This window comes from Camelina sativa, chromosome 11, assembly GCF_030686135.1.
Source record: "Camelina sativa cultivar CO46 ecotype springtype chromosome 11, ASM3068613v1".
NCBI classification, from domain to species: Eukaryota; Viridiplantae; Streptophyta; class Magnoliopsida; order Brassicales; family Brassicaceae; genus Camelina; species Camelina sativa.
The window spans coordinates 30,356,768-30,420,841 of record NC_141890.1 but is presented as its reverse complement, the minus strand read 5'-3'; the positions used below and the strand labels follow the sequence as shown (position 1 = coordinate 30,420,841).

At 36.2% G+C, this 64,074-nt stretch overlaps 7 protein-coding genes, 1 long non-coding RNA gene and 2 pseudogenes across 13 annotated transcripts in view; 6 read left to right on the top strand and 4 right to left on the bottom strand.

Annotated features, from left to right (window-relative positions):
- Nucleotides 1–5,695: 5,695 nt before the first annotated feature.
- On the bottom strand, nt 5,696–8,343 carry LOC104724454 (S-adenosyl-L-methionine-dependent uroporphyrinogen III methyltransferase, chloroplastic). The gene is made up of 6 exons (XM_087471141.1): nt 7,832–8,343; nt 6,943–7,506; nt 6,776–6,853; nt 6,605–6,674; nt 6,188–6,465; nt 5,696–6,091 (listed from the first exon to the last, which is right to left on the bottom strand). The coding sequence occupies exons 2-6, from the start codon at nt 7,483–7,485 to the stop codon at nt 5,942–5,944; spliced, it is 1,119 nt and encodes a 372-aa protein (XP_087327267.1). The 5' UTR covers nt 7,486–7,506; nt 7,832–8,343; the 3' UTR covers nt 5,696–5,941.
- A 3,787-nt stretch (nt 8,344–12,130) lies between these two features.
- LOC104724453 (sister chromatid cohesion 1 protein 2) lies at nt 12,131–16,735 on the top strand. Of its 2 annotated transcripts, none has more exons than XM_010442942.3 (13): nt 12,131–12,546; nt 13,124–13,403; nt 13,487–13,524; nt 13,607–13,653; nt 13,804–13,874; nt 13,956–14,710; nt 14,796–14,907; nt 14,988–15,118; nt 15,191–15,774; nt 15,908–15,941; nt 16,088–16,109; nt 16,200–16,332; nt 16,434–16,735. In XM_010442942.3, the coding sequence occupies exons 1-13, from the start codon at nt 12,423–12,425 to the stop codon at nt 16,527–16,529; spliced, it is 2,427 nt and encodes an 808-aa protein (XP_010441244.1). In that variant the 5' UTR covers nt 12,131–12,422; the 3' UTR covers nt 16,530–16,735. The 2 variants fall into 2 exon arrangements, with proteins under 2 accessions (XP_010441244.1, XP_010441243.1); XM_010442941.3 differs by having other exon boundaries at nt 12,188–12,546; nt 15,905–15,941.
- A 468-nt stretch (nt 16,736–17,203) lies between these two features.
- LOC104724451 (F-box only protein 12 pseudogene) lies at nt 17,204–18,574 on the top strand (annotated as a pseudogene). Its single transcript, XR_015571528.1, has 2 exons — nt 17,204–18,277; nt 18,403–18,574. The product of XR_015571528.1 is annotated as an F-box only protein 12 pseudogene (transcript).
- Nucleotides 18,525–20,508, top strand: LOC104724452 (putative methyltransferase At1g29790). Of its 4 annotated transcripts, XM_087473390.1 has the most exons (4): nt 18,652–18,786; nt 18,971–19,710; nt 19,834–19,974; nt 20,054–20,508. In XM_087473390.1, exons 2-4 carry the CDS (start codon nt 19,053–19,055, stop codon nt 20,065–20,067), a joined length of 813 nt encoding a protein of 270 aa, XP_087329516.1. In that variant the 5' UTR covers nt 18,652–18,786; nt 18,971–19,052; the 3' UTR covers nt 20,068–20,508. The 4 variants fall into 4 exon arrangements, with proteins under 4 accessions (XP_010441241.1, XP_087329516.1, XP_010441242.1 ...); XM_010442940.3 differs by having other exon boundaries at nt 19,834–20,508; XM_019231415.2 differs by having other exon boundaries at nt 18,971–19,974.
- A 229-nt stretch (nt 20,509–20,737) lies between these two features.
- Nucleotides 20,738–23,469, bottom strand: LOC104724450 (cytochrome c1 2, heme protein, mitochondrial). The gene is made up of 8 exons (XM_010442937.2): nt 23,304–23,469; nt 22,997–23,090; nt 22,478–22,689; nt 22,090–22,369; nt 21,932–22,003; nt 21,741–21,857; nt 21,582–21,647; nt 20,738–21,114 (listed from the first exon to the last, which is right to left on the bottom strand). The coding sequence occupies exons 2-8, from the start codon at nt 23,054–23,056 to the stop codon at nt 20,998–21,000; spliced, it is 924 nt and encodes a 307-aa protein (XP_010441239.1). The 5' UTR covers nt 23,057–23,090; nt 23,304–23,469; the 3' UTR covers nt 20,738–20,997.
- Nucleotides 23,470–26,286: 2,817 nt separating this feature from the next.
- LOC104724449 (uncharacterized) lies at nt 26,287–27,784 on the top strand. Its single transcript, XM_010442936.3, has one exon. It carries the CDS (start codon nt 26,429–26,431, stop codon nt 27,452–27,454), a length of 1,026 nt encoding a protein of 341 aa, XP_010441238.2. The 5' UTR covers nt 26,287–26,428; the 3' UTR covers nt 27,455–27,784.
- Nucleotides 27,785–31,051: 3,267 nt separating this feature from the next.
- Nucleotides 31,052–32,432, top strand: LOC104724447 (uncharacterized). The gene has a single exon (XM_010442935.3). The coding sequence runs from the start codon at nt 31,190–31,192 to the stop codon at nt 32,102–32,104; it is 915 nt and encodes a 304-aa protein (XP_010441237.1). The 5' UTR covers nt 31,052–31,189; the 3' UTR covers nt 32,105–32,432.
- A 1,125-nt stretch (nt 32,433–33,557) lies between these two features.
- On the bottom strand, nt 33,558–36,532 carry LOC104724446 (uncharacterized). Its single transcript, XR_757669.2, has 7 exons — nt 36,312–36,532; nt 35,972–36,120; nt 35,472–35,745; nt 34,736–35,250; nt 34,193–34,352; nt 34,006–34,107; nt 33,558–33,822 (listed from the first exon to the last, which is right to left on the bottom strand). It is a non-coding gene; the product is annotated as an uncharacterized LOC104724446 (long non-coding RNA).
- Nucleotides 36,533–47,267: 10,735 nt separating this feature from the next.
- LOC147934624 (uncharacterized) lies at nt 47,268–49,475 on the top strand (annotated as a pseudogene).
- Nucleotides 49,476–61,609: 12,134 nt separating this feature from the next.
- Nucleotides 61,610–64,074, bottom strand: part of LOC104724443 (lysine histidine transporter 1) — a 4,286-nt gene continuing 1,821 nt past the window's right edge. Inside the window, exons 2-8 of the mRNA XM_087471140.1 lie at nt 63,700–63,860; nt 63,154–63,537; nt 62,632–63,025; nt 62,411–62,516; nt 62,195–62,286; nt 61,995–62,063; nt 61,610–61,899 (exon numbers count right to left, since the gene is read on the bottom strand). Of these exons, the coding sequence (XP_087327266.1) occupies nt 61,801–61,899; nt 61,995–62,063; nt 62,195–62,286; nt 62,411–62,516; nt 62,632–63,025; nt 63,154–63,537; nt 63,700–63,860 (1,305 nt within the window). The 3' untranslated portion in view covers nt 61,610–61,800. The remainder of the gene's footprint in view (nt 61,900–61,994; nt 62,064–62,194; nt 62,287–62,410; nt 62,517–62,631; nt 63,026–63,153; nt 63,538–63,699; nt 63,861–64,074) is intronic.

Here is a 64,074-nt window from a genome sequence, read left to right as displayed (position 1 = left end):
AACGGTGTGTTGATTTGGCAACTCAATGAAAAGTTTGTCATTATATTTGAAAATCAACAAAAGTTGAGTGTTTGTTTAGCTAGATAAAAAATTCATGTTTTTTTTGGCAAATTCTGTAAAGTTTGGAGTTTTTTTGGCTAAATTCTCTTTTTCATATCTATTCTCACATGATCTTATGCCAGCCAAAAATATAAACATCAAACCTGAAATCCAACAATATATGATGAGAAAGTTTTATTTAAAAGAATAGATTTGTGATGTCGGAGAGGAAGAAATCGGAAGTGAAACGAGCGGTTTATGTAAAAAGTTGAAATAAGATTTATTCAAAGGTGAAGAAAAGATTAGGGTATATTTGTAATTGTCATTGAGGAAAGAAAATGTTACTGTGACTCGTAATTATTTTGTTAATTCTTTTCAAATATGTAGTCATTTACTATATCTATTCATAAAATTGTTGAATACCATATAAAATCTTTTGTTTTAATTTTTCTAAATATCAAGCTACTTAACTTTGTTTTCCTCAAATTAGGATACAGTAAAACCTCTATAAATTAATACTCTATAAATTAATAAACACTATAAATTAATAAATTTTGCTAGTCCCAAGTCGGGACAGTGTAAAAATTAACAAAATTCGATAAGATAATAAGATAATATTTTTTTTGAAATCCCCATGTAAAATATGGTTCCGATAATATCATAAATTAATAATCATATAAATTTACATATATATATATATATATATATATATTTAGATGCTGATATAGTAAAGTATGTTTCTCTTAAACCTCATATATATAAAACAATTGTTATGTTGTATCTTCAAACTATAATGATATAAAATATTCTATAACATTTCATAAAACAGCTAAAATTTTTTAAAATTTTCAATTTCTAAATATGCATCATTTACATTTTCATAGTTTGATAGACTATTAAAATATGAGAATAGATATTCTTATTCATAAATTTGAATATTTATGTCATATGTATAAGTGAATTTGTCTATAATATTTGTAATTCATTGTCAATAATATTTTTTAATTATTTCACGTTCAATTCCAATACCATAAAATTTACAACATCCAAAATTCTTATCTTATTTTGCAAAAATTGTCTCAATTCATTATTTTTATTAAACTAAATAATTAAAAATATACCTATAAATTAATATCACTATAAATTAATAAAATATCTTGGTCCCAACATTATTAATTTATAGAGGTTTTACTGTACTTCTGATTTTTACAAAAAACTATGAAAAGTCTTTAGTATCTTACTTCATTTAACTTGCAAGAAACCAAATGATCAAATAATTATGGCAATATTTTGTTGGTGTCAAATCCGAATCTCGGATTTTCGCGTATTAAATCTTTATTTGTCAATGAGTAAAAGTTTCAAGCGAAAGAAGACTCCTTTGGTTAAGGATGTTTATAATTAAATTTTGTAGATTTTCTTGTTCCAATTTAAATGTATTTGTCATGTAACTACATTTTTCCCCATCTATTTTTGTTCATTCGTTACTTCTGACTTTCTAAAGTTTCTTCTTAGTGTTTTTCAACATTATGTATTAGACTAGCTCTTTTTTGATTCTTTCTCAATTTTCTCTCGTATGCTTTAAGTTTGGTTTAAATCCTATGACACACAACCAAAATACCAACATGCAAATGACAAGTAAAGTAAAGTTAAATCGGGCGAAGAAGAAGAAGTAGTACTATTTGTAATGTAAACCACGTCAAACAGGACTCGAAATGGGAATCCGCTGGACAAACATAAATGTACTGTATATGGAATATGATTCTCTTTTTTTGTCAATTATAGAAAAGGGAAGTTCGAAATTAATGAGAAATATGGAAAGCAAAACATTCATATTAAATTTGGAGATGAAAAACTTGGTGGGCAAGTTACTTTCTTTCTTTTGATGGGAGTGTTTTAGGATAAGATGTGATCATCACCAATTCTTAGATTAGGGTCTTTTTCTTCTTCGAATCCTCTTTTGGTTTCTTCATTCCTTTTCGCTAAGAACATAAATATTTTGATATTTTCTATAAATTTATATGAACATTTTAACACTATTTAGTTTACAATTTACATTTGAATAATTTATCTACAATATTAGAATTTTGGAAATTTTTATAACCAAGATCTTCTTTTTGGGTAAACTCATCTTGTCACCTCACATAACGTTTCTGCAAAGAATCTTTGTTAAGTGGTTTGTGATCAGTATAATTGTATGAGCAAACAAATAACATTGTCAAGTTATAGAGGTATCTAACTTGTTTGACCAAAAATCAGAAGGGTACGTACAAATTTTGAACAATGACAAAAGAAGAAAATCATAAACACGTTTTTTTCCTTTTTATTGATAAAACTTGATCTTCTTTGGTGATTAATTGATTCATACATCATGCCAAACCTTTCTTTTTCCCAAAAAGTCATCAAAAGTTCTCTTTCCCACTAGGTGAACAAAAATCCTCTTTCTCACAAGGTCATCATCAAATTAAAGAAAGAAAACGAGGTGAGTGCAACGGAAGATGAAGTGATGGATGATGAGGAAGAAAAGAAGGAAAATGAAATAGTGAGTGAAATGGAAGATGTCGTCAGTGAGGAGGAACTTTAAGAACTTGAAGATTTATATCCCTCCTGAAGATTAGAGGTTTAACCACTATCAAAGCACGTCTGAATGGAGGTCATACTACCATTTTGCCATGGAGGAGCTCTATCCTGGGTATGAGCATGATAATGTGAGCGAGGATGATACCCTTTTCATGTTTTGGGCTAAGTGACGGTAGGGAAGTAGATGTTTGGGTTGGGAGAAAAGAGATATTTTTCCACTTTGAATGTGTCAATATTGTGAGTGCAAAACTGTGGGATATCCTCAATGAAGTGGATGAATAAGAGAAAAAGAAGAAGAGAGGAAGTGGAGAAGAAGAATAAGAAGAAAAATGGTGGCGACGACATCAAGGAAGAGAGTAATTAGGGGTTTGCCTAGTATTTAGTTTCTAATTTTCTCTATTTAAGTACTATTTTCTTTTTGTTTAGTTATGGTTTAGCTTTTTGTTCAAAAAAAAAAAAAAAAAAAAGAGAGTTATGGTTTAGCTTTTGTTGTCTTTTAATTGACTAAGGAACAAATCACTATAGAGTATGTATATATGTAAAGGACATACACTAAAAAAAACAGGTGAGTTGTATCATTTATTTTATATTATTTTATATTTCTGTATCACTTAATGATACAAAGTAATTTTACATCACTTATAAAAATGATACTCACATTGTTGATGCAAATAATTAACATCAATTTATTATCAACTGACGCAAAATTTTCTTTTTGTCAGTTGTTATAATCGATATTAATAATGTGTCAGTTACCAACAAATGATACTATGTTTTCTATCAATTTGTAAAAGTGATGTTACTATTTGTGTCAGTTATAATAATTGATGTCACTTATTTATATCACTTATAAATAACTGATTTTACAATTAACATAATTAATTTATAAAATAATAATTTCTAGATTCATGAATAATAATTATTTTAAATATATTCAAATTATTCATTTATTACTATTTTTAATATACAAAAAATATTCTCCCATAAATCACTCGTTGCAATATCTACTAAAACTTGATAAGATTTTATAAAATACATCACATGAACAATAAATATTCGTCTACAAGAAAAAAATATCACAACTGACTTTAGTTTCTTCATGGTTAAACACACCTTCCTTATGTTTCATGTTTCTTGCTTCCATTTATTTTTTTGTGCTTCTTGAAAACTTCAATTCTTTTTCTATGTCTCTCTGAGTACATTGATTATGACTTGAGATCCCTTGAACCATCATCATACTTGAAGTTTTTCTCTACAAAATTTTGATTTAAAATAAAAAATAGATTAATTGTTTGAAAATCTCAATAGAATGTTTTGATCAGAAGTTCCAAATGATCAATTTATATATACATTTTTTGAGACATTTATAAAATAAATCCTCATGTTGGCATTTATTTACAGGTATACCATTGGCATTAAATAATTAATTTAATAAACAAATTAACTCTACTTATATTTGATTTTTTTATAGAAACTAATTGTTTTAAAAGGTAACAAACATGATTGTAAATGTATACAAATTTTATTTCCTTATTTTATAAGGAGGTGACTGAAGAGGTATTGTTCTTTAAAAATTTGAAAAACTGATTTGAGAAAAAGTGACTTTTAGCCTCACATACTATATTTTACATTCATGGTTTCCTATGATGAGTTTTTGCGGATTAAAAATCTTTGAACATGTTGCGTGATCCGCCTAGCATGGCGGGTTTGGACTATAGAACCAACACTAAAACTATTAGTTTATTTCATATACTATAGATTTGTAGTCATAGTTTAGAAAATTAACTTATAAATTATTTAGTATATGAACTACAAAATATTACACATATCATATAGCCATATACCTCTGTTTAATTATAGAAAACAAAACTAAGTGTTTTAAAATTTTATATTCTATCTAATAACAAATTCAATGTAATTAGGTTATAAATTGTATAAAACGTAAGAAAAAGAAAAAACATTCTAAACAAATTTATAAATTAATTAGATAAAATTTAATTAATTGGGAATTTGAAAACTAAATAAATTAAAAATATTATTTAAAATACATTAATTTATAATTTAGTCTCGCGGTGTACCGCAGGTGAAAAACTAATTATATGCATTTCTAAACTGATCTTGTAGTTCTCGTGGCATATTTATGAGAATAGAAGAAAGACAAAAACTAAGTGATGGTTAACAAAACCAGAAAAATTAAAAGAATGATGTAGAAGTAAGAAAATACCTCTTTTAAAAGGTTAAGAACTGAATGAGATTTGGAAAACGAATTTGAAGATATTCTAAAAAGGATTTTTGGAGATAACATAGGAAAAAAATAGTGGGCATAGAAGAAGGATTGTGGGTAAGGAAAAAAAAGATTAATTGATTAATTTTGAGGAAAAATCAGATCTAATAATAAATGATTATTTATATATTGTAACAATAACAATTTACCGTCAACTATAATAAAAAATCCCAATTAGTTTTTTTTAATAATTGAAATACTTAAAATTAACATCACATTTACTTGATGTAAATTTTGTATCATTTTTGAAAGTGATGTCAATAAAATTAAATGAATACACCGGTTATTTTAATTGATGTAAATGTAAATTTTATATCAGCTCTTCTGATGCAAACTAATACAAATTTTGTGTCAATTTGATTGAAAAATTATTTATTTTGTATCATTTGCTAATAAGTAATTTAAACTAGTATCATTTATATTTTTGATGCTATTTAATTGATGTAAAACATTTTTTTTTTTAAGCTCATATGTAACACTATATATGTTGTACACTACACATCTAATAATATGATTCACCCTCCTAACCGTACAGTATCTTTAATATCTATCTAATGTCCTTTTGATTCACACAATCTATTTCTCATACCAAAAATTCTACCTTTGACAACGATCTGAGGCCTGAAACGACTGCATCTTCTGCTCTTTCGGACTTTGATAACTTCGTGCTTATTTCCTTTAATTCTAGTTTTTAGATATTCTTAGAGAAACTATGTTAACCTTTTTTTAATCAAGTATAGAATGTGTAAAATTTGGTTATGAATTGTGATCTTGTTGTTGATCGATTCTCTAATCTTTTTCTTCCCAACAAAACTAATCATTAATAAATGAACTAGTGAAAAATTTAGGCGCACCTTGGCTTTTCCTAAATTTTACCCCAACATTGATATTGGCTCTGTTTGAAGCCTTTGTTTATTACATTGGCATTGCCCAAATTAATCGAAGGACACGGACACAAGAAAATATCAGCCTTCCTTTTGTTTATTACATCTCTCAATCTTCATAGCTCCTAGAATTTCACAGTAATATCGATGAAAGCATCTAACGGGTCTCTACAAGGCAGGATGATTCTTTCGTGCAATGTGGCCATAAAGGAGAGAGCTCGACGACTTTCCCTATGATGATGAGCGTTGGTGACACCAATCCAGCTGACTGAATCTCAGTTGCAAAATCTTTAAGCTCAGCAAAAACCTTCACAACACCCCAAAGCCTTGAAAAGTCACTCTCAAGACTAACAAACAGACGCGGTGGAAATCACAGAGAAGAGAGTATGGTTTGGTTGCTTACCGTACGCTGTAGAGGAGTGGTTCCACGTTCAACCGCAACAGCTGGTGTATCACAAGGGAGACCATGGTCCATCAGTTTTTGCGCTAGAGAAGGTAACGTTCCCAAACCCATATAAACGACAAGTGTTGTATCCGGGTCAGCTGCATTCTCTGCAACAAACAAAGGGTCGGTCCCTCCTTTCCTAGAATGTCCCGTGAGGAACCTCACACTAGTTGCAACACCGCGATGTGTTAGTGGAATCCCCAACTCTGCTGCTATCCCTGATGCTGCAGTAATCCCTGTAACCATATATGCAAACTTCCGGTAAGATTAACCACTTCAGTCACCACAATCATATTGAGTTCCCAAAGAATGCAACAACCACATTAATCAGAGAATCAAAAGCTTGGAACAGAGTGACAAGAATAAGAACATTACCTGGGATAACTTGAACTCGAATCCCTTGCTGTTGTAAAAAGTCCATTTCTTCCCCGCCCCGTCCAAAGACCTGAAATTATCCATATAGAAGTTGCAAAAACATTTAGAAAGGGGCCATTTAGAAAGGGGCCACATTAAGGGAGAGTATGAGAAGCAGATATATAAGCTTACCAGAGGATCTCCACCTTTAAGCCTGACAACAGTGGCACCAGCTTCAGCAAAACTTAGGAGTAGTTCATGAATCTCCTCCTGCAACAACACCAATAAGGCTTAATGATCTTATCTGTGACAATATGATCCAGCTAACCAATCCATAAGACAAGGACTTAGGGCATTACCTGAGTTCTGCTATGATAACCAGCGGTTTTGCCGACATAAAGAAGCCTAGCATCAGGAGCAACCAACTCCAAGACATCATTGGAGACAAGCCTGTCGTAAAGCAAAAGATCGGCACTTTGAATAACTCTGACAGCTTTAAGAGTCAGAAGCTCAGGATCTCCTGGTCCTGTCCCAACGAGATACACATCTCCTGGTCCACAAACACCACCTTTGCAGCCTTTAACTCTCTTCTCTCTCAGCACAGACAAGAGCTTCTTCAGCTCAGGCAGCTGCGACGCAATGTCGTTTTCCCTAACAAAGACTTCATCTTCAAACGGCGATGGAGATGGAGTCGATGGCGGCGTGGGTTCAACCGCCTTGTACAGCCATTGATCCCTCTGGTACCTCTCCACAGAGTGCTTCTCTGTAAACGGCGAAGAAGAAGAAGAAGAAGACGCAGTCTTGTAATGTAAACTACAAACAGGACTCAAATTAGTGGTCCTGGCTTGTTGCCAATTCCGAACACTAGAAGAGGAAACTGGAATCCTCTGGACAAGAGCCATTTAATAACCAACAACACACGCCTGCACAAGATTTAGATTCATAAATTAGCATCATCATATCAACATCAACAAACCCAGATGTGATTTGACAAATTAATATATTCCTTAAATTGGTACAAAAGCACATATGTAAATTGACAGAGCGGAACTATGATCTGGGTCCTTCATTCTGATAAAGAGTTCAATATCAGATTGAAGGAAAAAAAAAAAGCTAAAAGAGAAGTCTCAGTCTCGAAGTAAAATAGCAACGCAACTCAAAACAGAACTCTCACAGAGAGAAAAAGAAACAGACTTTGATATTTTTGAAGTGTCGAAGCAGAGCAATAAACACAGAAATTAATCATACCCTGGAGCTGGGGAAGCCGCCGATTTGCGATTACGAGCAGGGAAGAGAAGAAACTATGAATTTAAAGATGAGAGATTTGCGAGCGTCCGAGAGAGATCGGACCAGACAGAGAGAGAGAGAGGGAGAGATGAAGGCAGGGGGGTTTTGTAATATGGAGAACAAATGGCGGCTAGAGTCTAGAGAGAGTTGTGTCGGAATTTGGATGAGGAAATGGGAAGATTCAACAATGAACACACGCCTGTGTCTATCTGTTTGCACAAAAAAGGTGAGCGTTGGCACCAACTTGTGTGCTTTTGCAAATATGCACATGTATTTATGTTTGTTGGTGACATTATTTGGTTACTTTTATCTGAGGACGAAAGGGCACTTCTCTTCAAAAGGGTTACTAACCCTTTGATGCTTTCAAGGGGACTCGTACTCTCGCAACTCATCCGGAGGGCAAATCCGTAGTTTCATTCTTATATTTTATCTAGTTTGATAGTTTCTCTCAGCACTTTGTTCTCTCTAGTCCTAATTTAGTACTAGTACTACTACTAGCATATATTGCAGAATGTTCTATTTAATCTCATCTTGTTCACCTGATTAATTAATACAAGGGTTTGGTTGAGACTTGAGAGCATCTCCTTAATCAAGCTTTTCAATTTAGTTGGATTGAAGAAAAGAGTTCTTGTTCATAGCTCAAAAGTTGAGATCACACGGCAGCAGGAGAGTCTTACTGGAACAGTGGAGACGGAAGAGAGACTTGTGTGTTTCAAGACAATGACTAATTGGGCCTTTATTGGACTTTTAAAGGTTTCGGTATACATATATTTGAGATCTCTATTGGGAATAATTATAATCAGGCCCATTTTCAACGACAATGACACGTCGGATTAACGATCTTTGATACGTCGATGTCACTTCAATGCCACGTATACATTTAACTTGACACGTGTTATATATACAAAATGACTGACCGCGGTAAAAAATAATACGTTTGGAGACGGTCTTTACGATGCGATGGGTGTGACACAGCTCACATTTCAATCAAAACTAGTCGACTAGTAGTTGTTATCCACTCTACTGTGTTATAAGTACGACATTAAAATCTCCATATCATAGATAAATCTTCTTTTCCTAATCAGCATTACTGTATTTCAATTGTTAGCCTTGTTGATTATAACAACACTGTTTTTTTTTTTTTTTTCTCATGAGTATAATTTTTTTATATACTTTTTTAGTCCAATATTAATTATAAATTATCTCATAACATCAGTTCTTCCGATATATGGACCAAATACTAAGTTTCCACTCTTATAAATTAAATTAGGGAAACGCACAATCTATATAATAATAACAATTCGAATAAATGCGACTAAACGTTGTGTTTTTTCAATCGTATCTTTTGAATATTTTTTGAAAAATCGTAATGGATTATTAAAATGGTTATTTATGAAAAGTTACAACTGTTCACTGTAAAGTTGTGTTGATTGGAATATTTGTATCTTTTGAAATCTATATATATTTGTCTGTTTGAACTGTTTTTCATTTTTTTTTGCCATGACATAAAATCAAATAAAATTTCAATCTCAATGGTTTATACATTTTTCTAAATTATTTTCTAGCATTCATTCTTTTAAAAGTCAAGAAATTCCTCTAATTCTTGATTTAACAAAAAATTTTTGGAATGATGAATCTAGTTTACATCTTTTAGTTAATTTTAAATATAAAAGTTTAATGAAAATACATAGAATGTTTTTCCAAGATTTAGATGGCTTACATAGTGAATTTTTGGATTTGACTTTTCAATATATTTAAACCCAATCCGAATAAATGCCACCAAAAGTTGTGTTTTTTCAATCGTACCTTTTGGATAATTTTTTTAAAAAAATCTGAAAAAAGTTTAAATTTTATATTTTACAAATAGTTGTGATCGTTCACGGTAACGGTTTTTTTGTAAAGTTGCAACTGTTCATTGTAGAGTTGTGTTTATTCGAGTATTCGTCGTATCTTTTGAAATTTATTTGTTTGAACTGTTTTCATTTTTTTGCCATGACACAAAATAATATAAAATTTAAATATCAACAGTTTTTACAGATTTCTAAATTATTATCTAGCATTCATTCTTTTAAAAGTAAAAAAAAAACTCTTCCAATTCTTGATTTAACAAAAGATTTTTGGAATGATGAATCTAATTTACAACTTTTAGTTAATTTTAAATATAAAAATTTAATGTCTATATATAACAGCAATCTGAATAAATGTCACCAAAAGTTGTGTTTTTTCAACCGTACCTTTTGGATATATATTTTTTAAATCTGTAGAAAAATTAAATTGTGTGGTTTACAAAAAGCTGCGATTGTTCCTTGTGATGGTTTTTTTTGTAAAGTTGCAATTGTTCACTGTAAAGTTGTGTTTATTCGAATATTCATATCTTTTGAAATCTAGATATATTTGTCTTTTTGAACTGTTTTCATTTTTTTGTCATGACACAAAATAATATAAAATTTCAATATCAACAGTTTTTACAGCTTTCTAAATTATTCTCTGGCATTCATTCTTTTAAAAGTAAAAATATTCCTACAATTCTTGATTTTAATAAAAGATTTTTGTAATGACGAATCTAATTTACAACTTTTAGTTGATTTTAAATATAAAAATTTCATGAAAATACCTAGAGTTTTTTTTTTCAAAAGTTAGATGGATTATATAGTGAGTTTTTGAATTTAACTTCTCAATATAATAAGAAAGATGTATTTTCTTTAAAAGCAGTTTATATGAGTTATTAGGTGAAATCAAGTGCATATATTTGCCATTTTTCATAGCACCCTTTTCATAACTTTTTTTTTTAATTCAAAAGGTTGTTTATGTTCATTGTAAAGTTGTGTCTTTTCATTATATTTTATTTATATCTTTTCATCACAACTTTTCAGTCTAGGTGTGTCTATATAAATAGTCATGTCTTTTGAAGTCTCTTTATATTTGTCTCTTTATATTTGTCTCTTTATATTTGTCTCTTCATTAGTAACTAACAAGTTTGTTGAAACAAATTTTCCATGTTGAATCTAAATAATTAAATATTAATATCTAATATTCAACGTTATTCTATAATCTAACTAAAATTTTAGAAATGATCATAGCGATAGAGAAATTTAATACAACTTAATATATAATTTACAGTTGCGTCTATTTTTATCGTAAGTTTTTGTTAAAAAAATAGTTTAATATTTAAAAATAAGAATAACAATCTGAATAAATACGAACAACAGTTGCGACTTTGTTTAGTATTTTTTGTAAGAAAATTGTTTTTATTCCTTTTTTAAAAACTCAAACAGTTGTATATTTTCATTTTAGAGTTATGTCTTTTTACTATATTTTATTCATATTTTTTTCATCACAACTTTTCGTTCTAATAGGTGTGTCTATTTAAACAGTCATGTCTTTTGAACTTTCTATATATTTGTCTTTTCATCAATAATTAACAAATCATTGTTCGTTGAAACAAAATTTCCGTTTTATGTTAAATCTAAATAATTTGAATATTAATATCTAATATTCAACGTTATTCTATAATCTAACTAAATTTTTAGAAATAATTATAGCAATATAGAAATTTAATAAAACTGAATATAGAATTTTTGCGTTGCGTCTATTTATCGTAACTTTTCGTTAAAAACTAATTGAATATTCAAAATTTATATTATTTTGTTTTTAATTATAATTATTTAATAGAAAATTATATTTACTCATTACAACAATTAGTTCAATATTCTCAGTTAGGATCACTTTGTCATAATAATTTTTGTAATTGTAGTTTTACCATAGTTCTTCATAAAAAAATCTTATATTTATAGTACTTTAAACAATATTTTTTTTGCAAAGTTGCGTCTATTCTACATAATATTTTTTGTTACAAGTTTTCATTTTGGTGGTTGTGTTTTTAGTAACAGTTTATGTTTAATTTATGTATTCAAACTATTTTATTACATTCAAATGATTTTATAAAGTATAATTTTAAGTTTTAAAATTTATTTATTTTTTTCTAAAATACTTCCTCCGCGACATCGCGGAGGGTCTGAGTCCTAGTAATATTTATAATAATATTAAAAAAACAAAAAGCAAAATAAAATGCATAATTAAGAAGGTGTGATTTTTCTGGTCACCGTCTAATTAGGAAGATTTAAATTTATGACTTATCATCATAATACACCTATATTTATGTATGTACACATTTTCAATTACCTAAACCAAATTACTAGTCAATTTATTTTTATCAAAATCAAAATATTAATTACTTTAAAACGAATTTAAAAAAAAAACAGATTAAGCGTGACTTAACAAGAAAATTAAAATTAAGAAAAGTTTTATCGGGGTTTTGAAGAAGCTTGCTCCGTACACCGCTTGACCGTTTCTTTTCTTTTCTTTTCTTCTCTCCTCGATTTCTTCTTTTCTTTTCTCTCTCCCTCCTTGCTTCAGTGTTTACGAAGCTATTGCTTCCTCTGAGCTCTCTCTCTCTCTCTCTTTCTTATTAAAAAACCAACCTTTAGTTTATTTAGTGTTAAAAAAAAAACCCAGAATCTGGGAGAGTAAAAGGGATCAAAAGACCAAAAAAATGTTTTACTCGCAATGTCTCGTGTCTAGAAAAGGACCTTTAGGAGCTATTTGGGTCGCTGCGTATTTCTTCAAGAAGCTTAAGAAAGCTCAAGTCAAAGCTACTCATATACCTTCCTCCGTTGGTTTGTCCCCTTCCTCCACATTGTCCTTCTTCTTCTTCTTATTCTTTTCTTCGTTCTCGAGATGGGATTTTTTTCCGGTGATTTCAAGGTGTAGAGTAGACTTGAAACAAGTGATCGATTGGGTGAAAGTTTCCAGCTTTATAGTTGAAATTTTTACCTGAAATAGAAAATTTAGGGTTTTGTTTGTATCTATTGGCAGCGTCAATTACAGTTCACTGTTGATATTTTTGGGGTTTTTTTTTCTATTCTATGTTAGTTGTTTTTGCTCATCAGTTGTTTGATAAAATGCCTGAATGAACCTCAGAGATTATGTTCAGTGATATTTGTACTGACGCTTTTAAGTCTGAATCCCATAGTATCAATCTGCTTAGTCAAAAACGTAGGGCTTGAACAAAAGTATCTTCTTTGCGTATCAGAATGCTTTGTTCAACATTTAGTTCGCTTGATCTCTTAAGTCCTTATATCCTCGAGAAAGATGGATTTTTTTTTCTATTAACATTTGACATTTCAAGATTTTTTTTTACTTCATTGCCGTTTATGATTATGTAATTCTTCTGGGCTTGTTTTGGATGCGCAGATCAGATCTTGCAAAAAGAGTTAGATGCGTTGACATACAGGGTTTTAGCGTATCTTCTTCTGGGTGTTGTAAGGATATATTCCAAGAAGGTGGACTTTTTGTTTGATGATTGCAACAAAGCTTTGATTGGTGTAAAGGAGTTCGTGGCTAAGGAGAAGAACAGAGAAAAGACAGCTGTGCCATTGCCTGCATCTACTGCGTGTTTTTCCATTGTTTTGCCTGAGAGTTTCGAACTAGATGCTTTTGAGTTTGATCTTGGGATTCTGGAAGATTTTCATGGGTATGCTTTTGTTATTCCTATAGAAAATGTATTTCGCAGAGATTCTTTCATAGTCTCACTTTTTGTTTCTTCTTCTTTCTCAGGGGAAATGTTAAGCCGCAGGAAGATATTACACTTAAAGGTAATTTAACTACTAAATTCGTTTGAAGTGAACCTCCTCATTGTTAATGTACTAATAATACCTATACACTGCAATGTAACAGATGGAAGTCAGGAAACAGAGAGCATGGACATGTACTCGATGGAAAGGGTATGGCTTCTCACCTTATAAACTACTGACTGTCTAACTGTACGGTTTTACTACAACGTATAGTGACATTATTTCTTGATTCCATTCCTTTTTATTCAATTACTTTTGTGAATATACATGTTATAAACATAATGCTTTGTGGAGTTGTAGTTTGACATGGATGATGACCTCATGTTTACGTTTCATGAAACTTTCTCTGCCAATCAGAATGAAACCAAGCAGTAAGTACGATATTTTTTGGTTCTATACATGTAATCAACAGACACAATCCCAACTTTCTGTGGTTAAACTTGTTGTTGCAGTGAGAGTTTCGCTCATGATATGGACGTGGATGCAGAAAATGTCAGAGATACTACTGAAGAAGCATCAGTCAAAGTCACTGAAGCAGAACCACTGGAGGATTCTAGAGATCATCAGAATGCATTTAGGCATAGGGAGGATCCAGAATCAGATGAAATTCTTGTGGAACCGCAAATATCCGAAGATATAAGAAAAGCTCAAGAAGAACATACAGTTAGAGAAACCATATGTACCATTGTGCGGGGACTAGTGGATCCTCATGAACCCTCAGGAGATAATCTACACAGAGATGGGCACGCGGAGAATTCAGAATCGGAGAAAACCTCAGTGGAAACAAGTTGCTATAAGACGCAGCATAGCGGGTCCGTCCTTTCTGAATGCGAATGTCCTGAAGCGATTCACGGGATTGAGGAGCAACCATCTGGTGCGACAAGAATCGATGGGGAGAAAGAGATCCCGGCGATTAGTACTATAGAAGAACCAGAACCAGAACCAGTGTCTGTGACTGGTTCCAGAGACTTTTCAGAAGGCATAGAGAAATGTCGAGGCAGTACTGAAGCGGAAATGATGAAATTTGAGTTGTCTCATGGGTCTCATAAAGAGCAATCTGAGACTCCTGAAGAGAATCTCAATGGTTCTGAGAAAGATTTTCTCTCTGACATGACTGTTTCAAAAGACCCCAGTAGAGGGTTTAGTGCAACAGATGTTCCAGTTGCTGTCACTCCAATAACACCTTTGCCGTTGAAAAAATCTGGAGGTGCATGTTTTTTAGAACTATGAGTTTCAAAAAAGATACTATTTAGTTATGATTTTAACGTGTTAACCTATACTTTGAAATACAGGGGAAACAAGCCCTCAGTTCTCGATCATTCCTACGCCGGCTGCAAAGGAGTCTTCTCGGGTTTCACGGAAGAGAAAATGTCTGATAGATGATGAAGTGATTATTCCGAACAAGTAAGAGAACTATTTTGTAAATATATTCATCTGCAGAGTTCCATACAAGTGTGTAATATTTGGTACTTCTGTTATTGTAGAGTTATGAAGGAAATGATAGAGGACTCAAGTAAATTGCTTTCAAAACGGAGAAACGTATCTCATACTGACTGTCTTGAGAGGAGAACCAAACGTTTTGCTGCACGAAGTTTCTTGGACCCTTTGATTCAGTGTAAGTAAAACCTCATAATTCGCTGTAAATCGATTTGTATTGCTGTGTTTGCTGATTGTTGTAATCCCACAGATGCTTCTGTGGAACTCCAGTCGCTTTTTTGTCAGCCCATCAAGCTTAAAAACTGGGCAACCACAGGGTTCCCTAAAGATGATAAAATTGCCAGACGTAGGGAAAATTCTTCTCGTTTAACTGTCAGAATTACTGGGGATATTTTATCTTCTGATCAGACTCAGAATGCTCAAGAAATTATGGAGACATCTCAGGCTGCTGCTCTTTCTGGGCTGAAAGTGACAGTAGGAAATATTAACGAGGTTCCGGTTGAGATGGAAGCTAGTTCCACAGCTTCTGGAACTGCTCATCAAACAGAAAATGCCGCAGAGACAACAGTGAAGCATTCAGTTATTGCTCCAGAAACACCAGTGAGGACATCAGAGCACACAGGGATTGCTCCAGAAACACCAGTAGTCTTCGAGCAAGTAGAGATTGCACCTGAAACGCCGGTGAGGGAATCAATGTCGGCAAGATATTTCAAGGACCCTGAGATCTGTTATAAAGACACCAGACCTGCAAGCCCCTTCACTTCCTTGAATGAGCACCCGTCTGTGTATTGTGTGGAAAACAGAGATCTTGATACGATTTTAATAAACGACGAGGTACTGCTATGTTGCATCATTACAAGGCATTGATAGTTCTTATAGTCTATCGTAGCAAAAGGAAAGCTTTATTAGTTCTTTTAGCCTTTCGTATTTAATTACAAGGTATTGATTTTTGTTTTTGCTTCAGCAGGTGAATGCAGATGACAGACAGGACTTGCAACAAGGTAAAACATATGTAGCTTTTGAGTGAAAAGTTTCAACAATCAAAATATACACTACTTATGTCGGGACCAAATCTTGTCTAAATGTTTGTTTTTGTTGCATGTCGGTCATCATGATGTCATCTTACTATGGATGTTTTGATTTGCAGAGACATGGTCAGCAAGAACAAGGTTACAAATTCACACTTTCGATATCAATCTCTCTGATTTGCTTTTACATTTAGATGATTATCCTAGTTTTCTGACTCTAGATTTGTACAGGAATGTGTCGAAATTCTTGGAAAAGACTTTTACGGAGCAGAGGGAAAGAGAAGAAGAAGAGAAGGTGAGTTTGTTGCAACTGTGTAGAGGAAGAATAAAGAAAGAAAGTGCAAGACTCTTCTACGAGACTTTGGTATGTCCAATTTTTTTCGCAATCTCATATGTTTCACATTTTTTATACCGTCTCCATGAAAGATCTGAGATGGAGAAACTCTCTGAATTTTGATTTTGCAGGTGTTGAAGACCAAAGGGTACTTGGAAGTGAAGCAAGATAGTCCATATAGTGATGTTCTTCTCACGCCATTCACTAGACAACAAAAAGCTTGTTGAAAATGACTATTTTCTTTACTTAGATTCCTCAGATTCCTTCAGTTAGGTTTCTGACTAATGTTGTTAGCTTGTAGTATCTTTTAACAGAGTAGCTAGTTTTGAGTTGTTCTTTCAAGTTATTTTTTTAGTAAGAATAATTGACGATCTAAAGTAGACAATGTAGTCTAAATTTGACCTTTAAACTACTTTTCGTTTTTCTCGTATGATTTATTACGTTCTTCTCTTGTCACGATCCGGAATCTGATTTAGGGGGCAATACAACCTGCTGTGGTATTTGAAAGATGGCCATGTTATTAGGGTAATAACTCCTTAGCCTCCACTTCACGATCTCCATTGCCTAGACAGCCAACTCTTCAAATCTGCATTACATTTTGAGATTTACAATTTACTCGATCAAACACAATATGCTAATGATGAGTAATGACAAAATCTTCCTGGGTGGTTAAAAAAGCCCATACACACTTATTGGGCTTGATAGGTTCAATTTCAAATCCACCAAAGGGACCTAACATCATCAACATCATCTAATTAGGTCGTCGAACTTTAACATATCTCACCGGAGCAAATACGACGGGAAAAAAAAACAAAAAAGATGAAAAATTCGATCCCGTTGCGTGTAGAAGCTATGGAGTTCCATCTTTGCACGTCAAGATTTTACCGAATTGTTTCTAACAATGTCCAAAGCTCGTCCACGTCTCTTAATTGCGGTAACAAGAAAAGAAGACGGTGTGTGGAGCTTTTACTCAACGCCTCAGCCTCAGAATCCATATAATAAGTCGTCTCAGTCTCCTCTAGTAGCCACCAATTTTAAATTGAAGTACCCTGTGGGTAATTGCAGCCACGCCTCTGGTTTACTCTATTTTCAAGACATGTTCATCCCAAAGGAAGGTACAAAGCGTGTGTTATGTAACCCTCTCACAGGACATCATGTGATCTTACCTGAACTTGAAGGTCGTTCTTATAGCTATCTAGGGTTTGATCCGATAAGCAATTAGTTCAAGGTATTGGTCATGGGTACTTGTGCTTATATGGCTTCTAGTGATTTAGATCATTATGTTTTGACACTAAGAGGAGGAGCTGCCGCTGCTGGAGAGTTGAGGTGGAGGAAGATCGAATGTCCTTTTACCCATGAGCCTCTGTGGAAGCGGGTTTGCATCAATGGGGTTTTGTATTACTTAGCTCTACATTCTGATGGAATGTCTTATGTGGTAATTTGATTTGATGTTAGATCTGAGAGTTTCAAGCTCGTGAACACAGAGTGCCGTTTTCATTGCCGTTCTCATAATCTGGTTAGCTATAAGGGGAAATTATGTGGGATTATTATGTTGGATTATGATGATTGTTATTATTCTGGTGGATTACCCCTTAAGTTGAGTTTGAGTATGTGGCTTCTAGAGGATGTCGATAAGCAGGAATGGTCAAAACATGTCTACTCTTTTTCGGTTGTGAGTGATGTTGTTAAGTTTGACCGCAATCTTTCTGTTTCTGGGCTGACTGCTACCGGTGACATTGTTTTGTCCATGATTTATGCGTCTAAACCGTTTTACGTTTTCTACTTCAATCCGGAAAAGAACACTCTCCAGATTGTTGAAATCCTAGGTGTTGGAGCTGATCGCGATTACAGAGTATACGCCTTTGTAGACTATGTAGAGGATCTTAGTGTTAATGGTGCCATCCAACTCGACTCAAGCGGCCCTTTACATTAAGGCGGACGTATCGTCTAACCTCTCCAACAAGGAGCAGAACAAGTACAATTCATTAGCTAATCTGCCCTATCGTTCTGTTGGCTTAGCTACTTAATATTTTTGTGGTGTTTAGTTTGTTTTCCGTTTTCTATTAGCTCTTTGATTATGTTGTTTTTTTCTTGATTAAGCTTTTAAGAGACTAGATAGGACTTTCCATTGAAGATACTTGGGGTCTAAATCGGTTGATCGGTGCAAGATCCTTGATAAGTTTATTCATCAGGCAATCACGAGAACCTGGATAACGTTGTGGGACTATATTTAGAGAAGAACCGAAAGAAAGAAACATATCGGATTTTGATCTTCGTTTTCTTTCTTTGTTGATTAATCTACCGAAATGTTGTAATGGACTCTTTAGTTTATTTAACTTTATATCGGGCGTTTTACTTAAAAGCCCATTTGAAAAGTCGGATATATTAAAAATCACTTGTTATAATTCTTGTGTCGGCGGCGATCCTCAGTCTTTGAGTAGCTTTCTTCTACTTTCATAGTGACTTTCTACTCTTCTTGATTTGGTAAGATCTGATTGATAATTTTTACTAAATCCCCACATTTTTTTTTGAGATCTTCTCTTTTGCTTGTTTCGTCGGTTGATTTATTGGATTTTTTTTTTTTTTTTTTTTTTTTTTTTTTTTTTTTTGCATTTCTACTTTGGTATTCAAGATCGTATCTTAAACATCATACAAATTGTATTTGCAGATCCAATCATAGGTTAAGTTCCAACAATATAATATGGTATAACTGGTGAATTGATGCAAAATATTGAAGTGTAACGCTCAAGATGGGATCCGTATCGCTAAAGATTGGCGATGGAACCGCAAGATTCAGGCGATCAACGCTCTTCTCTTCAGCCATCAACCTCCTTATGCTCTTCTCTGTAGTCTCTACAAACCTCTTCGCACTATACGCCTTCTCGTCTCGTTCCCAATCCAACAACACGCACCATCCTCTTCATTCCAACAACGTCTCTTTGGTTTCTCAGCATCTCTCCCTCATCCTCAGAGAAATCGATTCCTCTCACCGCACACTCTCTCAGATGGAGACAAAGATGGTTGGTTACGAATCTCTCGATCTCTCGCATCCTGAAGTCCCCCAAGAGCTTAAACTGTTCCTCCAGCAACACCAGCTTCCTCTCGGCAAAGACTCTCGTACTGGTATCACACAGATGGTTGCATCCGTTGGACATTCTTGCGAAACGTCTCTAGATTTGTTATCTCAGTATATGTCGTACAATGTCTTCGACAAGTGTCCTGATGATTGGAGCCTAGCTCAGAAGTTGATTCTCCGCGCTTGTGAACCGTTGCCACGACGTCGATGTTTGGCTAAAACTGTACATAAGCCAGGTCTCGCCACGTTTCCTGATTCGTTGTGGAGACCTGTTGGTAACGATAGTGTTAACTGGAGCGGTCTTGGCTGCAAAAGTTTCGATTGCTTGAAAGGTAAGAAACTGAGCCGGGACTGTGTTGGTTGCTTTGATCTAGCTGCTACTAGTCATGAGAGAGATAGGTTTGTTAAGGTTAAGTTGAAGACTGATTTCTTGATAGATGATGTTTTGAGTTTAGGCCATGGGAAAATCCGGATCGGGTTCGATATTAGCAGCGGATCAGGTACATTCGCTGCTAAAATGGCTGAAAAGAATGTGAATATAATCAGTAATACGTTGAACATAGGTGCTCCTTTCAGCGAGTTCGTAGCTGCTAGAGGTATTTTTCCGTTGTTCATGAGTTTGGATCAGAGGTTACCGTTCTACGACAATGTTTTTGATCTTATTCATGCTTCTAGTGGATTGGATTTAGCGGGTGGTAGTAAGCCTGAGAAGTTGGAGTTCTTGATGTTTGATCTTGATCGGATCTTGAAACCCGGTGGCTTGTTCTGGTTGGATAATTTCTATTGCGGGAATGAGGAGAAGAAGAGAGTTCTTACGCGTTTGATAGAGCGGTTTGGGTATAAGAAGCTGAAATGGGTTGTTGGAGAGAAAACTGATGCAGCAGAGGTTTATCTCTCGGCTGTTTTGCAGAAGCCTGCCAGAGTTTGATTTGTTCTTATTTTTTTGGTATTTTCTCAAAGGTTATTATTAAATTTTGAGCTCATTATATTTATATTTGATTGATTTCCAAGGGACAACCAGAAGTGTGCATTTTTGTTTTGAGCTTTCGTCCGATTTGTAACGTTTGTTTGTAGGATTGTGTAATTTGTCTGTTATTGTCCTAACGGATCTAGCCTATATTCTTCCCGCATTTTTCAAAGTTATACAAACTCGAGTTCACAAGAGAAGTAAGTTGGTCAAGACCAATTTTGATCTATCAGGTTTCAGGTTTTGTGTTCATTTACAAATCTAATGACTAACACAATGATGCCGTTAAGATTTTTAAAGTTCAAATCTTCCACCAGTCGACAATTATGCAGATTTTGATTTCTATGCAATTCGAATTGTAACAAATCATGTTTTGATATACACAGGAGAGGTTGTAAAACCACATATTTTTATTAAGACAAGCCGAGACCGGCTTCGGAGACAAACAAACAGAAATGGAAATAATACAATCTCAAAACCATGTGCAAAATATGAGGTTAGAAATGAAACTTAACTTATTTTCCCTCATTAGAGACTCTCTAAACGATAAATAAAGAAACATGTTTTGGAGACAAAAAAAAGTGGGATTTCGCCATTTCATCCCATTCAAGATTAATGCTTATTATCCCGAGAAAAGCTGATCTTCACGGGATTAGTTCACGACGTCGAGAACAAGCTTACGGGATTTGAGTACTGACCATTTCAGTCTCCTGTAATATGCAGCTTGAAGCAGAGCCAAAGACAGTAAAAATATCCATTTGAAACCCATCTGCACACACATAGAACCAACGTTAACAGAAACCTAAGAGTTGGATCACCAAATTTTGCGGGTTCCCTCTGGGGGTTGGTTTAGAGCCAAACATTACAGTTTTGAATACAAAGAAACAATATGCTCTAGAACATATAAGTCAAGTTCAAGTCTCATAATAGCAAACTAGTATCTAGAATGGGTTACTGTTGGTCTGGGATTAGCAGTCTAAAGACAAGAGCGGTGTTGTGGTCAATGCAACTATGGGAATTCAATCTGCTAAACCGAACATGGATAAATTGGTACAATAATTCTTCTATATCTAAACCAAACCAATCTACACTATGCGGTTTTAGTTTGGTTACAATTTTCTAAGACTGAATCTGAAAACCAAATGACAGAACCTATAGACACCCCTGTTGCAATCTTGTATATATAGAAACGGCAGCTTAAACAATGGAATCACATGATCAAACAAAGAAACTTACCAATTTCCTCTCTTCCATTTCTGGTTCAGCTGCCCAGGACAAGAATGATACAACATCTTTACCCATCTGCATCACAGTTAAACAAAGAAAAATTAAAGAGGTCAAATATGAGAAAGCTATATGGTCTGTAATTCTTTTCTAAAGCAGAGGAAAACTAACCTGTGCTTCTGTTGCAGGGGTTCCATCTTCATATTCCACAGCTTCATCATTAAGCATCTTTGGCATAGCAATTGCTCCACCAGGGAAATAGGGATTGTAGTGTAACCCCTCTCTGATCTGTACCATTGTCACAGGATCAAATTTAAAATCCAACAATTTGAAGTTGTAAAATACAAGTGATGCGAATATACCGAAATTCCAGCAGGAGGGTCACGGTAACCAGTCAACAGAGCAAAGACATAATTTTGGCCATTGTGACGTGCCTAGCAGAGCCAAACAAAGCTGCTGTTTAGATCACAGACGATGAATTTGATAAAAAGTAAACAAATTGAGTGAAATAGCACAAGACCTTAGTTACAAGACTTAGATCAGGTGGATAAGCTCCTCCATTGGCGAACCTCGCAGCTGATTCATTTGAGTATGGTTGAGGAAGCCGGTCACTGAGTTTACCAGGTCGGGTGAACATCTCACCCTCATCATTTGGTCCATCAACAACCTCGATTTCAGCTGCCATTGCCTTAGCCTCTTCCTCTGTGTAGGCAACACCCACCAAATCTCGGTACGAGATCAGAGACATCGAGTGGCAAGACGCACAGACTTGCTGATAAACTTGGTGACCACGACGGATCCTGCTCATAGCAAAATCAACGCCGGTCTCGAATTTGTCAATTTCTCAGCTTTAGTATTACAATTAAAAGAATAACTGAGACAAAAGTGTAGATTGAAAAAACACTCACGAAGCATGGTCATATGAGCTGAGAATGCCTTCATGTGGCCAAGGGTAGTTTGGACACTCCAAACCATGTTCGGCCTCATCAGCAGATGCCACTGTCGAAAAACTCAACAATCCTGTGATACCAGCACCCATGAGAGCAAACGCTCTTACACCAGCAGACCCAGCATCTTCATTAGCTTTCTTCGAAGAAAACCATGACAATACCGGAGTTGCCTGTGGTGGATTGATAACACAGAACAAATGAACAACAAAGTAAGAAACAAAAATGGCCAGGACCAAGTAGCCAAGTAGGTGTATGCTTAAAGAAACAAAAGTCTACTCATTTCATACTCTCTAAGCACAAATCAACATGTCTAAGCTGTTCTTATATTCCAAAATCTCCAAATCCACAAAAATTCTCCAGTGAGATTCCCACGGAAGCAATGAATTGCGTACACACAAGAACCAAAATAAACCCTATGATTCTCTCTCTCTTTAAACAGATCCTAAAAAGATGTTATAGGGAGTAAGAAAATCTCACGACTGATTGAGATTGAAGTTTCCTTCTAAGAAGCTGCTGGATAACACCTCCTCCAACCATTTGATGAACACTACTTTTGTACCAATCAACCTCTCTGAAACAAACAGAGACGTTTCTCAACCATTTTTTGCCATTTTATACATACAAAAGAATATCAAAACAAGAAGAACAAAAATGCGTAGAGCCCTAGAAAAAAAAAATCGATTCTCTATATAGATCCGAAGATACAGCAAACAAAAAGTGAAAGAAGAAATGGCCGATTCGGATATGAGATATGAAGAATCGAGAAAAAATTATAAAAACTCACAGTAAAATGAAGCAACGAGATCGGCGATTGACCAACACAAAGGAGGAGGAGGAGGAAGAAGAAGAAGTAAACAGACACCAGAGAAAATGTATGTCTTCCAGATGAAGCGACTGTGACACTGACACACAACAACTTAAGATTTTTCAATTTCGATGGGCCTAATATCGTTTATTAAAGCCCATTAGAGGCCTACCCTTATACCCAACAAAAGAAAACATCTGGAATATTTTTCACTGTGTACGTACCAAAATATATGAAACTTTTGAGTGATAAGTAACCACAGTAACATTCCTACGAAATTAATATAGGTTGAGATTATAACATAATGTTATTAACATTCTAGTCTTGTTTACTAGTTTGTGTGTGTATATATATATGAGATAAATTGTTAAAAAGGATTAGTACGTAGAATAAGTATTTGAAGTAGGAGATGTTCTTTTCACGGCTTTGCATTAAACTCGGTTGCATGATTTAATTAGCTGCTTTTGAATACAAGAAGGAAGTAACATGATTGTAGTACAATATCCAGAGGAGCTAGCAATTAGCATAGCTTGTGCTTTAGAGAGTCAGTTTCGCTAATTGTTGATAGCTAGGGACAAGATCAATTTTATTTATTACACGTCTATTTACCGGTTTAAAACCAATTTTATTTTGTATCCAACGTACGATTCTTCGTCAGGGAAAGGATTAATGCTTAATAAAATATTGAGATCTATGCACGCCTGCCTTAGTCCATCTTTTGATTTCATTTAAGTCATTATTGTCTAAGGAATCTAGACCACAAAATTCCTGACCGCAGAGGTCATGAATGCATTTCTTTGGTAAAAAGAAGCAATTCAAACATATCTCTTTCCCAACTTATCATATATGACATAAGTTGGGAAAGATATGTTTGAAATGAATACTATGCTCTTAGTTTATATGCTGTATTTGGTGCTCTATATAAAGAAATGAATACAAAGGTTTATTCCTTGAATTTTTCTTTATCAAATGCAAATACAAATATCACAAATCCTTAATATCTCTAATTTTGAATTTTAGATTAAGGACATCTTGATGACAAATGAACCAAAACAAAATTAGAATGGAAAATCTTGAACCATATCAAAAGTATAAGATACAAATGAACCAAACTCTAATTAAACCTAATTATACCTTTAAATTGAATCGAATTGAACTCTAAACGAACCTATTTTTTAAACAAAAAGAAAAAATATATATTTATTTTTTTTTTAAATCCCCAAACCAGAACATTTTGTTTTTCTTTTCTCAAACCAGAATTACTTTAGTTGTGTAGTTCAGTTAGTTTTTAAAAAACCAAATCTGAATGAGGGCACACCCCTAGAACCGGGGATGCATAGGGCCGACCACGGAACAATGAGAAGCCCTTAAGGCTTATCGCTTTACACTTCCATAAATGGAGACACAATATAGACACATGCATATTTTAAATAGATAGAGATAGATATTATACGTATATATATTTCCAAATGTGCACTGACATGCCAGCTTTTTCAATTTTGAAATGGAGGACACTTCATGCAATTTGATTGGTTGTGAGGAGAAGGAAGGACCATTTCCCATATATAAGAAGAGTAGTCTTGAAATGAGGTAAAAAAAACACCAGATGCTGTTTTAGCCTGATCATGGGACCCAGACACCTAATTTTATGATTTTATCATATAGTATAAATTTCATAATAATAAAAGAGCAATAAGCCAATCAAATCACACATCGCAGTTCCCAGAATTATTGGGTGCTTTAGATAACCATCCAATTAAATTATCATGTCGACCAATGTGTATGTTTATATGTGGAGAGATGTATGTTATAAAAGTCACATTGCTTATAGTATAATTAATGTTTGTGTGTGTCTGCCTGCTTTTTAACCGGTTTCGACCATACATATTTGTTTTGTTTTGTTAATACGGAGAGAGCTTTGTTAATCTCGTATCTCAATACCCGTTTATAGGATTTGAGCCCGACGAGATATTTCAGAAGATTTACAGTCATATTTTATACAAATATATGCTGCCAAGTAGTCTACCATGCCATTTATAGCTGGAACTAATATCGTGCAAAACCGAGCCATCTTGTGTCCTCCGTACAGTTTATATATACATAAAATTATTAAAATTATTCAGAACCAAAACCAAATGATAAAAGCCGATTGAACACCATCTAGTGCATTTTTGTTTAGAAATGTAATAAGGTTATGTATTTAACTTAATTAATAAACCATGTGAAACGAGTGTTGTTGAGATCAAAATGTACCATCTTTTATATAGTCATTTGTATTTTATACTTTAATAATTAGTTAGAAAGCACATATATATCATACATTAGAGTGACGAAACAGATTACACAATTTGATTAATAGTGTATACCTACTAGTTTTTATGATCAAAGACTTATTTTAAGTTTCTTTAAGAACATCTCTATACGTCAACTGATCAAAACGGCCGGTAGTCGTCACAAATAGACAACGTTTACAAGTTTTTTCGGGCTTCTTTATTGGATTTGATCACTCACGCATGTATGAACTGATCAATCTAACGCATATGAATAATATACATATATTAATTAATAATACATATACAACACGAAGAGATGGTAAACATGTAATCAACTAAACTTAATATAATTACGCGTCGTATATACACAAAGTATATCAGCCCATGACCAGTAATCGTTGGCTTGTATAATCCTTAACCCTTTCCAAAATATATATATATATATATATAGAAATCCTTAATCTTTTCATTGAGTGTCCTTTACATATGGACAAAGAAATCTAATTAAAATCCACCAAGAAAACAAACGAACTACAATATAATGACCCATATCGACACGACGACACCTACCCAAATTGACATTATTTTACTGGTAAATGAAGCTTTTATTATGATAAGATGGACGAAACACAGATCCTAGGTTTTAAAACTTAGTCACAACTCACAAGTAATTGGTTAGGAATGTAGGATCATTTGCTTATAATCTAAAAAAAGAAACGAAAATAATTTTATGAAAATAATAATAGTTAATCTCTCCTTTTATCGGAAAATAAAAGTTCAAACAAAACAAAAGAAGCAAAGAGACATAAAATTAGTGTAACGATGGCATAAATGAGACGCACACATAACCATCCACTGATATCCAAGTACTGTCTCGCATATATATGTTTTTGCCCTAAACACGTGGCGTTCTCCTATTCCCAAATGTTAATCTCTTCGGCCACCGGAGAGACACAGAAAGAATATAGAGAAATAGAAAGAGAGAGAGTGAAGAGAGTGAAGAGAGATAGAGGAAAGAGAGAGAGAGAAATGGATCAAGATCATGAGTTATGGCGGACGCTAAGATGCGCAGGTAAAGCGCAAGATAACACCTCTGTTGATACTCTCATGCTTAAGTACCGTCCGATCGCTCCAAAGCCGACGACTACTGGTCAACCATTCGTCGGAGATACGAGTATCATGAGAAGGACGAAGAGGAAGTACGTTAGGGTTTCCAAGAATAGTAAAGCCACGTGTCGATCAAAGACGGACGACGGCGTCAGATCTAGCTCGACAGATCCGGAGAATGGTCGGGAAGATATCGTCACGCTACAGCTCTTGCCGGAGAGATCTACGCCGTTGAGGTTGGATCATCATACTAATCTGGATCCAGCGGTGGAAGCAATGATCGGAGATGAAACCGGTGAAACGGACACGTGGCTCAAGTTTAACGGCGGCGATGAAGTGCTGCTGCAACGGGTTCCAGTAGAGACGTGGGTGACGTTGGAGTCCGTTAACAGTGGCTCGGTATCCCATGCGGTAGGGTTAACGGACGAAGAGATCAAGGATGCTTTAGACAAAGACACGTGTCCTGGTTTCATATCGGATGGTTCGAACCGTGTTGTAATGGTTAACGAGGCTTACCGGAAGATAGTAACCGGAGACGGCGGGTTCGGTAGAGACGTGATTGTGTGGTTGGTGGTTGACCAAACGGCGACGTTTTATGACTACCGAACTTTTACGTGTAAGGTAAGACTGGAATACACGTGGCGAGAGACCAAGTACACTAAAACGGTGCCGTGTGATGTGTGGAAGATGGAGTTTGGTGGATTTGCATGGAGGTTGGATACTAGTGCAGCTTTAACTCTTTGGCTCTGATGAGGTATAGAGGGTAAGATCATTAATTAAGATCAAGTTGTGGTTAAGGTGGTTTAATCTCACAACTTAACCACTATTTCCAACTTTGTGTATTAGGAAGTTAATAAGTGTAATACAAAAAAGAGAAACGAATTAAATGCTAATATATATGGGGGAAGTCTTGAGAATCAAGTCTTCCGGAATAAATTTGTGCGTAAGAGAACCTTATATATAGATTAGAAATTGCCATTATGGCATTTGCATGACTATAATGGCATTTGCTTGACTTTTGAATTCATTTTTATTTATACCTATCATTTGGGTATAACATAGATCTAAATTTGCATGTTATAAGATAATATATGTAATTTTACAGTTCATTGTCACAAAATAGAAACAAGGGAGAATTGGCATTTCAAGAGAGTGAACATATATATATCTATTGAAGTTATATATCTTGAATATAATTGTAGTTTATGGTTGAGAGATAAATGAACTGTACTCGGACACTATTATGCATTCATGCACCAAAGCCACCAACAACATATACATATTTGTATGTACTTTTATTTATGTATATTTTGGAAAAAAGATAAATAAACTGTTATTGGTGTACTTAATTAGTAATATATGGATTTAAGCAACCGTGTAAACTGTATATATAGAGAAGAGTCCGATGTGTGTTCTTAAGAACAACTGAACAAGATCCTCGAGATTTCATTACCGACATGTGTATTAGTCTCTATATTATTGGACAATCTCATCTCATCTTGTAGTTTTTGGAGTTACATATGCTGCAAGAAAAAGATCTTTGGGTTACATTTGAAGGTTTTGTACGTACATATATATATATATATATGTGTGTGTGTGAACTAGCTAGGTGTATATTTATATGGCTTTATTATATAGAAGTGTCGATATGCTATATGCGCATGTTAGATAGACCCATTCTGCAGTAGCCAATAATGATGATTACATCACATCCAAAAATCTTCGTGGGCTTTTGAATCCATATGGAGAATTCTCATTGGCTAAGCAAAAAGTTATAAGAAAAGTATACAAATAATATAAATTTGTAAAAAGATCTATCGAAGGGAGGGAATAAATAAAGTGGTTATGGAACACTCAAACACACACAGGGGAAAAAATATATTACACATGGCATCTCAACAGAGAAAGACATCAACCAATGAGCTTTCACGTTTTATGTTTTTTGTTTCTTTTTTCCCTTTCTGTTTAATTGTCTTGTTTCGTTGAATTAGTGACGCCATGCCATACCCATATTACCTGGGAGAGAAGTGTTTGGTTGGGGCTCAGTTTTATCGATCGTGGCCGTTCAAGTGTTGTTGTGAGATGAATCTAACCCGTACGTTGATGTCACGTTCTTGTGGACTCGGCTTGTGGAATTTTTATAACAGTGATGGAATTTTTGGTTGACGAGAAAACGAATAGGAGCCTATCACGTGTCTGTTTTTCTCGAATAAGCTAAAGTCTACAAAGAACAAAAAAACAATATTGACCCTAAAAGAATTACGTAAGATATATACCTAAGGTATTATAAAAGCGAATAGTAAACTCAGTAGTTATCGCGATATAAGTGAAACATTATATGTATTTTAATGCTGCATGATGTACTTGCATGTCTGCATTCTCCGTATGCAGCTCTAGAATAATATTGAAGAAGAGCAAATCCAATTGTCTTAAATTTACTTCATATAGGGTTAGAGAGTCTACAAAATCTATAGGCAAATATAATTAAAGTCTTTTACATCTTCTTCCAGTGTGAAGTTTTTGAAAGTATCTAAAATAGCTAAATGAGTGTTTTTTTATAATAATTGCTTATCAATGCGCTTATCTCCAAATTATGAAAAATTTCAAGCTAGAAACAAAGAATCAAACTAGCTTAACTAACTCTTTTAAGAGCAAATTTGAATTTAAATACAAATCATAATGAATGAATGAAATTTAACTTTTGACCTACAGTGAGTCTCCTCAAAATGAGCTTTATCACTTTTTTCGTTGGATACTTATATTTGTTATGCAACTTCTGAAACTTTCAACTATTTAAACTGTATGCATGTAAGAAATAAAACCCAATTAGCATCTCACCATCTGTTTTTTTTTTCCTTCTGATTTGATAGCATCTCTCTATCTTTTATTCTTTGTAAACTAGCATCTCTCAATCTTGACCTATAAAGTAATGGTCCTATAAAATACTATTTGATCTATAATATACAAAATGTGTGATGGGGATAAATGAAGAGCGACGCTATTGGTGAGGAGAAAGTCCACGTGGATTAAAACTTTGCGTAGTGGTGAATAGATGGTTGAGACTGATTGGTCCAGCACTCTCTGATTTGGACCAAAATCTCTAATCTCCCCATCACGATAGATACGCTTATATCTATATATCTTGTCGTGCTTTTTTGAAATTCAAAAACTCAACAAATATTATTTCTATTGGTTTGCTTTTGAGAAAAAAAATAATTTCTTTGTACTTGTTTGGCTCGATATAATCCTGAACACGTGTGTATATACGTACGTAATATACATACTGCATATATGTACACAGCCAGTGAATCGTGGATGCATCATGCATGTACGATGGACCTATATATTTAAGTTTATGTTTAGGTAATTCCGTAATTGGTAGAATAACTTTATTATTTAGCTATATATGTAGTCCTTCATATTTTTTTTGCTAAACAAATTTTAAAGACTAAGGTAGTTATCAAACGAACAATTTCCTTTTTTTTCTTCTTTTTAGATGGTAAAAATGAAAAATGTATATAAAAAAAAAATGAGTAATATGATTTTTAAGTATTATTGTGTTCAAATGTAAGTATAGTATTTATATTATCGTCCTTTTTAACCGAATAGTTTGAGTCCTTTATACCAACTACAATTGATGTTAGCTAGTTTCAATTTATAATAAACAACTTCTAAGGACATTTACATGTAGATTGCCGACTATATATCCATTTTTAAACGGGAACTAACTTATACGCAAAAATAAGCAATCACACCTAAATTGTAGGAAACTCTCTCTCACAAATCAGCCCACATGTACATGATAAATATCTTTGAACCCATATTATATATATATATATATATATATGAACCCGTAATCAGTTAATGCCGTTTTATAGTAAAGCATTGTTCATTGTTAGCGTTAACTATATGGATTGCTTAGCATTTGATATACTGAGAGTGTACGTATATAACGATGTTTAAAAAAAAAAAAAGTACATGAGATATAATATTTCTGTTCACAGTAAATCTAATACTTTGATATTACTAGTCACATATTAAAATACGATTGTTTCATTTAATTCGAGAAATTACTGTGTTAGATAAATTATATGTTTTGTTAGGACGTGATACTTATGAAGATTTTGTTTCAACAATGCGTATACATATTACGACAACAAAAACATATATGTACTGTATGAAGTTTTTGATGTCAACATAAATATGTTGAAGAAATGCATCTATGAACTGGGGACCCATTGCATAAATATGGAACCAATCATCAAATCATATATTCTAAATGTGATAAACGCTTGCCCTAGCCACGTGTTTATGTACTAACTTTCCTCTTATATCTCTCACATACTCTCTCAACTATTTTATTTTATTTTCCTTATCTTTTAAACAATATTGGGCAACTTCCTTAATTATATCAAACACCATAAAAGAACATCTCAAAATTTTAACTCAACCGGAGAGATAGTGAGATCGAGGCAGACTCAAGTCATGAATGATAACGGAGCGCAGCGGCAAGCTACTTTTTGCGATGGTGCTACGGATCAGGACAATACCGTTATAAGCAAGATAATGCAACGGTTCCGTCCGATCGCACCAAAACCAGTTGTTGGTGAATCTTCCGACGATTCAAAGAGTAGAAGTTTCCTTGGAAGAAACAGAAGACCGAAACGGAAGTATGTTAGGGTTCGGGATAGAAAAAGTAGTGGTGGTAATAATAATAACTCTAGGATACTTGGTAAGAAGAATGGTCGCGATGGTGGGAACAAAAAGACCGATCTACATAAAGAGATAGATGGTGATGATAGAAGCGATATCGTCACGCTTCAGTTGCTGCCGGAGAAGGATCGAGATCTAGGAAACAATGGAGATCAAGCTAGTGAGTATTGTTCGGATCTGATCAGTGATATGGATCCAAAGAAGAGCTTGTATGGTTCTATCATAGGGCTGTCGTCATCTTCAAATCGGAAGGTGGTGGAGTCGTGGTTGACGGTGGAGTGTGTGAGTGACACGTGTACTGACATGGGAGGGTATCACATCCTTGAGCAGTTAGGCCGTATGGATCAGGGAGAGGAGAGAGTGATGAAGATGTTAGAGGTTGACACGTGTCCGTGGTTAGTTTCGGATGGGTCAAACCGGGTTTGTTGGGTAAACCAGGCGTACCGGGGGATGATGGGAGCTCGGGACGTGGATGTGATCAGGGTGTTGCTGGTGGTGGCCATGGACCTTTTGGAGGAGATAGCATGCATGGTGGAGTTATACGGTGCGGTGACGTGCAGGGTTAGGGTTAAGTATGAGCCGTCCACGTGGAGGAAGATGATGGTACCGTGTGATGTATGGAGGATAAGATCAGGTGGGTTTGCTTGGAGATTGGATGTTGAATCGGCTCTAAGGCTTGGCATGTGACTGAAACAGGAAAGACGAAAGAAATCGAAATAGTATTGACGTTGGTAAGCGACATTACATTTTGAAAGCAACATATATATAGATCTATATATACATATGTGCAGTGTATCAACATAATTAAACGTGTGTATATATACGTAGTAGTTAAAGCTAACTTAGAGTTGTGAACTTGTGATTCGTTTGCATTAGAGTTGTCTTCGACTCCGGCTTTAGTACTATTTGTCTGATCAGTATATGATATTACAATGGTTTTTTTCTTATTACGTGTTCCAAATATATAGGATGTAGTTACTTTGTTGTAGATGTCTTTTCATATAACTGTAACGTATATAGTAAAAAATGATTAGGCGAAAATAAAATGTGGTGTGATTTACATTTTTTAATGAGAAATATTCTAAAATACTACACGTTGTACGAAAAGTAGTATATATATGGTTTTAGTAGATGTTAATGACTATTTTCAAAGTTATAACTTTAACACTATAGTATATAATGAAATCACGTTCTAACACTTAACAGATGTTCCAAAGATAAAGAAAATGTTGATATATCATGGATCCTTTTATACATTTTCTATATACTGTATATGCTGTAAAAAATACAAAAAAGAAAGTAGTGCATACATCGAGGTTAGTTTCCAAAATGTGCTAGACGTTAAGCGGTCGTTACAAACCCACGTAAGTAAGCAACACCGCTGTTGTAAGCTCAAATTGATTTGGTTACCTACACATCAATATATATTTTTCATCCACTAGAATTTTAGTATATTTTTTTTTCTTTCTGAATTACTAAGAGGTTCCCGACCTAGATATGTACATTAAGCCATGAACCAGAGTATTTTATGTGGTTTTCTCCCAAGCCCGATCTCTTGAATCGGATTTTTAGTATATTTTAGTATACTTTTAGTTCTGAATCAATATTTTAAGTGAGAGGTCCACATTTCAATTTGTTTTTCCTGTTTATTGTTTAATTACGTGCGTACGTACAGTAGTACAACATATATATATATATATATATATATAAAAGAAATAGAAGAGTGAAGAAATCATAAGTGAACAGATGGCATTTTTAGTTGGAGGAGAGGCATAGAAAGGGCTGTCTTGGTTGGTCCTTGTCTATAAATAAGGTTCTTTCTTTCTCTTCTTTTAACGACAAAACCCATGATTTATGGACTTAACCTTACAGCTCACACATGCATATAGCCTACATTTCACTGGATGTAAAACTCTAGTTTAAGGTGTGTTTTATGTGTATATGTGTTTTGCTGAAACATCATATTCATACCGAATCCACAGAGATTGAAGATTGAAAAGCACAGCGAATGATATTTTAATTATTTATTCACATTGTTTATGGTTTTGTATAAAATATTGTACTCGTTTGAGGGAAATTCGATGGTCTAGTGGTATAGGTAGTCTTTTTTTTTGTTTTGTTTTTGAGGTCACGAGTTCGATTAGTCAACATAAACTGATATAAGTTATAACATTTCCCAAGTTTAATACAACAATCACATTGATAATGTCTAAACGAGTCTTTTAACAATTTGAAGAGAAAATGTGGTCGTTAAAATCTCTCTCTCTCTCTCTCTATATATATATATATATATATCTAAACGGTCGATGATCTTTGTGGGTCTATACTTCAATCAGAACTTGCCTTGACCTTTAAAGGCTTGGTAGAAACATATCAAAAGACATCATGTATGTGTATTCATGAAACTGCAAACATCAAAAACAAGGCTCAGTATAGAATGTGTAAGAAGCCTAGTGCGGGTCTAACTTTGGAAACCTCTTAACTCGCCTTTTCAACTGTATTCATGGTTATATATATTAACTGTTCTTACTCAATGTTCAGATCAGGGAATCGAAATATTTTAACCGCCTAATGGAAACGAAAGAAACCTGCTTCACGATCTCTTCATATTTAGCGGCTAACTGTTCACTCTAGCTTCTTTTCCTGACTGTCTCATCTGCTTAATCTTGGCAGTATTGTCATCAATCAACCTGTTGATATATAAAGAAAGAAAACTTACGGCGATGATAAAGCATCGTTAATATTGTTAGATGTTTAAAAGCAAGGGAGCATTACCACACAGCTACTACTGATTCATTCAACATCTATGTTTTAAATGGCGAGAGGCGAGAGGCGAGAGGCGAGAGGCGAGAGGCGAGGTAAGGCTACGAAGGGCTGGTTTTGCGCCCTGAGCCTAGCCGCACTTCGCTCCGAGCCTTTGGTGTCTGAGGCGCAACTGCACAAGAAAACAAAAGGTTAGTTATATTCATTGATCTCTAAACTATGTTAGCACCATGTATGAGTCCAAAACCATGTTAGAACCAATAAAAATATGGATTATCATTTGAAGAACAGAGAAAGAGGCAATCCAATAGATAAAACCATAAGTCTGTAACAGAGAATAAAAGAAAAACTATTGTGAGACTTGAGAAGATGAAAGTGTTTAACGTGAGATGAGAAGACAAAGAGGTTGTTAAAAAGATTAAGTGAAAAGGTTTATGCAAAAGACTTTTTAGGTTTTCTAGGCAGTAGGAATAGTTGTAGCGGCAATAATGTTAACATGCAATTAATTTTGGAAACATAAAAAGGCAAGTAAATAATAAGTTTAACCATAATTACCTTTTCTTCATAGGCGCAAAGCGACGAGAGGGGCGCTTGATACCAAGGCGTCACGGAGCGAGCGCCTTTGGGTCATAGCATCGCCTCATCTATAGAGGCGATGAACCCTGAGCCTTAACTCGCCTCGAGCCTAGGTTTTTAATCATTCCCTGTCCTTGTCTACTAAAAGTGGAGGTTGAATCTAAAAGACGTGGACTTGAAGCCAGGCAAACGGATGTTGTCACAAGTTCACCTCTTTTAGATTCAACCTCCACTTTTAGTTTATTTAAATGTTTTTTCCAGTCATGGAAACATGACTGCTTTTTCCTTCTCTAGTTGCTAGTTTCAATGATTCGTTTAGAAAATTACAGCCTCCATCCCAAAACAAAATTACGAAACAATATCTAAAGAGGAAAGAAATAAACCACGACTTTCAACCACTTTCGCCTCAAGTGATTTGTACGCTACTCCATGATCGCTCAATTTAGCTTTTAAGAGCTTTGTATTCTTTCTCAACAGCTTTCGCATTGGTATACCTGTAACATCATTAAACACACATAAAATTGAAAGATAAATCCAAAACTGGACACATTAAATCTTTTCTCTAAACCAAATGGTTTGAGAACAATATCCGCAGTGAACTAGGACTTGGTAATTTCCATCAGTTATCCATCAAGTTGCAAAAGATGTCCTAAATGCATTTAGCTACGTGTTAATCAATAGGACTTAGTAAATAATCTAGAATTTCATTAGATACCTTTTCATAGACCTCAAGAATGGCAGCCTTTTCCTGGAAAGTTTACATTGCTGATTGCTCAGCTTTCTTTGTTTCCCAAAGGTACTACGTACTAGCTTCTTCTCTTCTAAGGCTCCCTCCCTGTCTCCACATCACGCCACAAAATTTTATCTTACGACTAGTGCTAGTATGACCAAATATATACCTGCAATTTGTCTGGAGATTGAACAATTTGTGAGCGGAGGTGTGCATTTTCTTGGACAGTTTGCAAAAGATCAAGCTCTGCTTTGGAAATCTGTAGAGAGAATTACACATGTCAGGAGCAGAAAACACCTATCAGATTGAAGGTATGCCTGATTGGCAAATGGGATTTGTTTCTTTCACCAACTTGATTAAAAAGGTCTGTCTATATTATGTCTTGGTGTACCCATATAGAAACTAGAGAGAACTCAAGCTAACTTTACTTTTCAGCGGTAAAGAAGAAGATATAAACAAGAAGGATATACTTGTGTAGACCTTACCTCGGTTCGGGCTGATTCGAGGCATAACAGATAACATGATGTGACCTTTCACTTTGCAATAAAGATTCATACATTGCATTGAGGTGACATGATGATTTGGATTCTTAAGTTACTCCAAATCCTCAAAATCAACTGGCCCTTTCTCTTCTCTACAATGGATTTGATAATTCAAAGACACAATTCATCAGAAGATTCCCAAATTGAAAATTAGGGTTTTAAAAAAGATGAATAGTTTTTGACACGATTCGTTTGAATCAGACGACGCATTTCAAAAATCGACGGTAAAAATTGAGTGAAGGAGTTAAGAGGAGAGGAACTAGGGTTTTGGAGGAATACATACTCGTGGTGAGCGTTGAGATCGATAAGAAGTTCGGAGACGAACTCGGCCGTGTTGTGTGTGGGATTCAATGAAAACAGAAGACGAGACAATTCGAAAACGAATTGAAGAAAAGAGAAGAAGAGAGAGACCTTGTGATTTTCTCGCCTAAGACCCAAGAAAGGAAGAAGATGAGAAGCAAAGAGGTCGCAGGGGAGCGTGAGAAAAAAAACGCACGGATCTTTTTCAATTAATGGGCCTTATTGGGCCTACATTTAACCGTTGAGGAAGAAAAGAAACGCTAATTTTCTCCGCCTCTAAAAAGCGTTTGCGGTTTGTTTAAATTGCATCATTTACGACCGTACGATTTAAAAGTATCCGATGGATCAACGGTCATTATGGATGATTATTATACCCGTTACTCCGTTAGAGAACGCATCAACGATTATAATTCTATATATTCGGAGAAACTCTGTTTTTTTTTTCACACATTATTATTTTTTACCCCAAATTTTTCTCTCTTCTTTTTTTTTTTTTTTCCCAAAAAAGAAGAAGTCTTCGACGTTTTGTGGGGAGATTGGTTTCAAAGTAGCCTTAAGGTTAGTAGTACGTATTCAATTTCTCTGAATCGCGTAATCGTTTTTAGAATTGATAAGTTTTTTTTGGTAATCGCTCTTATATACTTTGTGTTGATCTTTCTAGGGTTTTTGTTTTTTGTTTGATTTAGGCATGAAACTATTATAATCGGCTGGGCTTCGTCTCCTTCGTGATGATTGGTTTCAAATTAAGGTTAGTTGTATGTATTTCAATTTCTCTGTACCGTGAATTCATTTCTAGGATTGATAAGTTTATTTTGTAATCGCTCGCTCTTATGTATGCTGTATTGATCTATCTAGGGTTTTGTTTTTGGTTTGATTCGAGAACGAAACTACAACAATGGGCTGGGCTTGGTCTCCTTCGTGATTGATTTGGTTAGGGTTCTTACTCCTCTGATCCTCTTCGTGTTCTTTGTTTTTTTTAGGGTTTCTTAGAAACCGTTTCTAGATTTACTTTACTCACTAATCGTTCTTATATATATATATAGGTTGTACTGATCTGATCTAGGGTTGTTTGGTTTGATTCGGGCAAGAAGCTATTTCAATCCATTTTGTTTCTTCTTCCTCGTAAGTTTCTTACCCTGAACCTCTTCGTGATTTTGTTTAAGGTTTCGAAATCTTACTAATCCTTTGTTGTTTTTAACTTTTGTTTTAGGGGTTTCGAATCTAATCCATGGAAGCTTGTCTCCGCTTCGTCGAGGTATTACTCTCTCTCTCTCGTTTTGTTTTTGTGTTTTTTTTGTTTTGTGTTTTGTGTTTTGTTTTTCAATTTTGTTTTGAGGATTGAAATCGAACCAGTACAACTGATTGAGTTCATGATTTGATCAGATTTATTTTTCCTGTATTTAAGCAATTGGCTTTTGTATTATTTTGGTTTTGGAATCAAGATTTTAATTTTGGTTTTTGTTTTCTTGATCCATTTACAAAGAAAGATCCTCCCTTTAACAAAGAATTCAAAGCCTCTATTTGGTTCTGGCATCTTGTTTTGCGAATTCTTATGTATCGGGATTTTAGTTTTTGATGTTTTTGTTTTGGTTTTGTTTTTTCAAAACCCAAAAAAGATCATGGGCAGACACTAATCTAATAGTGTTCTGTCAGATTCTATTTTGGGGACATTGTCCCGAGCAAAATTGTGAACTGTTGGGAATGGTAGTGCATGCATGTTGGGAATTGGAAAAGAGGTTGCGATTTGTTGGATGGGAATGACCCCTACGGCTTAACAAGTCTTAAGACAAAAGACATAAAAGAACCATCGGCTTTGAAAAATTATACCAACGGCTTAATGAGATATAAGACAAGGACAAAGAGTCAAAAGACTTTGGATGGGAAATGATTAAAAAGTCTTAAGACAAAGACTAGACAGAGAAAACTAAAGAGTTGTACCATCGGCTTTGAATTAGACCAACGGCTTAATGAGATATAAGACAATGATAAAGAGTCAAAGGGGAATGATTAAAAAGTCTTAAGACAAAGACTAGTCAGAGAAAACTAAAGAGTTCACAATATTGTGTACCATCGGCTTTGAAGCAGACCAACGGCTTAATGAGATTATAAGACAAGGATAAAGAGTCAAAGGGGAATGATTAAAAAGTCTCAAGACAAAGACTAGACAGAGAAAACTAAAGAGTTCACAATTTTGTGTACCATCGGCTTTGAATCAGACCAACGGCTTAATGAGATATATGACAAAGGATAAAGAGTCAAAAGTCTTAAGACAAAGACTAGATAGAATACTAAAGAGTTCACAATTTTGTGTACCATCGGCTTTGAATCAGACCAACGGCTTAATGAGATATATGACAAAGGATAAAGAGTCAAAAGTCTTAAGACAAAGACTAGATAGAAAACTAAAGAGTTCACAATTTTGTGTACCATCGGCTTTGAAAAATCAGACCAACGGCTTAATGAGACATAAGACAAGGACAAAGAGTCAAAAAGAGGGAATGATTAAAAGGTCTTAAGACAAAGACTAGACAGAAAACTAAAGAGTGTGTACCATCGGCTTTGAATCAGACCAACGGCTTAATGAGATATATGACAAAGGATAAAGAGTCAAAGGGGAATGATTAAAAAGTCTTAAGACAAAGACTAGACAGAGAAAACTAAAGAGTTGTACCATCGGCTTTGAATCAGACCAACGGCTTAATGGGATATATGACAAAGGATAAAGAGTCAATGGGGAATGATTAAAAAGTCTTTAAGACAAAGGCCAGATAGAAAACTAAAGAGGTCGTAAGACAAGACTGTGACTTGTTGGATGGTAAAAACGACCAGCAGAGAAAAGAAGGCTTAAGAGAAGAAGAGGTAAGTATATGGCATTCACTTAATATGAAAGACTAACGAATTCTGATTTGCGCAGGTATGTGCTTCTGGAGATGTTCAGATTTTAAGATGGGTAGATTCAAGTGTAGCAGACTTCTTTGACAGGTATATACTTTCTGACCTTTTTGTTTTTATGTGCTTTGCAAACTTGTTTGTATATGAAAATCACAAGTGAGAGATTGAAGTATAAACTAATTGATTTCCTCAGGTTTATATTCTCATTGATGCCAAGGTTAATTTCTGAGCGTAGCAGGGTTTATGATCAGGTATATGCTTATCTCGACTTCTCCGTGATAAATTGATTTTACAGAACTTAAAATTACAGATCTCCGCACCATATATAATTAAAAATGTTTTATTATGTTAGCTGTCTTAGTATCATTACTATCCTTGATCTATTCGTCAAATTCTAGAAACTTATTGCTAAAATATCATTGATAAAAAATGTTAATTTTGCTTTGAGTGTTCGAATATTACATTGTGTGTTTTAAATTGTTAATTCTCTCTGTTTTAATGCTTGTGTGTTATTATAAGATATCTTATTCTATATAATGGATGCATCTTAGAGTCTCTGGAAGATATTTATTTTGACAATATATGTGACTTATGTAGATTATGATTGTAGTTTCCTTGTATCTTGAAAGTACTTGTTTTGAGTTTATGTGAGTTATGTCAATTATGATTGTAGTTTTCTTGGTATCTTGAATTGTTTTGAGTTTTGTGTTTAAAACCTTAAACATGTGAAAGTCATCCTAGAATTCTGCATTTCATTTTGTGTTTAAAGTACTATCTCTGTTTTGGTCTATGTGTGTATGATAGTTTCTTTTAGTTTATGAAATGTAGATGCATCTTGGAGTCTTCTGTAGATACGTATATTGAATCTATGTGATTTTCCTGCACATTATTTAGGGTAATAATATTCTTGAATCTCGAGTGTATTTGTTTTGCGTTATGCTCGAAACCCATGGTGATTGATTATTCTAAGGCTTGCGAAAATTTTGCTTTATCAACTAATGCTTATTGTGCTAGATATTATAAATTATACCCCCTGGCTTGAGTCTCTTGTTTTATGTATGAAATAGATACATGTATGAGTTTCATGTACGTCTTTGTTTTAAGCGTAGTTGAAATTCTTGCAGATTATGTTAGTATTTTTCTTGAATCATGAATAGATTTGTTTTGTGTTATGCTCTCAATCTTTGATGGTCGATTCAAACATGTAAAGTGACATTCCCAAATTTTGCATCATACACTGATCACTGATGATTTAGTGTGTTAGACTTTATCACTTGTACTTGTTGGCTTGTTCTTTTTTAATATAATGATCTGAAGTATTTTATATTATTGTCCTACTGCCTATCCTTTGGTCTCTTACAGTTGGTGAAACTTGATTCTCGTTTGATACATTGGTGTGTATGTTCAGTTAGAATATGCAAAGGATATTTTTTTGATCTTTTGATTCTTTACCATATGCCTTTTGTTTTAATTACACTTTTGATTGATGTGAAAGTTCAGCTGCAAACCTTTCAATATATGATATGTTCCATTATTTTATTTAATCTTTCACCTTTATTGTTGTCAGTTTGGTTGAGATGGCAATTTGAATTTGAATTTTAGTTATGTTTTTTCTGCATTTTGTAGCTTTGTGGTATACTGTATGAATGGTCATGACTCATGATCATGAACACAGTTCTTGCATTTTGGTTGGTAGACTGAGCTTCTTGCGTCATTACCATTCTCTGCATCTATAGTGGTGTCGGATTTGTAGAAATAGTGATTTCATTATTGTTCTGATAGTTTTTTTTCTTTTTTCTTATTATTATTCTATGGATGATAACATTTTTTATGTTATTTTGATCAGATTTTATTTCAGCTTCTTCTTATCCTTTTGCTTTTTGGTTTTTATAGTATTGTATCATTTTGTTGTTTGTTTTAATTGTTAGCCGCATACTATGGTCTATGGGTTTGGCCTCCCACGGTAGTACCTCCAAATATGCTAGTTAGATTAGATGACTCTAAAGAGTATATATATAGTCCGGTGCTGCAGGAGCAGTGTCACTTCATGTTAGGACTGTCTTTCGCTTCATATGTTTGAGGTTTAGATATTTATACCCTATAATGGGTTTCATATATAATAGGTATTTATGTGTTGTACCCTTATAGTTGGGTTAACTCACGATCTGATCTAGTACAACTTGGTCGAACAAAGCACAAAAACATAAACATAATTAATTTGGATGTAAATGGGAGAGGTTAGAGAGAAAACGCTCTCCGGCACGGTTTTTGAGTTTTCAAATTTTGTTTTGATTTCTAGATCTGAGATCCAGATCTACGGCATACTTATGTCGGTTACTGCCGTTTTACCGTTTTGCCTTTCTTCCCCCTATTGTCCCGTGTAGCGTGATGTCGCATCGTTTGTTGTACACCGAGAAAGGAAAAGCTGTTGCTTCTTCTAGTAACAGCCCCCGAATCTCAAGAATCAAAGCCTCTATGTGATAATTCTGAGTTACTTCTTCGACATAAGCTCACTATTATTGGAAGGATTACAAATCCTCTGGTTCAATGAGCTTGGACTCTTATTCCGTTTTTCACGGAACACTGGAAAAATTCTTCTAGACCGCTGGGTGCCGATCTAGGGCACGAACTCTTCCAATTCCAGTTTGCAACTGAAGAGGATCTGCAATTAGTCCTGGAGAATAAGCCGTATCACTTTGCTGGTTTTATGCTTATCATGCAAAGATGGGAACCCACGATTTTCAGATTTTTCCCGTCGGAGATCCTCTTTTGGATCCAGGTCACAGGTATTACAGTCCATCTTTGGACAGAAGATTTTATTAGAAGTATCAGTGAATACATTGGTAAGGTTGAGGAACTTGAGGTCACCTCAACACTGTCTAGGATGCGAGTTAGTATCAATGGACTCCAGCCACTGATTTAGACCTCTATTGTCGAATTTGGCAACGATGAGGAGATTGTAGCAAATTTAGTCTATGAGAGTCTAAAGAGACACTGCAAAAAGTGCTTGCGGTTGGATCATAAGGACAAAGATTGTCCAGAGCTTAAGGCTAGACTGGAGACCTTTTTACTGACCTTCTCCTTCAAAAGAAAGCGCGAGACAAATCCTCGGCGTACTGACCATAGCTCCAGAGTGGTGAAGAGTAGAACTTCCTCCAGAGAAGACAAAAAGCATCATGGGAAAGTCTTCCGAGAGAGAGAGAGAGATGAAAGGGACATACGTCTGGATCTTCCCTTTATCTCATATATCGAGGCTCCCCCTGGCAGAAGGCGCGACGTTTATGGAAAAAGGCCGGTCAGAGGAGGAGGGAAATGTGGATAGAGTTCCGATAGCGTTAAGACTAGGCCCAACAAATGATGTAATTCCCCCACCACGTCCTACAAAACGAACTACCGGGAAGCGCAAACCTGGAAGGCCTCCAGGCCGACCTCCGGGGAAAAAACAAAGCAAGAAGCAAGCCCAACCTAGTCCTATGAACATCGCGGGAGGAAGATTAAAGAAGAGAAAGCTCCTCCAGTTACAAGTGAACCCGCACAGGAAGCTGAATATGGACCCGTTGTTACCTACTCATCCCTCTAGGAGTTCACACAATTCTCTCCAAGCGGACCAAGGGCAGGGGTTGATGGGTGGTACTTCAGTAATTGCAGGGGTTGATACTTCTCAACCTTTCGCTTTTGGTTTGATGATTTTCTGGAATCCATCCAATTCCTTCACGTAAAAATAACGAGTTGGAACTGTCAAGGGCTGGGGAATCCCAGGACAGTTCGGCGATTAAAAGCGATTCATCGACGATGGTCTCCTGATTCTTATTCCTCATGGAAACGAAGAATGCTGAGAATGTGGTACTTAAAGCAGTTCAAGATTTGGGTTTTGTAAATAGTGCTTTTGTTCCCCCATGGACATGGAGGAGGGGGGTTGGCTCTCTTTTATAATCAAGATTAAACGGTGGAAATCCTTGTGTTTGGTGATAATTTTATATACACAAAGGTCACTTCGTTAGGGAAGTGTTTTTTTGCTAATTTTGTGTATTGTGATCCTAATCCTGGGAAGAGGAAGGTTGTTTGGGAAAAGTTAAAAGAGATACCTTCTCTCAGAGAAGGCCCTTGATTTCTTTCAGAGGATTTCAACGATCTTATAGATAACTCGGAAAAGCGTGGAGGACCATCCAGATCTGAGTGGTCGTTTGTGGAGTTCAAGTTTTTCATGTCTGAATGCGACTTGTATGACATTCGACATATTGGAAACCCTCTTTCTTGGAGAGGAGTGAGAGGTAATCATGTGGTGTCCTGTAGGCTGGATAGAGCAGTCGGCAATAGTGAATGGGAAGAGCAGTTTTCAAATGGCTGTTGTCACTACCTCCCTTTTGAGGGTTTAGACCATAGGCCACCAATTACTTTCTTTCAACTGGAGAAGAAGAAGAGCTGAGGTTGGTTTTGGTACGATAGGCGCCTTAAGGAGAATGAATCAGTTCGAAAGCTAATTGAGGAGGTTTGATTGGAGGATGAGAACCGTTCTGTCCAACTGAGGATCTCTAAGGTGCGGCAGGATCTAGTTCGCTTCAACAAGGAGAATTTTTGAAATAGCAAAGAAGCGATTGAGCTTCTGCAATTGGAGCTGGAGAAGGCAATTGTAAGTCATGTAAATGACCCCCCCCCCATTGCTAGAAACAATTAATGTCGCCCTAGATACATCTTATAAGGAGGAAAAAGCATATTGAAGCAGCGTAGTAGGCAATTGTGGCTTTGTATCGGTGATAAGAACTCGAGATACTTTCATGCGGTAACCAGAAGACGGAAGACAATTACCAAGTTCACGGTCATTGAGAATGATGCTGGAGAAGTCTTTTTTGATGAAGTGTAGATTGTGGAGATAATATCTTCTTATTTTCATATTCTGTTTGGATCAACCGAAGCCACTATTGAGGGTGTAGAGGACACTGTACGTCAAGTGTTGTCTCCTTGTATCACTGAGGATGTAAATCAGAGTTTGATTAGAGATCTGTCGGTCGAGGAGATAAGAGCAGCAATATTTAGTATCCATCCTGATAAAGCTCCAGGACCAGATTGGTCCTGCCATTGTCAGTGAAATCCAAGAGTTCTTCAGATCAAGGGTGATCCTCCTGATGCTTAATGAGACTTATATTCGTCTTATCCCTAAGGGACAGGGGCACTGCAAAAAGTGCTTGCGGTTGGATCATGGAGACAAAGATTGTCCAGAGCTTAAAGGTAGACGAGAGACCTTTTTTACTGACCGTTTCCTACAAAAGAAAGCGCGAGACAAATCCTCAGAGTACTGACCATAGCTCCAGAGTGGTGAAAAGTAGAACTTCCTCCAAAGAAGACAAAAAGCATCCTGGAGAAAGTCTTCCGAGAGATAGAGATGAAAGGGACAAACGTTTGGATCTTCCCCTTATCTCATATATCGGGGCTCCCCCCTGGCAGAAAGGGCGACGTTTATGGAAGAAGGCGTGATGATTATCCATACCATGAATCAAGGTCCCACCGACAAGATTACCAACTTAGGGCTGTCACTAGTAAGTCCAAAACTGAGGTGTTTGAGAGGGATCATTCCCGTTCTTCAGATGAGCAGAGACCTAGATACTACTCTAGTAGCTCTCGCGCGAAGTACTACCTAAAGGAGCACTCCCTCCTGAAAGAGAATTCTGGCCAATATAGAGCCTTGGAGTTCAGGAGAAAGTCTAAGAGGTCTGCCGATGAGGGTGCTAGTCTTGGCTCCCGGAGAAGTTTCACGCAAGTGGGTGATAGCAAACAAGAAGAAGGTAAAGAGCCTTCAGCATGATCATGAGGACAGTTAGTCCAAAGCACATCTCCAGTAGCGAGGATCCCTCAAGAGGCTCTAGAGGTTGTTGCGGAAGAAGTTAGAGAAGTAATGATAAATTATGCTAATTGGAGCGATCCAACTGATAGTGCAGCGAGGATGTAAAGGTTTAGATTGGCTGAACTGCAAGGGAAGGTGGAGGAAACAGCCGTAGGAATAGTTAAATCAAACCTCGGCTTCCCGGAGTCTGCTATTCCTCCAGTTGTACAAGGCCAGTCAGAGGAGGAAAGAAGTGTGGATAGAGTTCCGATAGCGTTAAGACTAGGCCCAACAAATGATGTAATTCCCCCACCACATCCTACAAAACAAACCACCGAGAAGCGCAAACCAGGAAGGCCTCCAGGCCGACCTCTGGAGAAAAGACAAAGCAAGAAGCAAGAAGAACAAAGAAGAGAAAGCTCCTCCAGTTACAAGTGAACCCGCGCAGGAAGCTGAATATGAACCCGTTGTTACCTTCTCATCCCTCTAGGAATTCACACAATTCGCTCCAAGGGGACCAAGGGCAAGGGTTTTTGGGTGGTACTTCAGTAATCGCAGGGGTTGATACTTCTCAACCCTCCGCTTCTGGTTTGATGAATTTCCGGAATCCATCCAATTCTCTTACGTAAAGATAGCGAGTTGGAACTGTCAAGGGCTGGGGAATCCCAAGACAGTTTGGCGAATAAAGGCGATTCATCGACGATGGTCTCCTGATTTCTTATTACTCATGGAAACGAAGAATGCTTGAGAATGTGGTACTTAAAGCAGTTCAAGATTTGAGTTTTGTAAATAGTGCTTTTGTTCCCCCCCCCCCCCCTCCCCCATGGACATGGAGGAGGGGGGTTGGCTCTCTTTTGGAATCAAGATAAAACGGTGGAAATCCTTGTGTCTGGTGATAATTTTATAGACACAAAGGTCACTTCGTTAGGGAAGTGTTTTTTTTGCTACTGTTGTGTATGGTAAAAGAGGAAGGCTGTCTAGGAAAAGTTAAAGGAGATAGCTTCTCTCAGAGGAGGCCCCTGGTTTCTTACAGGGGATTTCAACGATCTTATATATAACTTAGAGAAGCATGGAGGACCACCCAAATCTGACCACTAATTACTTTCTTTCAACTGGAGAAGAAGAAGATCTGAGGTTGGTTTCAGTACGACTGGCGGCTTAAGGAGCATGAATCAGTTCAAAAGCTAATTGAGGAAGTTTGGTTGGAGGATGGGAACCTTTTTGTCCAACTGAGGATCTCTAAGGTGCGACAAGTTCTAGTTCGCTGGAACAAGGAGAATTGTTGAAATAGCAAAGAAGCGATTGAACTTCTGCAATTGGAGTTGGAGAAGGCAATTGTAAGTTCTGTAAATGATCCCCTATTGCTTGAAAAAATTAATCTCGTCCTAGATACAACTTTTAAGGAGGATGGAAGCAGCATAGTAGGCAATTGTGGCTTTGTCTCGGTGATAAGAATTTGGGTTACTTTCATGCGGTAACCAGAAGATAGAAGGCATTTAACAAGTTCACGGTCATAGAGAATGAGGCTGGAGAAGTCTTTTTGATGAAGTGGAGATTGTGGAGATAATATCTTCTTATTTTCATAATTTGTTTGGATCAACCGAAGCCACTGTTGAGGGTGTGGAGGACATTGTACGTCAAGTGTTGTCTCCCTGTATCACTGAGGATGTCAATCAGATTTTTATTAGAGATCTGTCAGTCGAGGAGATAAGAGCAGCACTATTCAATATCCATCCTTATAAAGCTCCATGACCAGATGGTTTCTCATCCTGCTTTTTCCAAACTAATTGGACAGCGATTGGTCTTGCCATTGTCAGTGAAATCTAAGAGTTCTTCAGATCAGGGGTGATGCTCCTGAAGCTTAATGAGACTCATATTCGTTTTATCCCTAAGGGACAAGAGCCAAAGAGTGGTGGCTGATTACAAAACAACGCACTTTGCAATGTGTACTACAAAGTGATTTCCAAGCTTTTAGCCAAGAGATTACAGCCACTATTGGAGTCTATTATCTCATAAAATCAATATGCATTTATTCCGGGAAGAGCAATTTCGGACAATGGCCTGATAACTCATGAGATTTTACACTTTCTCAAGCATTCTGAAGCTAGGAAATACTGCTCAATGGCTGTAAAGACTGATATGAGCAAAACCTACGACAGAGTGGAATGAAACTTCATTCAAGCCGTATTCCAAAGACTAGGCTTCCATCCCATATGGATAAACTGGATCATGCAGTGTATTTCCACTGTTTCTTACTCCTTCATGGTTAATGATTCTCCACAGGGCAGGTAGTTCCGGTACGAGGAATAAGAGAAGGGGGTCCCATCTCCCATATCTTTATCCTATGCAGCGAGGTCCTATCAGAACTTTGCCACAAGGCTCAAGCGTCGGGTAAGATGAAAGGAATCACTGTTGCGAGAGGGTGTCCAAAGATCAACCATCTCCTCTTCGCAGATGATACTATGTTTTTCTGCAAAGTAAGTGAAATTTTTTTCCTAAACCTAAAGACGCTGCTTGGGAAGTATGAGAAAGCGTTCGGTCAGCAAATAAATCCGTTAAAGTCGTCTATATTCTTCTCAATAAGAACTTCAGAGATGCAAAGGCATACAACGATGAGAGCACTATGGATTACCAAGGAGGGAGGAGTGGGTAAATATCTCAGGTTACCGGAACATTTTGGAAGAAAGAAGAAAGATCTATTCTCCTCAATAGATGATAGAATAAGACAAAGAGTCTTGTCGTGGTCTTCCAGGTTCCTCTCTCAAGCTGGTAAGCTTACTATGATGAAGAGTGTGTTGACAGCAATGCCAACATACTCTATGCCATGCTTCCAGTTGCCGGTGTCCCTTTGTAATAGGATCCTATCTACCCTGACAAGATTCTGGTGGGATTCAAAGGCTGAGAAGAGGAGTATGTGTTGGGTGGCTTGGGAGAAGTTGACATGTAGCAAAAGGGATGGTGGGTTAGGTTTTCGCGACCTTCAGTGTTTTAATGCGGCCTTGCTGGGTAAACTGAGCTGGAGAATTTACTCGAATCCTACTTGTTTGTTGGCATGTACCCTACTGGGAAAATATTGTCAAGACAAATCCTTCCTTGAGGCGGACTGCCCTAGTTCAACATCTCATGGTTGGCAAAGTGTCCTTGTGGGGAGGGATGTATCAGCAAAGAATCTGGGATGGTTTGTGGGTAATGGGGAATCTATTAAGATCTGGGAGGACCCGTGGCTTTCGCTGTCAACCCCACTGCAACCTTTTGGTCTGGCTACCTTAGCCAGTAAAGATTCATTGGTCTCAAATTTATTCATTTCAGGAACCCGGGAGTGGGATGTGGAAAAGGTTGGGATACTTCTCCCCGCTTTAAAGATGTAATCCTCAGCATCAAACCAAGCAGATTGGGAGCTCAAGATAAGATGGTCTAGTTGGGAAATAACTCTGGATCTTATACTACTAAGTCAGGGTATTTTGTGGAAAGAGGAACCTTTACTATTGACTTGGGGCAACATCTAAGGTCAGTAAACTGGAAAGAAGAAGTGTGGGCTATCAATACGCCCCTTAAGATTAAGGTCTTCATCTGGAAGACCCTCCACGAGGCGTTGCCTGCTAAACATCAACTTAAAGATAGGCAGATTGATATTCTGGTGGCTTGTCACCGTTGTGGAGAGGTAGAATCTAAACTGCATTTGCTCTTCCTCTGTCTGTTTGCAAAGGAGGTGTGGAGTTACGTTCCTCTGTCTCAGGTGCTTCCTTACGAGCAGGTGGACAGTGTAAGATCAGGACTATGTATAGCAAACAATCTCCTCTGTCTTCCCCCGTCGGGGATAAGTGAGGGCCCATTGGCACCATGGGTTTGCTGGAATCTATAGAAGGCAATGAATCAAGGGGTCTTTAACAATCGCTTGTTCGGGGCTCAGGAAACCATGATTAAAGACATTACTGATGCGAAAGAATGGTTTGGGGCACAAGAGCAAAGACTTAAATGACATCGACCTTCTGTGCCACCTACTAGGTTTTTCCAACCTCGTGAAGGACGAAGCATGATCTGTGATTTGGATGCATCCTGGCGGTCAAATCTAAGAGTAGCGGGTCTAGGATGGACAAGCTCGCTGCTATCCTCTGGGACCCTATCCCACCACTCAACAATCTGCGAAAATGTGTCTTCAGCTCTTATGGCAGAAAGCCTTGCGTGTAGAACTGAAATTCAAACTGCAGTCAGAATAGGTGTTGATCACCTTTACATCGAGTCTGATTGTCTACAATTGGTTGGAGCTATAAACTCTCGATCAATTCTTTTGGAACTCCATAGAGTAATTTCAGATATCTTCTTAGCGCTGGATTCTTTTGCTAGTTTCACCTGCTGCTTTATTCCAGAGCAGCGAATGTTTAAGCTGACTCTATTGCGAAAAACTGTCTAAGGGTGTATGTTCAAAACTTTGGTTGATTAATATACATTTGGTGCACACAAAAAAAATTAATTTGGCTGTAAACTTATTTTATTAATTTGAACCAAACTTAACACAAATCTTTGATTCGGTCCATATATCCTCCAACATTAAAAAATCCCTGTTTTATCCTCTCCAAAAACACAAGTACTTAAGAACATAAGCAACAAAGTTTCATAAAACTCATACTTGATAGCATCCATTAGACTTGATCATCATCACATTAAACTTAAAGTGCAGAAAAGTTTTATAAAACAGATTCTTAACAACCACAACATCCATTAAACTCTTCACCATTAGATGATAAACTTAAAAAACGGAAACGTAATTAGATGATTAAACTCTATGATGATTAAAGAAACCTCAACGATGACTTTAAAAAGCTACTAAGAAGCTGAGAGAGGGATTGGTTTCGCAGCACTCTGAATCGGCTCAAATGCTACTCTTACTCTTTCCTTAAGACCTGAATGCTCAATTTCTACCTCTCCACTCTCTTTATCGACATTACCATCGACCCTAACCACCAGTTTCCCGTTCTCTCCTAGTTTCACCAGAATACCGCTCACCGTATTTTCCGCCAATCTCCAATGGTTTTTGCCAATTTCTCAACTAAAATACATTTCAACAGGCTCACTCACAGTTCTTCTGGGTCATGATCTTTGTGTTTCCATCGGGAAAGTCCGTGAAGAAATTGTAGATGGCCTTTGTGGTATGTGTCATGAAAACTCGCCCGTTGAATGTCGTCTAATCAAACATTAATAATCTCAATTAGTTCCTTGCTATATTTTAGTGCATTTAACAACGAAGCCATGCGAATGAAAAACAAACAAACCTTCTCCAGAAGATAAGGCAATGATGCTGCAACCAAAAGCATCAATCTACCCGTAGTTTGTTATCTTGTACTAGAGAACCTCTCACCAAACCAAGAAAAAAAGAAATACAAATTTGTTCAAGTATTACAAACACAATTCTTAACGCTTAAACTAATCCAAGAAAGGTTTCCAGTACTACACATCAACGCTTCTGTGTTTTTGTATAAACAGACTTAAAACTTTGAAGGTTTTGCTCTAGTAGCCTCCCAATTTATCTCAAATCTACATCAATTGCTCATTCTATTCAAACCAAGAAACTAAACCTTTTTGAACTGATTAATGGTTATTACGTAACCAAAAGAGCAAGAAAAAGAAGTAAACATACTGAGTAATTGATGTAGCATCTCCATATGTCTTTACCTTACGCTCTACGTTAGTGTTTTAGTTATTGGTTTGCTGGGTTTTGGTTTATTATTTCCTTTTAGTTTTATCGTATAATTTCCATATTTCTAAAGAGATTAGGTCTAAGGGTTTTGGTGTTTCTCATTCCTATATTCTTATAAATAGGAATCGACTTATATTGTCGCAGCAGTTTTGATATTTTTATAAAGAAAACAGAGAGCTTTCTCTCAAAACCATATCGTGTCTTCTAGCTCTGTTAGCTTGAATTCACACCTCACGAATTCTGATCTTGTTGATCAACGAATTCAATTCGTTTACTGTTATATCCGCTGCAACAGTTGGTATCAGAGACGAATCGATCTCATCATGCCTCCTAAGAAGAGTCTTCAACAACAACAACACGAAGAACAGTTGGAATTGATGAGGGATATGTTCTCGGAATTCAATCACAGGATGCATGAAGTACTACGTAACACTGTTGAGACTACAGTCCGATCCGTACTTCGAGCTCAACAACAGCCAGGTGTGTTGCCTCAAGGTGAAGAACATCGAGAAGGGGATTTTGGTGATGTTGATGATGATAACTTTGTGGATGCTATTCTGTTTGCGCAACTGCACGAGCAACCAAGACGAGATATGATTGTAGCTTCGTTGGGAATCGGGATTCAAAAACTAGACCTACCCGACTTTCATGGCAGCCTGCAACCCAAGGAGCTTCTTGATTGGATTAGTTCAGTGGAGGAGCTTCTGGATTTTAAACAAGTTCCTAATGACATGCGTGTTCCGTTAGTAGCTACACGTTTCAAAGGGCAAGCATCTGCTTGGTGGCAACAATTAAAAGATAAACGACGCCGTGAAGGAAAAGAAAAGATCACCTCCTGGCAAAAACTCATAAAGAAGATGAAGGAGGCGTTTCTTCCTTTCAATTATGGTCGTACAATGTATACACGACTCCAAAATCTACGACAAGGGAATAAGTCAGTAGACGAATTCGCAACTGAAATTTTTTCTCTCTTAACACGGAATTCACTTGCTGAATCAACTGATCAACTCGTGTCTAGATTTATTGGAGGACTCCGACCACAGATACTAAACACACTTCTCCAGATTTTCCTGTTTCCGTGTCAGAGGCTCACCAGCGCGCATTTTTAATCGAACAACAACCTCGCTTTGCATCATCTAGTTGGTCTCAAGGGTCTATGCGCACTCGTACGGAGCTGAATGTTGTTACTCCTAAACAGGGGTTGGATTCAAATCTGCAACCTATGGGTTCAGGGAAGTCCGATGGTTCTGACGTTAAGCGTATTTCCAATGCCCGTTGTTTTGGTTGTGGTGAACAAGGCCATCGTCAGTCTTCTTGTCCTCAACAAACTCGTCGTGGTCTTTTTATTGAAGATGAGCCTGCAATTTATGATGACGGGAGTGTTGATGAAGTAGTGGGTGGAGAAGAAGAAGTTTTTGGTGACAAAGGGTTAGCATTAGTGTTTCGCAGAACCTGTTTGTTACCACAAAGTCCGGAAGAATCATGGCTTCGCACAAATATTTTTCGATCAACTTGTACAATTCGAGGAAAATTTTGCAAGCTGATTATTGATTCAGGTAGTTGTACCAACATTATTTCTGAGGAAGCAGTGCAAAAATTGGATTTATTTACCGAGCCTCACCCATGTCCTTATCGGTTAGCGTGGTTAAATTCTACCTCCGAGATACGAATTTCAAGACGTTGTCATGTTCCTTTCTCTATTGGTGTTAACTACAAGGATATGGTCTGTTGTGATATTCTACCTATGGACGCTTGTCATATCCTTCTTGGTCGGCCTTGGCAGTATGATAGACGTGTATATCATGATGGATTTACTAACACGTATGCTTTTACTTTTGAAGACAAAAAGATTAAATTGCTTCCAGTTCAAGATTCCACAGACACACTTACACCTCAAATTGAATCAGCTCCATCCGTGCGTGATGTTGTTGTTTCCAAGCCTGCTTTGTTTTTGCGACCATTTGAGTTTGAAGAAGAGATTCGTACGACCGGGATTGCTTTTGTGTTAGTTGTTTCCCAAGAAAAAAATGTCTCTGTTGTGGCAGCTCCAAGTGATTTTCGTGACATTCTCTCCAACTTTAAAGATGTATTTCCTGATGATCTTCCTCTGGGTTTGCCTCCTCTAAGAGATATTCAACATTGTATCGATCTCGCACCTAATTTTGTGCTTCCCAATAGACCGCATTATCATATGAGCCCTCAAAAACACGACGAACTACGTCGTCAAGTGGAGGAATTATTGGCTAAAGGATATTTACGAGAGAATCTGAGTCCGTGTGCGGTGCCAGCGTTACTTATTCCCAAGAAAGATGGGTCATGGCGTATGTGTGTTGATAGTCGTGCTATCAACAAGATCACAATACGGTACCGTTTTCCTATTCCGCGACTCGATGATTTACTTGACCAAATTGGCAAGGCATCTATATTTACTAAACTCGATCTTCGAAGTGGTTATCACCAAATTTGTGTGCGTCCCGGTGATGAGTGGAAAACTGCATTTAAAATTCGAGAAGGCTTATTTGAGTGGTTTGTCATGCCTTTTGGGTTATCAAACGCGCCTAGCACGTTCGTGCGTGTCATGATACAAGCTCTTCGGCCTTTTATTGGTCGTTGTGTTGTGGTTTATTTTGATGACATACTAATTTTTAGTTCATCTATTGCTGAACACTTATCACATTTGAATGACGTGTTGTTGGTGTTACGTAAGGAAAAATTATTTGCCACGACTAAGAAGTGTGTCTTTGGTGCGTCAGAAGTACTTTTTCTTGGATATATTGTCTCTTATCGTGGTTTAGAGGTGCGTCAGCTGTTCGTTCTTGGCCTACTCCTCGAACTATTACCGAAGTGCGCAGTTTTCACGGTTTGGCTTCGTTTTATCGACGTTTTGTGGCTCATTTTAGCAGCATCATGGCTCCTCTTACAAGATTGTATGAAGGGATCAACGTTTCGCTGGACGCCGGAAGCTGAAACTGCTTTTCAAACTGTTAAGGATCATCTCACTTCTGCACTAGTACTTGTTCTTCCAAATTTTGATATGGATTTTGAGTTACATTGTGACGCATCCAAGGCTGGAATTGGTGCCGTTTTAAGTCAAGAAAACCGTCCCATTGCTTTTTTTAGTGAGAAAATTGCTGGTTCTCGTGGTTGTTACAGCACTTATGTGGCTGCTGACTTCTCGACACCCCGGGAGACCTGATGTAGCATCTCCATATGTCTTTACCTTAGGCTCTACGTTAGTGTTTTAATTATTGGTTTGCTGGGTTTTGGTTTGTTATTTCCTTTTAGTTTTATCGTATAATTTTCATATTTCTAAAGAGATTAGGTCTAAGGGTTTTGGTGTTTTTCGTTCTTATATTCTTATAAATAGGAATCGACTTATATTGTAGCAGCAGTTTTGATATTTTTATAAAGAAAACAGAGAGATTTCTCTCAAAACCCTATTGTGTCTTCTAGCTCTGTTAGCTTGAATTCACACCTCACGAATTCTGATCCTGTTGATCACGATTTCAATTCGTTTACTGTTATATCCGCTGCAACAGTAATCAATGGTGAAAGGATCAATCTCATCAAAGTAAGGCAACACAGCCATGGCTGAGTAGGCAGGATGAATGAATCCAACAATCAAACTGCACAAAGCAACCAAAAATCAACACAACATATATATAAAAAATGACCTGTCACCAACACCAAAATCAAAACACGATTAGAAGACAAAAGGGGGAGAATAAAACACACCAAAATGTTTTTTTGCCTCTGAATGACACAGTTCCCCAGATAACTTGATGAGTAAGGTCCCCTGCCACTTGGGCATTTAGTGGTTAGATGATCAAAACGCTTTCACTTTACCATAAAATTTTGGTCATGCAAATCTTCCAACTCCAGGGATGCGAAATCTTGACTCTATAAATTCTAATCAAAATATAAGTCCATCAATACATGCGACTAAATTTGTGTTCAAATTAATGCCACATTTGCTCGCATGTGACATATAAGATCAAGATAACTATCTTGTAAATCGGGAAAGAAACGAATAAACATTGCAAATCAAACACAAACAAGTATTTTGAAGTCTTTACATACTTAGCAGAAAAAAATATATAGTACTTTGAAGATGTTATAGCCAAGACAAAATTATGTGGTTTGTCGTTCCACCCTCGCATGCTTAGATAAATTTATCGGCTAATTATTAAATAAAAATAAAAGTTATCAACTTATCTCTGTCCACTCCGGTAAAGCTATCCTGAGGCATATAGGTAAAAATTAGTGAGTTGTGTTGGAAATCGTAGTGAAATAGTATGTATATCATATGGATATAGCCATTAGTTACTAATATGTATAGAATGTTCTAAAAGTTTTTAAAATATTTGGTTTTCCCAAGTCGAACCTTAACTGTATCTGTAATCTCTATATATATCTCATCACTTGTTGATATGGGATATACGATCACAATTCACAAACTTTTTTGCCCACAACAAGTTATTAGCATGAAATCCTAGACTCGTGAACATCAATGTTGATAGTAGGTTAGTTCATGAGTCTAGGATTTCATACTGATAACATATTGCGAAAAAAGTTTAGAAATTGTCGTCGTGTATTACTTGTTAATGATGGATATATATATGAGATACAATTTAGGGTTCACCTTGAGAACGAACTAATCTCGACTCTTCTAAAACATTCTAATGGGCCCATAATTAACACCTATGAATGATATATACATATCGTTCATAACATAAATCAAATTTCCTCTTCCACTGATTTTAGAAGACATCAGCAGTAAGCCACTAATGATGAGAATGATGTTGGTGTTCGGCCAGCCCATATTCTCGTTTTAGCAGTGGGTCCAATATTATAAATTAAGAGGCCCAATCTGAAAGTTATTAAACCCACTTTTACAAAAAGAGTAAAATTATTTCAGCTTAGTCCAACCTTTGTGCAATAAGTTCGAATTTAGAAATCAAACTCAAAAGCCAAATTTAACAACAATATTCTAGTGCAACTGTGAATTAAATTTATTATTATTTTTTTTTTGATATGTGCAGATTCGGCTGGCGAATACTGTCATCGAATCTTTGAGTAAGATAATCAGAGTTATTGATTAGGTTTTCGCAATCTGACTAATCAAATTCTAGATTCTTAATTCAAATATAAGAAACAGTGGAAACATTGAACCTTACAAATATCATATTCAAGATTCGCAATCTGACTAATCAAATTCTAGATTCTTAATTCATGTATGTTTTCTTTATGTAAATTGTTTTGTAATGTATCAAGAATCTATCTAAATTGATTTTTCTTCGTTGACTCTCACTAAAGTTGCAAGTCTTCTTATACTTGTCGTTATATGCAAGATTTGAAATCTCAATCATGTGGTTTTAATAAATTTGTTTACTAATCATGGATTTTATGGCTTATAATTATGATACAATATAACTTAGAAGAGAGAAAGATATTGTTTAGGCAAAAATAATCGATTCGTTTAAAGTATACGGAAACAAGAAATAATTGTTGAATAGTCGTTTTTATTGATCAAAGTATCGAGATCAAATATAAGAGTTTAAGGCACAACGAGTCAATTTAGGAACCCTAGCAATGCTATGGAATTGAGTCGCGTGGCTGTGTTTTAGGTCTCTTGTTCTCCTCTCGATTTCGCCCCGTATTGTGTCGATGTCGCTCCCTTTTTATAGAGAAGTTTCTTTACCTTTAATCTTCATGGGATTTGGGTTTGAGTAACCGCCTCTAGATGAGATAAGGTTGTTTCGAATATTCAACACGAGATTGAGTCAAATATTTTCTTGATAAGGTCGTAGCAAATCAGAGTCGGTCACAAAGTCCAATTACAACCCGTATTGACTCGTTGTTTGTCTTTACAGCCCATATTGGCTCGTTAATTGTTGTGTCGGCCCGTATCGGCTTGACGGTTGCCATTACGGCCCGTATTGGCTCGATGTTTGCCGTTACGGCCCATGTTGGCTTGATGCTGGTTGTTACGGCCCGCGTTGGCTTGATGCTTAGCGTTACGGCTGGTATTGACTCAATGTTTACCGTTACGGTCGGTATTAATTCAATGTTCTAGAGAATGCATAATTCTCTATTATTTATAGAATATATCACAATTATAATAGAATTTATCTATTATAATTTATATGATTAAAAATATGCCCAACAGTTTGCCCCCGCTCTCTATTTTCTTAGTAAGAATTTAGAGAGTAGTATAGACAAATGGTATCATTTAATAAACTATAAATATAAAGCTAAATATTTGTATAAGTCATGACATACCTTTAGATGTAGCCGTTTTCTCGCACTTGATTAATTTGCTGCCTTCCATAAACGATGTCGTGATCCACATCGTGATCTTGCCGTTTTGTAGTTTTGGGACGATGTTTACCCCATGGCAAGACCTGTGACAATGTTTGTCATCAACGGTTTATCAAATTGACTGTGCATTGGCTTTATATTGACAATTTTGTCATAGCCAATTTAAGGAATTGGTTCCACATTGACTCAACAATGACAATTTTTTCATAGCCAATTGCATTGACTCAACAATGACAATTTTGTCATAGCCAATTTAGTGAATTGTCTTCCCATCGACTCTAAAACGATATAGTTGTCGTAACCAATTTCTTGAATATGCTACACACTGATCCCGCATTGGTTCTAAAACCAAAATGCTGCCATAACCAATTTCTGGAATTGGTTACACATTGGTTCTGCATTGGCTCCAATTTGTCGGTCTTGCCTTCACCAATTTGGTGAATTGCCTTCACATCGGCTCTAAAACGATAAAGTTATCGTAATCAAAGTTACCTGAACTGACCAAAACTTGACTTTGCATTGGTTCCAATTCTTTGAATTGGATACACAATTGACTCAATGTTGGTCTAAGTCGATATTTGGCCATATCCACTTCATTGAATTGGCCTCACATTGACCCCGGATTGGCTCTAAAACGTCAATGTGGTCTTAGCCAATTTCTTGAATTGGCTTTACATTGATTCCACATTGGTTCAGAAACGACAGTGCAGCCATAACCAATTTCTTGAATTGGCTACACATTGATGCATCGACTATAAATAGACAATGAGGTTCCTAACCAATTTCTTGAATTGGCTACACATTGACTATACATTGGTTTTCAATAGACAATGTGGTTCCTAACCATGCATTGGATCTAAATAGACAATATGGTCTTTAACCAATTTCTTGAATTGGCTACACATTGACCCTACATTGTCTTTTAAATGACAATGTGGTTCCTAACCAATTTCTTGAATTGGCTTTATCTTGACTCTGCATTGGCTAAAAATGACAATGCATCCATGACCAATTTCTCGAATTTGTTTTATCTTGACTCTGCATTGGCTAAAGCGACAATGCAACCATGACCAATTTCCTGAATTGGCTATATATTGACTCTGCATTGGCTAAAAATGACAATGCGGGTATGACCAATTTCCTGAATTGGCTATATCTTGACTCCGCATTGGCTAAAAATGACAATGCGGCCATGACCAATTTCTCGAATTGGCTTTATCTTGACTCTGCATTGGCTAAAACGACAATGCGGCCATGACCAATTTCCTGAATTGGCTATATCTTGACTCTGCATTGGCTAAAAATGACAATGCGGCCATGACCAATTTCTCGAATTGGCTACATACTTACTATGTATTGGCTTTAAATAGACAATGTGCCTTGAACCAATTACATGAATTGGCTGGACACTCACCATGTATTGGTTTTAAATAGACAATGTGGCTTTAACTAATTACATGAATTGGCTACACATCGACTCTACATCGGCTATTACATAACAATGTGGTACCTAACCAATTTCTTGAATTGGCTACACATTGAGTCTACATTGGCTTTTAAATGACAACTAGCCATAGCAATTTCAGGGGATGAATTATAATTGCTCTCCCATTGGCGATTTTGTCATAGCCAAATCATTTATGCTCGTGACATAATCCGGGTTCGTGACCCAATTAAAGCGTTTCGTAGCTCATTTATTGTTAGCAAGTGTTTTGTTATCAAGTTTGCTAAGCTTGGACCCGACCATCAGGTGGATTCCAGATTTGTTACGTTCCTATAGCGACGTCTCGCTAATAGGCAGTTGTAGCGAATGTTTCGCGTTTCAGGTGATTCCCTATTTTATGCAGAGAGCCTATTGTTCACGTATTCGTGTATCAATGGCCTCACTACTATATGAACAACTTTAGGACCATGTCCTGTGTTGTAAGTCATGTTTATCTTGTATCGTGACAAGCTTCACATCGAATGACATGATTTTATTGTCTTGCAACAAGATTTATTGCCCATGTTCATGACATGAGTTCTAAGTTTTAGTAGATAGCATCTTGAAGATTTGTGCATAAAGTGTCTCACCATAAGATTCTTGTTAACGAGTGTTTCATTGTCAAGGTTTTGCATCCAGTGATTCGTCACATAATTTGCTCGCGCCTGCTTCCGCAACTGGTTAGCAGTGACTATCATATTGAAAAATTGCTTCCTCGATGGGTAAGCATCCATAAAATTTTCAAGTTTGTCGATTATCTAGCATTGGTTCATCCATAAAATTTTTCTACTGATTTTTGTCATCAGCACATGGCTACCAAGTTAACAAAGTATACTCTCATAATGGGTAATGAGTTACTAAAAACTTAGTTATTTTATATCAAAAATCTATCAATGTTAAAAGAAGTAAAACTAGAACTAAAAACGAAAATGAATAATAACTTATAAAACATTTCAATAACCTCATACCACCAAGCCTAACCAAATCGAGACGTCGTTGATGTCTTTGTTATTTTGACAATTTGCGCTCCTCACTTTCAGTTTTGTTTAAAGTTTGACAAGGTTCCTCACCATTACTTATGACGCTTAGTGTATTTGTTTATCATCTCGTGTTGATTTTTCGTTTCTCACTACGCGAGAGTCAAAATGTGACGAATGTCGATATCGCTACGATGTATTTTCTTCCCATTTTATTTGTGCCCATGCCCGCGAGAGCACATCTTCCATGGTTCTGCACTGATACTTGGTAAGTTCTTTGTACAAGTCACCATCACGAAGTAAACCTCTTTTGAATGCCGATATGGCAGTAGACATGTTGCAACTTGGTATTGACACCTTCTCCTTGTTGAATCGTCCCACGTAGGCACGTAATGACTCATCTCTCTTTTGTCGCACCTCATACAGATCATCTGCTGTCTTTTCGAGGTTCTTGCTGCTTGCGAATTGTTCAACAAAAAGATCCGTGAATGATGCAAACGAATTTATTGAGCCGTTTGGCAAGTTGATAAACCACTAAAGCGCAACCCCCGTAAGGCTTGAGCCAAATCCTTTGCACATGGTAGCTTCTTGATATTCTCTTTGGATGGCCGTCGTGAACATTCCTTGTTTGTATTGCGCTATGTGGTTATCCGGGTCGGATGTTCCATAAAACATCTTCATTGTTGGTAGCACAAATTTTCTCGGTATCTCAGTGAGTGCGATTTCATCAGAGAATGGTGTGTCAGCATACGAGTATAATTTGCTCTTCCGAATTGGCTGAGCTACACCTGATAGTCGTTCAATCATAGCTTCCATCTCTCCAAATCGTTTGTTGAACATTGCTTCCAAGTGGGCGAATTGTCCATGCTCGATTTCTGTCATGCGCGGTGTGTTAACAACTCCTTGTTGAGCCAAAATTTCTTCTCGAACTAGGCTTTCATGTGCTTGCCTTGTATCAGAGTTTCCTCCGTCGTTCTCTTCCTAACGAGGAGTTTCTAGTCGTCTGTCTTCCGTTGTGGGTGTTCGATTATTGGTTCTAGGCGTTGAGTTAAGGTCTTGCATCTGATTCACTTGCACGCCGCGAAATCTAGTGCTTGCTTCGGTAAAAACTCTCCCTGCTGTCACCAGCGAGGCGTTCTCCTCTCGTAGCCTAGCGTTATCTGCCTCGATCCGTGTCAGCTTCTGCACTGTTTCGTTCAGCTTAGTAGTCAGGGTTTCAAGCTGAGCAGCGACATTCGCATCGATGTTATCTGTATCACTTCCGTTTCCTGTCATCTCACGTATTTTACTCTAGCCCCTCCTTCTAGCGCCATTTTTTTGGGCAAAATTAATCGATTCGTTTAAAGTCTACGGAAACAAGAAATAGTTGTTGAATAGTCGTTTTTATTGATCAAAGTATCGAGCTCAAATACAAGAGTTTAAGGCACAACGAGTTAATTTAGGAACCCTAGCAATGCTTTGGAATTGAGTCATGTGGCTGTGTTTTAGATCTCTTGTTTTGCTCTCGATTTCGCCCCGTATTGTGTCGATATCGCTCCCTTTTTATAGAGAAGTCTCTTTACCATAATCTTCATGGGATTTGGGTTTGAGTAACCGCCTCTAGATGAGATAAGGTCGTTTCGAATATTCTCTACATGAGATTGAGTCAAATATTTTCTTGATAACGTCGTAGCAAATCAGAATCGGTCACAAAGTCCAATTACAGCCCGTATTGACTCGTTGTTTGTTGTTACAGCCCGTATTGGCTCGTTAATTGTTGTGTCGGCCCGTATCGGCTTGACGGTTTCCATTACGGCTCGTTTTGGCTCGATGTTTGCCGTTACAGCCCATATTGGCTTGATGCTTACCGTTACAGCTGGTAGTGATTCAATGTTTACCGTTACGGTCGGTATTAACTCAATGTTCTAGAAAATACATAATTCTCTATTATTTATAGAACATATCACAATTATAATAGAATTTATCTATTATAATTTATATGATTAAAATTATGCTCAACATATATATATATATATATTTTGTCAAAAGAGAAAGATATATCTATCCTTTTCTTTTCTTGAGAACACAAAGAATCAAACTCCATAAAACCAAACAATTTGAAACCTGATTTTTTTATATATAATGTAAACACACAAAAATACAAAAGCTAGAAACTACATTTTAGAATCAGACAAGACCATTGGTTCTTCTATGTCTCGTGTTGATCTTTTAAAAAAACTCCTTCACACACATATATAAAAATATGTTTCTTAAATTAATCATATGACATATATAATAATAGCAAATTTACGAGTAAAACTTGTAATCCTTTGCTTGAATAACGATTGTTCTTAGCCCTCCGATCGGCGATAGAATCATTAAGCAAAGACCGAACATGATACACACCTGAGATAAACAGCAAACAAATAAACACAGTTTCACAAAACGCAACCGCAAATCGAAAACGCTAGAAAAATAAATAAATGATAATTGTTAATTACCCAGTTTGCACACCAAGACAAGCTGTATTTCTTGGGTTTGTAGATTGCTAACCAAATGACGCAAGGGATCTGGAAAAAAAAAAGATTAAGTTGATTAGCCTAATAATTTCTCAAGGTTTTAAAGATTTTTTTTTATGAATAATCATTCATTCAAGCGTTTAGAAATAATTCATCCAAGCGTTTAGAAATCGAAAGCTTACAAAGTATGTGGTTGGAGCAAACGCAAATCCACCAAAGAACGCCAAAAGCCCACCGAAGAACGGAAACGTCATGCCAACAAACATAGTTGCAGCTGTGATTTAAATGACCAAAAAAAAAAAAAAAAAAACACAAGATCAGATTTGTAGTTTTAAAAATGTAAATAGACATAGAATTATGAATAACTAATAAACGAGAAATTTAATTATTTTACTTACCAACGTAGAAATTACGGACACAGAACCGAAGAGCTGTGGTCGGTCTGAAATTTAGCTTCTTGACCAATAAAGTCTCCATCATGTCAAATACTGGCATTGCATATATCTACAACAAAACCAATATTTTTGGTTTAGATCTGGTTAATAACGGTTCACTAAACCAGGACTGAATTGTCGACTTTGAGTATTGAAAAGTTCTCTTGTTTAGAAAAAAAACAGACCTGGTAACTACCGATGACATGGATCACGACGAAGATGTTGGCGGTCGCGATTAACCATGCTGGTTTCTTAAGTGACATGAGAATGTTGTCTTCAACACCGTTTCCGAAAATATAATATCCGACGAGAGCCACAGGGAAATAACAAAGAGCGACGACGATGTAAGCAACGATGACTCCTTTCCACATAGGACCTTTTGAAGGCTTCTCAGGCGTCGAAGGGATTGTTGCTTGGATCTCAAGGACAACGTTGTGGCCCGCGTAAGCGAACGCTACATCACCTAAACCGCTGAAGAAATTGAAAACCGTACCGGCTGTTGATTTTGCTTTGTAACCATATTGAACATCTTCTTGAACGCCTTTGCTCACTGATGCTCCCCATGCGATGGTTGAGTAGCTAGAGACAAAAAGGAAATTGATTTAGAACCGGTTAATAAGTTAAAGAACACCGAGTTTTAAATAAACCGGTCTAAAACCAAACCAATTTCAACAATTTAAATTACCGAACCGGTTTAAGTGATTTACCTGAGAGACATAACGGCAGCGGCGAGAGAAACGCCCGAGATGGAATTGAAATTGGGAAGATGGGAGAGGACGAAGTGAACAGAAGCGAAGATCATGATGAAATAAGTAAGTTTGATTGGTTTACAATCATCACAAACTAGCTCATGAAACTTCTTTAAAGATTTGCCTCCGGTGACCATATAAACGACGCAAACGCCGATTTCCACGATCAATTGTTGCGGCACGATGATATAAAGACCGAGCTTCTCTCCAAACGCGTGTTGTCCGAGCTCGTGGTAACGGTCAAAACGTTTTCCTGGAATCATCTCGTGCATTTCCACCATTTGCCATAATGTGTATAGTGTTATGATCCATGACAGAACCAATACCGCAATTCCTGGTCCCCTGAATCAACAAATTAAAACCGGTTAACATTTGATAAATTCGGTTTAGGTTAAATAAACCGGTTCATATTTCATAGATTCAGTTTAGGTGAAATAAACCGGTTAATAGTTGATTGATCCGGTTAAGGTAAAATAAACCGGTTTTTGGTTTGGGGGAATTTACCATCCGAGCTGAGACATGGCGTAAGGGAGTCCGAGAACTCCGGCACCGACCATGGCGGTGACATTGTGAAAGGCAGAGTACCACCACTTAGCATTTCTTGATGAAGTAATTGGTAACCAATCTTCGATTTCTTTTTGTCTTGCTAATTTCTCCTCATCCAGCTTTGTTTTCACACAAATTACAAAATGAAAGAAAAGTCAATGATGGGACTTATGGTGACAAAAATAAAATAAAGTAAAAGTATAAATAAGAGTGGATTTTGGTTTGTAAAAAAAAAAAAAAAAAAAAAAAAGTGGATTTTGGAAGATCTATTGGTCTAAAATTTTAGGTTTGGTAAAACGTCCCTAAAGTTTGGAAAAGTCAGAAACTGACCCA

Coding starts and splice junctions, on each gene's coding strand:
- LOC104724454 (XM_087471141.1), bottom strand. CDS start 7,485: ATGGCTCTTGTCCAGAGGATTCCAGTTTCCTCTTCTAGTGTTCGGAAT. Junction 6,466..6,604: donor TCGAGTTCAAGTTATCCCAG/GTAATGTTCTTA, acceptor ATATGGTTACAG/GGATTACTGCAGCATCAGGG. Junction 6,092..6,187: donor CCACTCCTCTACAGCGTACG/GTAAGCAACCAA, acceptor GGTGTTGTGAAG/GTTTTTGCTGAGCTTAAAGA.
- LOC104724453 (XM_010442941.3), top strand. CDS start 12,423: ATGTTTTACTCGCAATGTCTCGTGTCTAGAAAAGGACCTTTAGGAGCT. Junction 14,711..14,795: donor GCCGTTGAAAAAATCTGGAG/GTGCATGTTTTT, acceptor TTTGAAATACAG/GGGAAACAAGCCCTCAGTTC. Junction 16,110..16,199: donor ACATGGTCAGCAAGAACAAG/GTTACAAATTCA, acceptor AGATTTGTACAG/GAATGTGTCGAAATTCTTGG.
- LOC104724452 (XM_010442939.3), top strand. CDS start 19,053: ATGGGATCCGTATCGCTAAAGATTGGCGATGGAACCGCAAGATTCAGG.
- LOC104724450 (XM_010442937.2), bottom strand. CDS start 23,056: ATGGTTGGAGGAGGTGTTATCCAGCAGCTTCTTAGAAGGAAACTTCAA. Junction 22,370..22,477: donor AGCTCATATGACCATGCTTC/GTGAGTGTTTTT, acceptor TGCTATGAGCAG/GATCCGTCGTGGTCACCAAG. Junction 21,648..21,740: donor CCCCTGCAACAGAAGCACAG/GTTAGTTTTCCT, acceptor ACTGTGATGCAG/ATGGGTAAAGATGTTGTATC.
- LOC104724449 (XM_010442936.3), top strand. CDS start 26,429: ATGAGACGCACACATAACCATCCACTGATATCCAAGTACTGTCTCGCA.
- LOC104724447 (XM_010442935.3), top strand. CDS start 31,190: ATGAATGATAACGGAGCGCAGCGGCAAGCTACTTTTTGCGATGGTGCT.